The 70,625-nt window shown below is 36.4% G+C and overlaps 9 protein-coding genes across 9 annotated transcripts in view; 3 read left to right on the forward strand and 6 right to left on the reverse strand.

Annotated features, from left to right (window-relative positions):
* Positions 1-2,775, forward strand: part of LOC111802318 (Glycosyl hydrolase superfamily protein) — a 2,930-nt gene extending 155 nt beyond the window's left edge. Inside the window, exons 1-3 of the mRNA XM_023686637.2 lie at positions 1-96; positions 569-1,599; positions 1,688-2,775. The exon at positions 1-96 is cut by the window's left edge and continues 155 nt beyond it. Coding sequence (XP_023542405.2) covers positions 42-96; positions 569-1,599; positions 1,688-1,744 — 1,143 coding nt within the window. The 5' untranslated portion in view covers positions 1-41 and the 3' untranslated portion in view covers positions 1,745-2,775. The remainder of the gene's footprint in view (positions 97-568; positions 1,600-1,687) is intronic.
* Positions 2,776-8,401: 5,626 nt separating this feature from the next.
* On the reverse strand, positions 8,402-11,604 carry LOC111801418 (Calcium-binding EF-hand family protein). The gene is made up of 5 exons (XM_023685413.2): positions 10,966-11,604; positions 10,587-10,633; positions 9,167-9,342; positions 9,053-9,071; positions 8,402-8,791 (listed from the first exon to the last, which is right to left on the reverse strand). The coding sequence occupies exons 1-5, from the start codon at positions 11,360-11,362 to the stop codon at positions 8,681-8,683; spliced, it is 750 nt and encodes a 249-aa protein (XP_023541181.2). The 5' UTR covers positions 11,363-11,604; the 3' UTR covers positions 8,402-8,680.
* Positions 11,605-13,674: 2,070 nt separating this feature from the next.
* LOC111801895 (sec23/sec24 transport family protein) lies at positions 13,675-25,274 on the reverse strand. The gene is made up of 14 exons (XM_023686114.2): positions 24,860-25,274; positions 24,443-24,508; positions 20,687-20,740; positions 20,420-20,592; positions 20,094-20,280; positions 19,823-19,968; positions 19,589-19,743; positions 19,207-19,288; positions 18,999-19,114; positions 17,811-17,903; positions 16,902-17,025; positions 15,196-15,473; positions 14,436-14,650; positions 13,675-14,344 (listed from the first exon to the last, which is right to left on the reverse strand). The coding sequence occupies exons 1-14, from the start codon at positions 25,185-25,187 to the stop codon at positions 14,133-14,135; spliced, it is 2,229 nt and encodes a 742-aa protein (XP_023541882.2). The 5' UTR covers positions 25,188-25,274; the 3' UTR covers positions 13,675-14,132.
* A 9,887-nt stretch (positions 25,275-35,161) lies between these two features.
* Positions 35,162-38,265, forward strand: LOC111802615 (copper ion binding protein). The gene is made up of 4 exons (XM_023687046.2): positions 35,162-35,359; positions 35,437-35,559; positions 36,634-36,672; positions 37,741-38,265. Exons 2-4 carry the CDS (start codon positions 35,455-35,457, stop codon positions 37,945-37,947), a joined length of 351 nt encoding a protein of 116 aa, XP_023542814.2. The 5' UTR covers positions 35,162-35,359; positions 35,437-35,454; the 3' UTR covers positions 37,948-38,265.
* Positions 38,266-39,123: 858 nt separating this feature from the next.
* Positions 39,124-53,094, forward strand: NLP1 (nitrilase-like protein 1). Its single transcript, XM_023686100.2, has 9 exons — positions 39,124-39,478; positions 39,957-40,005; positions 41,383-41,474; positions 41,635-41,786; positions 41,886-41,932; positions 42,031-42,064; positions 52,077-52,243; positions 52,506-52,602; positions 52,688-53,094. The coding sequence occupies exons 1-9, from the start codon at positions 39,390-39,392 to the stop codon at positions 52,861-52,863; spliced, it is 903 nt and encodes a 300-aa protein (XP_023541868.2). The 5' UTR covers positions 39,124-39,389; the 3' UTR covers positions 52,864-53,094.
* LOC147791146 (growth-regulating factor 6-like) lies at positions 47,052-49,415 on the reverse strand. The gene is made up of 2 exons (XM_087126878.1): positions 47,801-49,415; positions 47,052-47,729 (listed from the first exon to the last, which is right to left on the reverse strand). The coding sequence occupies exons 1-2, from the start codon at positions 47,983-47,985 to the stop codon at positions 47,474-47,476; spliced, it is 441 nt and encodes a 146-aa protein (XP_086983004.1). The 5' UTR covers positions 47,986-49,415; the 3' UTR covers positions 47,052-47,473.
* Positions 53,095-54,123: 1,029 nt separating the features above from the next.
* Positions 54,124-55,360, reverse strand: LOC111802080 (protein FAF-like, chloroplastic). Its single transcript, XM_023686325.2, has one exon. The coding sequence runs from the start codon at positions 55,169-55,171 to the stop codon at positions 54,368-54,370; it is 804 nt and encodes a 267-aa protein (XP_023542093.2). The 5' UTR covers positions 55,172-55,360; the 3' UTR covers positions 54,124-54,367.
* A 7,109-nt stretch (positions 55,361-62,469) lies between these two features.
* On the reverse strand, positions 62,470-63,528 carry LOC111786770 (protein S40-7-like). Its single transcript, XM_023666998.2, has one exon. It carries the CDS (start codon positions 63,436-63,438, stop codon positions 62,710-62,712), a length of 729 nt encoding a protein of 242 aa, XP_023522766.2. The 5' UTR covers positions 63,439-63,528; the 3' UTR covers positions 62,470-62,709.
* Positions 63,529-68,617: 5,089 nt separating this feature from the next.
* RHS18 (root hair specific 18) overlaps positions 68,618-70,625 on the reverse strand; it is a 2,371-nt gene continuing 363 nt past the window's right edge. Inside the window, exons 2-4 of the mRNA XM_023686327.2 lie at positions 70,508-70,625; positions 69,748-69,904; positions 68,618-69,089 (exon numbers count right to left, since the gene is read on the reverse strand). The exon at positions 70,508-70,625 is cut by the window's right edge and continues 62 nt beyond it. Of these exons, the coding sequence (XP_023542095.2) occupies positions 68,668-69,089; positions 69,748-69,904; positions 70,508-70,625 (697 nt within the window). The 3' untranslated portion in view covers positions 68,618-68,667. The remainder of the gene's footprint in view (positions 69,090-69,747; positions 69,905-70,507) is intronic.

A 70,625-nucleotide genomic window follows, 5' to 3' on the forward strand; every position in this document is an offset into this window, starting at 1 on the left:
AGCGGTGTTTTGTCGGTTTGGCCTTATCTTTTTAGTCCTTCATGGCTAACTTCCACCGTCTCTTCCGAGTTCTGTTGCTGCTTTTCACTCTTTCTGGTTCGCTTTCTGGATCTTTTTGCTTGGCTGATTAAGAACTTGTGTTAATGCTTTGGAACTTGTTTTTTTTTTTTTTTTTTTCGTTTTCATTGCGTAATTAGGGAAAGAACATTGAATTTTTCGTTATTGGAGTTGTGAATATGTTATTGAATGTGATTCTGTGTTTGTTTCTTTAATTTAGTTAGTTGTAGACGACTGTGATTCTTTCTGGTTTCCTTTTTTTGTTCTTTCGGTTCTTCCTCTGGATTTTTGCCGATTAGTTCTAGGAAGTTCCATTTCGTAGCATATTCTGTCTTTTAGGACTTTCTCTTCTCCAGAGAATATTTGTGAAATTGAGATGATCTAATAGTTTTCAATTTTTCGATTAGGAATTTCAATTGATTTGAACTCGCTGAGATTCATTTCTCTTGTGGTACAATTTGGATTCTGAACACTCTGGCTCTGCTTTAATTCGGCGTGTGTTTCATTTCAGATTCAGTAATCCGAACTCTGAGCGTTGGAATTGGAATAAACTATGGCCAAATCGCTAATAATCTACCGTCTCCATCGCGCGTCGTCACTCTTCTCCAAAGTCTAAACATCAGCAGAGTAAAACTGTACGATGCAGATCCTAATGTCCTGTATGCCTTCTCCAGTAGTAATGTGAATTTCATTATAGGACTTGGTAATGAATATCTCCAGAACATGACCGATCCTCAGAAAGCCCTAGCTTGGGTTCAACAGCATGTTCAAACACACATCAGTCAGACTCAAATCACTTGCATCACTGTTGGCAATGAAGTTTTCGTTTCTAATGATTCTCAATTAAGGTCTAATCTTCTTCCTGCAATGCAATCTGTTCATAATGCTCTTGTTAATCTTGGGCTGGATAAGCAGGTTTCTGTCACCACGGCTCATTCCCTTAACATCTTAGCCAACTCTTTCCCTCCGTCGGCAGGGTCATTCAGGCCAGATCTCACTGAATACTTGCAACCAATACTCAATTTCCACTCAATGGCGAAATCTCCTTTCCTTATAAACGCATATCCTTTTTTTGCATACAAGGATAACCCTGGCCAAGTTCCCCTAGAGTATGTGCTTTTCCAGCCTAACCAAGGGATGACTGATCCCATCACAAATTTGCACTACGACAATATGCTGTATGCTCAAATCGATGCAGTTTATGCCGCCATCAAAGCATTGGGGCATACAGATATTCAAGTCCAGATTTCCGAAACAGGTTGGCCATCTCGGGGTGATCCGAACGAGGTTGGTGCTACACCAGAGAACGCTGGGTTGTATAATGGCAATTTGCTAAGAAGAATACAGAGTGGACAAGGAACCCCGGCAAAACCATCAATTCCTATCGATATCTATGTTTTTGCTCTATTCAATGAGAATTTGAAGCCTGGTCCAGCATCTGAGAGAAACTATGGTCTTTATTATCCTGATGGCACGCCAGTTTACAACATTGGATTGCAGGGGTATCTCCCAGAGCTGTTGTACTCATCATCCAAAAGAAATGTAAGAGCCAGTCATTATGTTTCGAAGTTCCTATTGTTGTTTCTACATTCTTGTTCAAAAATCTAACTCGTAAATAATTGATTTTCAGGTTTTCTCAGTTTTCAGCTTGCTTCTGATATTCCTAGCCAGCTTAATCTACAGTTAAGATCTTCACCATCAATTATGAAACAGTAGAGGTATACCAGAAATAGATAGAAATTCTTATTCATAGCCTGAAGAGTTTTATAGAGAAGCCGCGCATAAAATCCCCTTCAGATGCTGCATTTAACTAACCATCTGTATTATATATATACTTCCTATTTCATCATCAATTTGGTTCATTTGAAGATTTTTTTTGTAGTTTCACACAGCAATAAAGTGTTATTATTTCACTAAAAAGCTTCCTAAATATTGAGCTCCAGAAGAGCAGTTTCCTTTCTTTCTTTTTCTTCTCTTTGCAGCTCCATTTCAGTGTTCGAGGACTACATAGGTCCTAACATGATACCATACAAGGAATAACGACTCTCCACAATGATACGAGGCCTTTTGAGGAAGCCCAAAGTAAACACACGAGAGCTTATACTCAAAGTGGACAATATCATATATCATTGTGGGACTAATCTTGGAGACGGACCATCTGAAATCAGTAAGGTCTCTCTTCTCTTTCCTCCAATGGGATAACATGATAAATAATGGGTGTCTGCATCAGTCATGTCTCTCTCTTATTTTACATGTGAATCGGGGTTAGGTTCCTGAAATCTCTTGTTGAAGCAGCCATGTATGAACATCATTTCATTTAAACTAAACACATATCTGAGCAGCCCAATTTGAAACTGGTAAAAGTAGCCATCTGGGGAAGGTTTTGGACAGTGGACTTTTCTTTCCCCCCCTTCCTCTTTGCTTCGTCTTTATTGGTTATTTGAGCATTAGTTTCTGGGTTGGAGTAATCTCACACGCCTTTTCATCTTTGATATCTCCTTGTTGGCGGGGCCTACTGATTTTACCAGTTTATTTGATGGTGTTGAATCCCATGAGGGTCAGCTTCCTTGGGGTGGCCCTCTGTTTTCGTTGCCGATAAGTTTGATTGTTAGTTTTTGAATGGTTTCGATAAGGCGGTGACTGTCTTTTTCAAAGGAAGGTGTGGGAACGGAGTTGCGTGGCTTCCAAATAAAGGAATTGGGTATAGTTTTGTTGATATTTATTCATGAAATATCACCATTGTCGACTGAAAATATTTGAATCAGATTAAAAATAAATGATAAAATCAAAACCAAATCGAATTACAAACGGGTGTTGTTCGAGTTTATTACAACTGAGGAATGAGTTTGGGATACAATTGCAAACAAAATAGGCCCAAAATACAAACACTCCGATTGACGCCCCAGGACAACGTCATCTATGACTGCGCGCTCTTGAACGCTTCCCTACTTCGATCGGCAGCATACAGAAGGGGCCTAATTTCTATTGTTTGAGCATATTTGAGCATATGGGAAGACATAAAGTTTGAAGCAAACATCCAATCTGATAAGCTTGCATTGCCACAATATTGAACATAAGGTATCCTAGGTCAAGGTGCTACCTTAAGAAACCTATTAAGATAGTATGACATCTAGCTAGTCTGAACGCCATCATCCATAGAACGTTAGTTGACAACCCTTCACAGGGCTATAGAGTCACTCTGAATCTGGGGGAGCAACACCACTCGTATGTCAGCCAACTATTAGGTTATCTTATGATCCTACATCCCCTCTCAAGATAGGTTTACAACGCAAAGGTCCTGTTTAGGAGACCTCTAGCCATTTCCACACACGATAGTACACTTGGTTGCCTCGATGCGCTACACTATCCAGCCTAGGCCTGACTTGACAATACCTGTACTACTTGGTAGGGCGTGTGCTAAGGGTGTACTATAGGAGATAGGAGCGGAAGACTCTAGTGATACAGTCACATTATTACTCACCTTGTTAAGCTTTCTTAGTCGTTTTTTAAGCGAAAGTCTAAGGTTCTTAAGGGCGTATAAGCGATCTAGATCTCATCTTATGTTTTCAGAATTATCACAATCTTATCTTCAAGGTTTCGAACCTCGGACCCTGACTAAAAAATGAAGACCAAAATAGATAAAATAAAAGATAAAAGTAAAAATAAAAATACTTAAAATTTAAATTGAAATGAAGTAGAATACCAAAACCAATTACAGAATGATGTTGTTCAAACTTAAAATTAAGTAGTAGAGTTTGAGATACAATTATAAAACGAAATTTAAAAAACTTGGAATTAAAGACGAACTGACGCACCAAACGGCCCTTGTTGTGACTGAACAACTCTTTAAAACTCATCGGCTCGACCGATAAAGAGGTAAATATAAAAATACTCAATAAGCAACCTACTTGTAGACTCTCATCACATTCTTAACCTAATAAGTATCCACATATTTTACTTTAGGCGGTGAGAAGTTCGGGTCTAGTCTCTACTACTATTTAAGCATTTGCGGTGCCTCAAAATTCCGAGCTCATCTCTTATCTGAATCTTACCCCCTAGGAGTCTATATAAGTTTTACAACCTTTTTTCATTTTTACTTAGGTAGCTTGCTCAGCCTACACAATGAAAGATCAGAGTTATTGCTACTTCATAAATTTTTTGTGGGACAGTATGGTGATTGCTAGCTTGCATGTAAACCATGGAAGGTTAGCTGACGAACCCTTTTTGTGGGGACCCTCGTGTGTCGGCTAGATTATGAGTCAATCTTTGTGGTTCCGCTCCTCCTCTCATGAAGAGTTTGTTGTCTTGGAACTTCCTCAAGGTTGGGCGACTAGTCACCTTGATGCACTACCCTAACCGGCCTAGGCCTAGCTCGATAGTACTAGTATCAAAGTGGAAAAGGGTAGTGAAGATTCTAATGACATTTATAAATAACTAACAGCCTGGAGAGCTACTACTGCTAGTGGAGGTTTTGGTGAGACCATACGTACTGCTAGAGGTTTGATAAGCTACCTTTGTCATACTTGGGTGTCGTAGCAATCTATTGAATTCTTAGGGGCATGTGGCAGTTTAAATCTTATCTCACGTTTCCAAGACACTGAGAGTTAGCTCCTCAGAGCTAATCTAATCTTTCGATGCACTCGGGTCTAAACCTCTAATCGTCACTCATGATCTTAGAGTGCATGATCTATTGAAAAAGCATTGACCTAGATCAACGTATAAACCGCTCTAGTTGTAACGCCCTAATCTTAACTTGGTTCACTCATGCATGTTTGTTAAGGAGATATTAGTATCGAACACCTAAAGCACAAAAGACACATATTCTAAATATGGCGTTGGTCATCTCTAGGTACCAATGAGGTCTACTGGGTTCTTAAGGCGGTTAGATGTCTTAACGTGGACTTTCAACTCCAAGGTACTCTAATCTAACTCCTCAATTCTTTTTTAGTCTCGAAGCACTAGGGTTTAGACCCTATGACTGTAACTCACGATCCTAAGGTGCTCAGTTTACTAGATCGTTCTGAGCTAGGTCATCGTCTAGTCAACCTAATTCTAGCACTCTAGGTTTAGTTCTATTCAAATAAACACGCTCTACAGGGATAATACACAATCAATCACTTAGAGCTAAACATACCAAATCCTTAAAACATACAAGCTCAATAAGGAGATGTCATTCATCAACCACCCGGAGCATAGATTACAATATTTCATCTTCCATTATAGCATTAGGGGTATTTTGGTCATTATCCACATCATGCATAAGGTACTTTACCAACTTTTCTTACTTGAGTTCTATCATGCATATTCTCTTCCTTGCTCGCCGGTAAATATAAAAATCAGCATGCATCTCATAATCTCATTATAGGAGCATTTCGATAATTTTCCTTAACACAAATAGAACACTTATCCAAAAAAACGCCATTTTGAAGTTCTAAACATGTTGAGAGTCGAGTCAGTTGGGTCAACAAGTCGATCGTTGGTTCGAGTTAGTTGTATGGTATTCAGGTTGCATGTAGATCTTGGGTCGGATATCTATCGAGTCAAGTCGATCCATGACATGCATCTCTGCCTAAAGTCGAAAGCGTTTTTATACAATGCCCAACACGTGTCATCCACTAGGCAAGACGTGCTCCGTCGCCTGCCATTTGACACGTGTTACTAGTGTTCTTCTCCCTAAATCTTTTTTTCTAGAAAATAGTGAGTTTTCGATTCCATTTAAATTTTCATACATTTGTATACCTTATTACACAAAACTCGAATCAACTTAGTTACTTCACCAACGTTGTATAGCTCTAATCTGATTTCATTTCCTTGGAATTTATTACTATCCTCCACATGAAATATGAGCATTCAATTTATACAGAAAACTCACACTTACCCTTCTTGATCGAACCTCTGTTCTTTCTCGATTTTTGATAAAATAGGACGATCTGAATGCCTAGAATTATCCTCCATCATGTAAGTAACAAGATATGCTCACATGTTAGTCCGTCCTAGCGAACCATACAAGTATTACTTTTCTAAAGTCTGTTTGTTACTTACATGGATGACACGTGTCTTCCTGAGTTAGCTTTTCTGCATGTTATGAGCTCTAAAATTAATGAAGTTTCTCTCGTAGGTCCTAATTCAAATAAAATTAGGGTTAGTAACAAAATCGGGACGAAAAACTGACAAACGGTCGTCGAACACACACGGATTCACACATGCAGCAACGAGGGATACGTGTGGGTCGGATCAACCATTCGGTTCATTTGGCTCGTTCTTGGGTCGCATGAAGCCAAGCGAGCCTTCGATTCTGGGTTGACGGAGGCATGCACGACTTATTCCCGAATTCCTATTGCTGACACGTGGCCAAATTGATAATAACTTACAATTTCTTGACATTCATTGGAACTCTAACTTTCGGTTCGATTCAACTCCGGATTCTTTCACAAAACCGGTGTGAAATCTTCAGTAGAGCAATACATCAAAAAATTTATAACCTAACTCTAAGAAATCTTCTCGAATCTCGAGGAAAACTGAAACTAAAATTTAAGATTTTTACCTCTTGATCTCCTTCGTTTCTTAACAGAATTGGACGATCTAAGAATCTAGACTTCATATCCCCGTAGCTCTGAGCAACTGTCATGAAGGGTTCATTGTCGAAAAATACCTCCTTGTAGGCAGATCAAAGTACTCACAACGGTTCCTACATAACTATATCTACTTCATTCTTCAAAAGTATAGTTTTTTTTAAAAAAAATTATATAAAATTTCTATAACATACAAATTCATACGAATTTGTTTAGAAATTATTCCGACAAAAAAGTAGTTGTGATTGCAATGTGTATGACAAAGTAACCACCACAGCTCATAGAAACAGTTATTATATAATTTGATAATGGGAATCACTTTCCGACCAGAAGGAATCAACTAACTATTATCCTTTCATTATGTTTTTTTGTTATCATGAAATGCTTTGAACAATAAATCAATAGCCCTACCATTCAGCTGTAGTAGTAGAGATTGAATTTGGAATGTTGGGTCCAATTGGCTTGGTGGGTTGAATATTGGGACCAAATTCATGTCTACTACTCAACTACCTTCAACCACCTTTTACTAATATATTAGTGTGAGGTTCGGAGAATAACGTAAAACATTTCTTATAAAGGTGTAGAAATCTCTTTCTAGTAGATTCGTTTTAAAATTAAGAGGCTGACGACAATACGTAATAGGCTAAAGCGGACAATATCTGTTAGTAGTGGGTTTGAGCTATACAAATGGTATCAGAGCCAGACATCAAGCGGTGTACAGCAAGGATAGTGGCCCCGAAGGAGGGTGGATTGTGAGATCTCACATCGGTTGGAGAGGAAAATGAAGCAGAGTGTAGAAACCTCTCTATAACAAACGCATTTTAAAACCGTGAGGCTAATGAAGATATGTAACGAGCCAAAACAGACAATATATGTCAGCGGTGGACTTGAGCTATTACAAATAGTATCAGAACTAGACACCGGGTGGTGTGCCAGCAAGGACGCTAGCCCTGAAGGGGTGGATTGTGAGATCCCACATCGGTTGGAGAGGAGAATAAAACATTATTTATAAGAGTGTAGAAACCTCTCTCTATAATACGCGTTTAAATATCGTGAGGCTGACGACGATACGTAAAGGATCAAAGTAGACAATATATGTTAACGATGGGTTTGAGCTATTACAAATTGTATCAGAGCTAGCCATTGGGTTGTGTGCCAGTGAAGACTCTGCCTTGAAGGGGGTGGATTGTGAAATCTCACACTGGTTGGAGGAGGAAACAAATCATTCTTTATAAACGTGTAGAAACTTCTCTATCAAACGGGTTTAAAACCATGCGGCTGGCGGCGATATATAATGGGTCAAAGTAGACAATATATGTTAGCGCTTGAACGATTACAAATGGTACCAGAGTCGGACATTAGGTGGTGCGCCAAAGAGAATGCAAGTCGTGGATTGTGAGATCTCACATCGATGAAAGAGGGAAACGAAACATTCTTACAAGGGTGTAGAAACCTCTCTATCAGACGCGTTTTAAAACCGTGAGACTAACGACGATAGTAATGAATCAAAGCGGACGATATATGTTAACGGTGGGTGGGTTTGAGCTGTCACAAATGGTATTAGAGCCAGATATCGAGCAGTGTACGAATGAGGACGCTAGCTCCGAAGGGGGTGGATTGTGAGATCCCACATCAGTTGGAAATGAGAACAAAACATTCCTTACAAGAGTCTGAAAACCTTTCTTTACCAGCCGCATTTTAAAATCGTGAGGCTAACAACGATAACAATACATGCCGTTTACGAAATTGCATAAAAACTGCACTCTCTCAAATAAACCATAGCAATGCATTCCAAAACTTTATTAAAATAAGTGACAAATAATCTAAACAAATCAACAAATAAAAAATTCTAATCAGCAGAATCAAAACAGAAGAAACAAAAAAGACGAAAGGAATATAATATCTGTACATGGAAACTCTCTCATGCCAACATAAACAGCAGCTTCCCTGAATGTACAGCTTCTACCATTTCAAGTAAACAACAAATGAAGAGATGATACTACACAAAATCCAACCCATAAAGACATATATATTCATCACCTTTGAGGGCTTCAACTGTATGACACAAGAAATGGGAGGATAGTTGCCATGAAATCTTCGTATGTAAGCGTTGCCGAACCCGTGTAATGCCTATCCTTCTCCTTGAATTTCTCGGTCAACCCCTGAAATTTTCCAAGCATTGGGTTTAGAAATGATATTACATTTGAAAGCACGTGCTATCACGAACAATATGATACTAAAACTACTGGTAACCATGAACAAAACGCTTGTAGTTTTACTTAAAGAGCGGTACTCCGTAGCATTGGTTCACACGTACAAAGCGATATTTGATTACTTCGACAAGAACGATCTAGAGTATTATATAGTCGAGTAAACATGATGATATTAGGAATTAGGAAGTAATAAAAGGACTGAAATCTCACCTTTACTATCATGCCACACCTGCAATGAAAAAGAAAACAATACCAGAAATGTAAGCATCAAAGGGTTTTGGGCATATAAAAAGCAATACGTATTTAACAATTTGACACACTTACTCGACAAAACTGTCGAAATTATATTCAACTCGACGACCACTTCGATCATCGTATAGTGAAATTAGAAGTTGAAGGACTGAAGAAGGAACTGCATAGCCAAGACCATAGAGTGCATCCCTCATTTCCATTGCATCAATTCTCCCACTTCTATCTCTATCATACCTCTCAAAGGTGCCCTGCAAATTGCTTATTCATTCTCAGTCTTAGGGCACAATATTGATAATCATGAAGAAATAAATCACCAAAAAAGAAAGAAAGAAAAGTAACCTAAGTTTTGAACTAAGATATCATATAAGTTTCGAGAACTCTTTAGAGATAAACCACATACATGGGTGGTGCACCAAAAGAGGGCAAATTCGGAAGTAGATGGACCTACCTGAGCTGAGTGCATATTCTTATTTAGAGCGTTCCGAAATCTAAGAAAAAGAATTGAACTAATAGGTGCTAGGTGAGCTGGAGATTCTTATGAGTGTAAGATAGCTCTAGCCTCATTCTTTAGGGGAATGTATGAGTCAGTGAGGCGGGACACAACCGAAAGTAGTAAGCTATTCAAGGCATGGTAGATGTTCTTAAAAAAGAAAGCGGACTCGCGTCTGAGCCGACTACTACGACTACATGTGCATCTAGTGTAGTTTTAGCTTCAACATATTGAATCAGCATAAATGCTTCTCTGGTATCTAATCCTATCATGGTTTTAATTCAAAAACTCATCACAAGCTATTGATCAGTAATTCTATATCCACAAAACAGCTCACAATGAAACTTGAAACCAATCATTTACTTCAGGTCGAAGTTCTAATTTCATTACCACCATCTTTCTCTGAGCAAAAACAAATCCACATCAGCTAATTAAGGGGTTGATCATGAGTTTATAAGTAAGAAATACTATCTCCATTACTATGAGGCTTTTTGGAGAAACCAAAAATAAAGTCACGAGAGCTTATGCTCAAAGTGGACAATATCATATCATTATGGAGGTTCGTGATTCCTAACATGGTATCAGACTTAACCATGTCAATAGAATCCTCAAATAACGAACAAAAAAGTTTTGAACCTCAAAAGTGTAGTCAAAAGTGACTCAAGTGTCGAACAAATGGTGTACATTGTTCCATGAGCTCCAAAGAAGGAGTCGATTAAGGGGAGGCTGTTCGTGGGCTCCATAGACCTCAAGGGAGGCTCTATGGTGTATTTTGTTCGAGGGAAGGATTGTTGGAAGAGGAGTCCCACATCTGCTAACTAAGGGGTTGATCCTGAGTTTCTAAGTAAGGAATACTATCTCTATTGATATGAGACCTTTTCGAGAAACCAAAAGTAAAGCCATGAGAGCTTATGCTCAAAGTAAACAATATCATACGATTGTAGAAGTTCGTGATTCCTAACATGCACCATGAAGAAGATAGAGAGTAATCGCATTACTTACACGCCATTGGCCAAGACAGTTCCACAAAGCTGTAAACTCATTAGGCCCTGCAACAGCCAATTCAGACACACATTGTTAAATGAAAAGGCACCACCAAACTTAGTCGATGTTTGAATATTTTAAAAACAAGTTGAATATAATTGGCAAATACTTTATGTTCATGGTTGACATTCCTTTAAAGGAAAGAGGACAAGAACACAAAACAGAACATTTCACTTCCAAGAAAGGCAACCAAAAGGAGAAACATATACAAATTAATGCCTAAAGAACGATTATAACTAACTTATTATGATTGCAAAATTTAGAAACCCAATATTGCACCAATGATCCAAAATAAACCAAGAGGATTAAATTAGAGAAAAAACAAGAAGAAACTCACCCATTCTGGAGGAATCGATCGGATTTCGGAACAAGAAAATGAGCAAACGAACGGTTCTAAGACTAAACCTCTGGTAGCCAGAAGAAAGGGCTTCCTGCAATTCATTCTCATCGATGAATCCACTTCGATCCTTATCCACCATTTGAAAGCTCCTAATCACCTCAGGGCTTGTCCCTGGCGGAAAGCCATAAGACCCATATGAAGAAACCCCACCATAATTAGACCCATAAGGCTGCGGCTGGTGCTGTTGGGAGTAATACGGCGAAGCTGTCCCGTGAGAATTGCCATGGCCGTAGGTTTCCGGCTCGGACGGTGCTGATGGCGCCGATGGGGCATGGGAATGGGAATGGGAATTGGAATTGGAATGGGAAGTGAATCTACCAAAGAAAGACGCCATTGATGGCCAAAAAAGAGAGGAAATGGGTAATAAAATTGAATCAGGGAAGGATTCGAATCTGGGATCTCTCTTTCAAGGATGAAATCTGAAACGGTGGCAGGAAAAGCGAGTTCTGATGCTTATCCGATGAGAATCTGGGTGGGATTTAAAGTGAAAACAGGGGAAAAAATTGCAGAGGAATTATGGAATACGCGGTTGCTTAGGTTCTTGGATTGAAGATGATACCGCGGATTTTGGGTATTCGTTTTGCGATCATTTATTTCAAATGTTCGTCTTAGTAACCGACGGAAATAGAATTCTACGGATTCTATACGCAACGCTGATGGCTTCCGCGGATTTTGGACTATTCAATTTTAAATTCTTCATATTTTTTTTTTTTTTTTTTTTTTTTTTTTTTTTTTTTAATGTTATATTACCGTCTCCTTTCAAAAATAAAATTTTTAAATATTTTATTAATACTTTTATATTAAAAAAATACCCTTACAAATATCTTCAAAGATACTCTTATTTTCAAAAGTTTCATTAATACGCTTAAATAATAAAAAATACTCATAAACTTTCAAAAGTAACATTAAAAAGTCTGAAGATAATTTATAAGATGTCGCTTCGTCAACGTTTGTCTATGTATTGATCGAAATAATTGTTTCACTTTTTTTTATGCCTAAACATAGTGTTAATACTACTTTTAAAATTTTATGGGTATTTTTTAAACAAAATATTAATCACAAAAGTATTTTTTAACTTTTTAAAAAAGTTAAAAAAGGTATTAATAAAACTTAATGGTATTTTTTAAACCCTCGAGAGTTGAATGATATTTTTGAAATAAAGTACTATATACTATATTTTTTTTCTTAGAGTTAGTATTTTTTAGATAAAATGTGACCGGTTTAATTTTAATTTACTTGATTAGCTTAAATTTAGTTCTCGCGACTTCACTAAGCAGTAATTAGTACATATTTCTTCATTAATGTCTCGTTCCTTAGTCTCCCTTTAATGTATCAAAGAAATTTAATTTTTTTCAAAAAACTAAATTTTAACATTTAAAATATGGAGATGGAAAAAGCAAGTAGTGTACAACTCAACTTCTCAACTGCTATTATAATAATAATAATAATAATAATAATAATAATAATAATAATAATAATAATAGTCAAAAGCGTTGTTTAATTATTTGTCAAATTAGACAGCTTTACCATATGTCCTGATCTTCTTCTCAAGTGCTTTATTTATTCATTTTCTTCAATTAGTTTAATTACTTATATTGTCTACAAAAATATGGAATTTCATCAATTAACTTTGAATTAATGGCTTAATTTGAATTCCATATATTGTTTAAATTATTTTGAAATTGATTTTGAATGAGACAAAATTGTTGGATTGAAATGGATTTTGTTCCGAATAAATTTTCGAATGTATTTGAGAAAGTTGAAGATTCGTAGATGTTTTACTCTTCATTTGTTTGTATACGATGAAAATAACTCCTATAGTTTTCACTATTATAAGCCTTCAATTTTAGTATCAACTTCACTAAAAGATAATAAAACGAGCTTGGTAGCTATGTTAACTAAGTCAAACATTAAATTTTGAGCCCCGCCATGTAAATAAGAGTCAGGACCACAATTAAAATAAACTTAATGCAACCTTCAATTGAAACTCAAAACAAGGAAAAAGGAAAAGAGATTCATGTGATAAGTAAAACCTGTCTAGCTAAATCGAGATTGAGACAACTAAAAGAGGAATAGGCATAAGAGTGTTCTTGGTATGTCACAAAGTTATTCAATTGAAAGTGCCCATTCATATAGATCCCTCTATTGCAAACATTTATATATATCCCAATTGATGGTATATGAATCAAGCTACGACAGAGTGGTTCAATTGAGGGTCCGTGCTAAGTTATGGCAAAGTTGTTCAATTGAGGGTCACTGCTTTACTTGTCATAACGTGAGGACCACACACAGTATGGTTGCAAAAGACCACAACCTACTCTCTTCGTAGTTAGTATAGGAATTTTGCCTATATTGGTTTAATGTTAGAACACCCCCAAACCCAACTTTCAAGTAAAAAAATTCATTTCAACAAACGTTTTCTCTTTATAGGCCATACATATTAAGAAACGACATAAAGATCAATTATTATAAATCTCTTAGTCAGATACCGAATCATAACATATAAAAGAAAATTTCAGCAAATAATCTGATTAAATTCTCTAGCAATCTTTAGCTCTCCCATGTTAAGACATAAATTGATTGGTTCATGTGAGTAAACGACCCATGAAGTTCAAAACTATATCCTCGAAAACGAACTCATAGACCTGTAATGGAAAAAGGACCCTGCATTTATAGATCTAAACAGCTCAATGTTTCCAAGCAAATCAATTATTCCATAAGAATAAAATTCCCCTATCAACTTATCTATAAAAAAAAAAAAAAAAGATAGAAGAATATTTCAACCATCCGAATACAAAACTGAAAAAATATCTAATGAGAACAGCTCTAACTAGTCTCATATCTATATTTTTTTTGTTCAGACAAGAAAATTATGGCTATAATAAAGATACAGCAATAAGTAGTATGCACCTGAAAATGATCTTTTGTAGTGTCCACCACAATGAGGATCTTCAATTCTATGCCATCAGGAAAACCAAATTTGCTGCAAACATTCATATAGATACCTCTATTGCGGATTCCAAGAGTGGCTGAAATACCTGGACATTTGAAACATGTATTGCTGCTTTTGGTTGCCATGGAAGATGAACTTCAAGCAATGCAATCTATTTCAGATATTCCAAAACGCCCTGCTTGACATCTTCGAGAAAGGAAACGAAACCCATGACGCTAGTCAGGCCGCTTCCATCGACATCCTGTTCCTCAATAAGATAGTTTTCAAAAGCTGTAGCATCATCCCGACCTCCACGAATAAATATGAGTCTTGGGGTGATGCATCTCTCTTGTTTTAGTTCGTTAATTGTAGTTCTTAACGAACCTGAAAATCAGCACGACAAAGTTAAAAAAAAAGACTTCAACTGAATTTTGAAGTAACATCCATTTCATATGAAAGCAAAGAATTATCTTACAATCTTGAGGAGGAGGAAATGGAAGTGTAGGGTCTGCGGTGGAAGAATAGAACACAATTAGAGTTGTGAATGCGTCTAGGAAAAATATCGGACTGCCGCTCGTAATCAGTGCAGCACGACTCAACGAGTGTCGTGGATATGCTTGAATGTCGGGAGTAGAATATGATGCCAATACTGGATACACGGCACAATGTAGGGAACTTGGTTCAAGTGCACTGCGCCAGTAAAAGACGCATGAATTACACGGCAACGTCACATTTTGAGAAACCGAGGGAGAGAAGACTAATATATATATGAAAATGATATTCTTATAGCTTTTTTTGCTAAACACAAAATTATCAAGTTGCATCAAATTTCTAAATCAGTGCATACCCCACCAAAGAAATAGTATAACTGAATCAAGTGTAGGTTAAGAAAATATATACACCTAAGACATCAAATTAACATTATTGTGTATATCAAATTAAGTAGCATGATCAATAATAATTTAAAAAGGAGGCTAAGAAGATTTCATTTTATGGTAAAAATTTCATTCAGCTCAGTCATTTCACAAGAAAAAAAAAAAGAAAATGGATGATCCGTTCAGTTTCACCAATAAGATCCGAAGACTTACTTCCCATTTGGAATTGCACAAAAAAGACTATATATCTCAAAGAGGTCTACGTAAAATTCTCGGAAAACACCAACGATTACTTTCTTATTTATCAAAGATAAATAAAATGCAAATGGCAATCTTCTAAATAAAATGTTCACAAATTACCTGAAAAGGCATTGCAGGTAGATCCGATAGTCGGGGTGGATACCTTCCTCGTGAAGACGAAGGAGAGGGTTCCTAAGTAATGCAAATACCAAGCGAGGTAGAGATTGAAGTTGCGGACACTGAGAGAATGCAACATCGACCAGAGAAGTTCCTGAAGCTCCATTTTTGTAATGAACGAGTTTATAAGCATCATTGTATTGGGCAGTAAGAATTACAAGCCAATCATGAAGTAGAGCCCTGCCCTCTCGAACACCTTGCTCCAAAGAAGCTAATATAACCTTGAGAAATAGAAGTATGGTCAAGACAACATAAATGTCAGTGACACAATGCAAATATAGCTAGTAGCAAATACGCATATGGGTAAGAGATAAGAGTGCTCTGTAATCTGTAAAAATCAGTCAACAGGGAAGTAATTAGGTGAGCATGAATGAGTACTAGAAATAGCCAACTCCGTATCCTTATCTCACTTTGCATTAATATTTTGCGAGCATTCTTAAAAATATTTTATAGGTGCCTTGTTTTGGAGAATTTATAAATAGGAATACAATGTAATTACATGTGAATTCAATAATTCTCTCTTGTTATACTCTATTGCACTCAAAATTTAATTAGTAAATTGAAGCTTTTAGATTAGAAAACTTTATTTACTAAAATTGTGCCCATTCCATTATCCAAAAGAACCCTACTTAGTAGTTCGGGTGTCAAGGAGGCCTTGGAGAGAAGGTAGAGTGCTAAATTGATTCTCCTTTCCTACTACTAAGGAGGCGTGTGCTATTGCTACTACTTTGAACCACTTTACTATTGCTGAGATTTTAGCTAACAATGTGTTAAACTCCTTGTCTTGCTCAATGTTAACTACTACATATTAATTTAATATTTAATTATATTTTCCTTTTTAATTACAATAGTTCTAAGAAGCACAGACTCTCCTATACATGAGTGTTTTTCGAACCAACTTGCACAATCTCACAAGTCTCATGAGACAATCATCTGACTCTACAACAGTTAGTTGCCAAATTAACTTGTAGCTTTTTATTATTTACGGGCTCTTATTGACTACTAGGCTAACCCATGATGATTCATACTCTTCAATTAGAGTAAATGTATACACTACACTCTTCTCTCTTTAAAAATCAAAAAACAAAAATCTCTCTAAAGTCTCCGTTCTCTCTAACAAGGATTTTATAAGATGTTTTGAAAACCGAGCAACCTAGCATCCCACTAATTCGAAGATACCCGAACAAAGAAGATATCAAGATTTATTCTTATTAAACTCACCCAAAATTTTGACCACACAACTTTGGATAGATGTTACTCAGACACCATGATCCTTTGCCAATGGGGCAGCCTGGGGGCAACAAGGGTTCTCTAGGATTATTAGTACAGTTCCAAACAAGTGGTCTTCCACCAAGACAATAAATAAATTATATTCTTTTGCTGTAGTGATACGTTTATCCATTTAAGTCCTGACTAAAATATTCATATTGTTTGTCTGTTTACCATGACTGTAAAGAAATTCAGCATGCTCCCATGATAATCACTTTGTTAGATATATTTATAGCAGATTGTTTTGTTGGTACAGTTGTGTTTGAAAGGATTTATCTTGTGAATGAGCAATGAGAGAACCACCTCAGGCTCATTACTGTCATAAAGCTCGTTAAAATTTTGAGCAGATTGTTGGTACAGATAAATTGGAAAGGACTTACCTTATGGACAAGCAATGAGAGAACCACCTCAGGCTCAACACTATCGTAAAGCTCGTTAAAATTTTGAGCAGTACCGAACTGTATAGTTCGTATCCTCAGTCTTCGTTTAAGGGAATGTTCGGTTCTGCATAAACAATCCATCATACGTCAAGTTAGTCACAATAACTTGTCCTATAAGCAACTGACAAGAGAAAAGTATATTAATGGCAACATAAATTATGAAACACTGATTTCAGACAAAAAGAATCCAGAGGGAATGTTTTTTTCTCATAGGAAGTTTCTTACTTTCTCTTCATGAAAGGAACTAAGTTAGAGATTATGATGACCTTCAATGAAATTGAAACTGGAATAGAAAAGAAACTGGATAGACAATAAACATTTTCTATGATCATTTTAATCTTCCTACTTCATTAAGGAGGAAATTAATTGAAAATAAAGCCTAGAAAGTGACATGGATTTTAAGCATTCGTAAACCAAAGCGAGTGGGTGTGTCAGCAATGAGAGCAAGAAAAGTATCAGAGCCATTCTTTCTGGACGCATTATGCATGTCATCACAGTGATTAAAATCCCTCAACCATGTCGTCACAAACAAGAGAAAACTAATGAAATGTGTGCACGCTTTTAGTATGAGAATGAAAGCTGTAATGTCGTGACCTAACTGTTAATGTTAAAATCGTTAAGAAGAACCAATCCAAGAAAATGTTAACTCGTAATTGAGGACTGGACGGACAGTCAAATTGATATTGATACATTGATAAATATATTATTGACATTCAACACTTGAATGAGGCATCAAAAACACAAGAGAATCAACCTATTGAACACAAACACATGTTAGACGATGTTTATATTTTGGAGCATTTAAAATAAGAAAAACTTCAATGAAAGTTTCTGTATCTTTGGATGTACCTACTAGATGAAACAGAACTAGAAAGCTCCTCAGGAGGCACAACAACTGTATATTGGAAAGCAATCTGCACAATAGGGAGCCCAGGAGCATGCCTGCAAAAGATCATCGTATAATGATTAGTAGTATAAAGCTGGCAAACAATAAGTATTTAACGGGATGGATTTATAAATTTAAAATATTTTACAAGAACAGAAAGTTGGCGAAATTCAATGTGGTCAGAGACTAAACCAACTTATTTGCAAGGAAATGAAAACTTGAACAGAGTCGAAAAATTTTGATTTTATGGACATTTTTTCATAAAACTAGACTGTCCTTAAGGATGATACAAGTATTAAGTAAAGCTGTTTGGCGAAGGAAACAGCCAAAAAATCAAAAGAAAATATAAAGTTGTACACGGCGGCTACAAAATGCAAGGTGAAAAAATATCCTCCAATAACAAATGAACCACTCCCCTTCCCCTCTTCCTATTTATTAACTATCAAGAACAGAGAGCAAAAGGAAAGCACATGGAAGTATATACAGATAAACTGAACCCAACTTCAAACTTCATGAGCAAGACCACCTCTTCACATAAGGATTTGTTCTCTTGAAAAATTCTCCAACCTTTTTGGAGTAAAGGCAACATCCTCTCTGAAGATTTCCTACCCTTGACCTCCTTAGTGAAGGAAAGAAAGGATTTGTAATTGGTTTGATTGATGTTCCAACATAATATTATGGGCATTGGTTATGCTTTCTTTCTGAAATTATGAGCTAAGTTTTATTTTGTTGAATTGAAGTCCTTTTCAATGGTTAGGTCATGAACTTTCCTTTTGTTGGACTTGTCCTTTTGTATGCCCTTATATTCATTTATTCGCTCAATGAAAGATCAGTTTCTTATTAAAAAAATAATAAAAATAAAAAAGTTCCAAAACACACTTACAAAACAATAATCAAACCAAGCAGGTTCAAGCTCACTGCTCTTTTTCTGCTCTTTTTCATTTAAGTTTGTCCATAACTATAAATGTGAATGCATCTACAATTAGCTAGATTATGGTGTCGGAAAGCAACCATCACTGACTGTGAGAGGTATTTCTTAGCATTTAATATCAAGAAGATTACAAAAACGCATCATACTATATTATAAATTGTTTTGAAGCATGTCAACAAGGGAAAATAATTCCACAAATACTATAATAGTAGTTCTGTACCTTGAAAATCCAACATTATTTGCGAATTCAAAGTCATACGCATATGTTGCATAAGAATCGCAACAGATTATGTGTTGAACATTCTCATATTGTGGATCCGGGAAAAAATGACCATACTGCAGAATAGTTAAGAAAATTAGTATGATATAAAATATTTGAAGGGTTAGCCTAAAAGTTATATGTAATTCAAACAACATTTCAAACTCACAGAACGGCCAGGCTTGAATTCAGTAGAAGTTCTTAATCGCAATACACAACCAAATGCATAAGGCCGACTTAACATCCGATACCTGCAATAGAATTCTGTCATTAAACAATCTCCTAAGTGATAGCAATTTCAGAATGCAGGTTTGTATGGGTTTCAAATATTAGTATCTGTATTAACATATATTTATTCTAGTAGATGATAAAAACAATCTCTCATGCACTATGTATTTTACTTGAAAAATCATTAGTTCATAAGTGCATTATTAATCCTATATGCAATTTAAACCGATTTATAACTAAAAGCATATAGGCTATAGAGTCCTGGATGTTTTATTTCTTTTTAATTGAAGTGAGAAGAATATTACAAACTGCTATATACTTACATATCCTGAGGAAGAGTTGAGTCATCTGTACTTGAATAGAAGCATAGTGAGCCACCACTTTCAATGCTAAGAAATTTTAAGGATGCCAAATCTGTGTATTCATTTGTAATAGCAAATATGTCGACACAAACTCCTGCTTGGACGGCAACTGCAGCCTGGAACATGTAAATTAATACTTACAAATCTTGAAAAGCATTAAAATAGATCAGAGCAACGATTAATTATCCATATTACCAACTCCCTATAAAATGGGGTCTGCTCAGGAAGTAAAGCACGGTCTGCATCCTCTCCTTTACTAGCATATTGCTCCCCATATCGCCTCGTGTCAAGTTGACCAGCTCCATAATCAGAAGGGCCAGACAGGAAAGCAAAAATTCTAGCTGAAGTAAAGAAGACAACACCATACATTAGAATTTGTGTCCTTTGATTGAAAGAAAAATAGGCATTGCTCAATGCCACTTCTTTGAGAACAGAGAAATTATTAGGTGAGCCTTCCCCTGCTTACCTAATGCAAATATGCTCCCATATTCTGATCCGAGGTAATTAAGGAGTGCTTCCATAGCCACACCAAAACCTCTTCCACCCATCAATATACCATCTATTCCTTGACCTGCTGCTGTAGTTCTCTCCCATGACGTGGTTGGTCGAAGAGTTTCGAGAGCAGCCTCAATGCGATCCTTACAGGTTTCCACCTGCAATTAGATTATTAAATTACAGGCTCATCCAATCATGATGCATGGAAGGTGATGATAACCAGCTTCTGATTGATAATTGACAATACAATCAATTATATAAAGTACAAAGGTAGACAAAATGACATCTTTGACATACCGGTGCCAAAAACTGCAACAAAGGCATTACATCTTCAAGTTCAATTGGCAGAGTGCCCTCCGTATCAGGGGGAATGAAGACATTCTTCACAATGGGTATGGGACCTTGAACATCGTATAGACCTAGTTTGTGGCTGAAGGTAGCAAGACCAAAAAGTGAACCAGGCCCAAGAGCTACAAGGAATATTAAAATAGCACAGAGATAAAAGGACTTAACAAGAATTACAGATTTACAAGAAAATAGGGTTTTAATCCAACACTTGAATACCTTCTAAAGCTGCCAGTAATGCACTTTTGGTGAGCTCCAAAAATTCTTCTGAAGCTGCAGTTGAAAACCAAATAAAATAATATGGAAAGGGTGAAGAGAATTAACAGGGGGAAAAAGGAGAGAGAGAAAGAAGGATGAAGGTGAGATTAGTTGAGGTGTCTACAAGTTGGCAGAAGGTGAGATTAATTGAGGTGTCTACAAGTTGGCCCAATCACTCGACAATTAGGTATTTCCGAATGCATTTCCTTTTCAATCATTTATCCATCCTATTTAACCAGATTCATTATGTGAAAATAAAAACTTTTAATCTTCACTTCAAAGCAGAAAGTACTAGAAATGAAATAAACAGACTACAAAAATTAATAGGAAAAAAATTACGATAGAGCTATATTCTGTAACAAAGTATAGTTGTATCTCCTCCAAAAATATATTGAATGGTTAATAAGTAAGCAGATATTTTTCTAATAACAGTCAATGATCAACTAATGATTTGCTCTTGGAATGTATGTGTCTAGTGTCGCGGTAAAATCACACGAGCAGGTGGCTTTGAGCATGGGGAGAGATTGACAAGCTCTATTGTCTGCATGGAGGAACATGTCAAAGATTTAGACAACTCTGAAAAAGTGATAGTTCAAATGGCCTCAGACTTTTCTGAAGATGTAAAAGTTGTCTTTGATATGGTTAGAGCCACAATAATGGATTTGACCGCCAGACTAAACCTCATCATGAGAGTAGTAGGAAACCGAACCCCGACATAGAACACGGTCCAGTTTAACAAGATAAAGGTCCAGAGTCTAAGCTCTTATGTGGGGTTAGAGATGCTAGGGCTCTAGAGAACTTTATCTTTGACCTCGAACAACACTTTCAAGCCACAAATATCGTGATAGAAGAAGCAAAGGTCACGTTGACAACAATGCATCTAATTGACAAAGCAAAGTTGTGGTGGAGATCAAGGAATATGGATATTCAAGACAATTGATGTACCATAGACACCTGGGAAAGATTAAAACAAGAACTTCGTTCCCAGTTTTTCACTACTAAGAATATCGAGATATTAAGAGACAGAAATTGAGGGAATTGAAACATACTACGAATACTTGAGACTACATCAAGTAGTTTTTCAAGTTTATGTTAGATATTCATGATATGCCCGAAAAAGACAAAGCCTCTTTTTTGTCAGAGGGCCGAAGTAGTGGACGAAGTCCAAACTATATAAACAACGAACTCAAAACCTTTCACTGCCTACGCAGCAACAGAGCATTTCTTTGACGTTAGTAGCGATCAATCCCAAAATTTGAAACGAGATCAAACTTCCTCAAGTGAAAGGCAATAGTAATAATCAATCCAGCTTGCCCAAAAGTGGGGGATGACAGACTTGGAATTGGAGGGAGAGACCATAAATCCTTCCAACAGAGATGGAAATTCGTGGTGGGGACCGCCCAACTAGAATTATTACAACCGAGGACCCCATCTTCCTTTCTCAGATTAGCCAATTACTATCAGCAATTCTTCGAAGGATTCTCAAAACATGTTGGGTCCTCGAAAAAGTTAATGAGGAAAGACAACAACTGGAGTTCGAGTCCAGAATGTCAACCTATAAGAACCTGAAGAAAGCCATGATGAAAGGTCTGATACTCAAAATTGCTGATGAAACGAGACCCTTCGATATTCCACTTCTTCCATCAGCCCAAGTGTTGTTATGCAACTAATTTTTTAACTAATATATATATATATACCTTTTAGGTCACTAGAACAAATGTTTTTAATAAACAATACATTTAAAAAAGCAATACAATTAATTAAAAACAAGGATTCCTAATAGAATAAATTTCAAAGAAAATTCCTAGAAAAATATCTTTAGCAATCTAAATCAAATAATAGGTGAAAATGAAAATGAAATTTGCTTTGATGGGAATAAATCTTTATTATTTAAATTTAGAAAAAAAAAAATTGATTTCTAATATAGCTCTTATTGTAGAGCACAACAAAAAAATATGCAGAAAAAAACAGCCCGCATAAACACAAACTTTAGAGTTCCATGTTAAACAACTTTGCACCTCAAACACCGACTTCCTAAACTCATACCAAACAAACACCTTTGCACCTCAAACACCGACTTCCTAAACTCGTACCAAATAAACACCCCAAACATAGACTTCCGTAATCGATACTGAACAACTCAATACCCTAAATACATGTTATTTAACTCCACAGACTATACAACTTCAAACTTAATAACTCAACTCGGCACCCCAAACACACCTTAAGATATGAAAATAAACTAAAGAAAAAGTATATCTAAAAACCACAGATATGGAAATGGACATGAGACACAGAAACAACACAAACTATATACGATGACACATCATTTTTAAAAACCTAAGAAACTAACACAACAAAAACACATTTATAAAAGAATACATTTTTTTAAATGTATCAATTTTATACGAGAAGAAAATTCAAGTCAACAAGTTTAAACATTTATGTGCTTCAAAAGATGAGACATTTCATCCTCAAAAGTTTATTCTAACAAATGTTGGATCTATATTCACTTTGTACAATTAACAAATGATACGCATCTATCGTACTAAAAAGTATCTACTACGTGTCTAACTAGTGTTAGAGTGTCCAAATTTTGCACACATGTTAGGCACACATTACTCAAACTAAAGTGTTTATGCTTCTTAAAGAACTGTTATTCAATAAACACAACTATCTATCTTCAAATTAAAATCCATATTGATGTAAATTGGGCGAGGAGTATCATAATTAGAAGACCTAACTACTCTTGCCGAAAAGAACTTGGTTAAATGACATAAAAATTTATGGAAATAACTATTTACTTGAGTTTGTTCTGGCATGATTTTTTCAGGATTTTAAAAAGTTGAGTAGTTTAGCTCCTTCCAATATGGCCCTTAGTTCCAAGACAAAGTCCCAACCGAAGATGGTCATTTGTGAAATTTTATGGGACATGTGCTGAGATAGAGAAAACTTTCGAACATGGGCTACATTTTAGCTTGAATTTTCAGGTATGGTTCAATTAGTTTCTTCCATTCACCGATATGGTCATAACGTAATGGATAAGACACCTATTACCTTCCACAGGGAAGAAAATCCAATCCCCTGTCCCATGTTTGTTGAACTCAATTTGCTTCTTCCTTATAAGAACTCTAACGTCTTCCTTTTGATGAAACACCTATTACCTTCGATAAAGATGATGGCCCCACCTATGTTTGTTTAACTCAATTGGCTTCTTCCTTACTTCCTCTTGTAGGGGCAACATTTTTTTTATTCAAACCAACTAGAGCATCTTTGTGCAAGTCCCATTGGCTTTTTGCCGCTTTTAGTTTCACTTTTCACTCAGATAGTCTAGTTTCCTTTCCTCCCAGAATAGAAAAAGAAAATCCCACCTAGGACTTGAGGGACTCTATTAATTTGGTGCCTTCTAATTGGGCTTTTCTTTGTAGTGTTTTTTGCTATTAAACTGATAAAAAAAAAACATTCAACTCCGGTAATAAAATCAACTAAACTATAGTTTAATTGCTTAAGTACTACTATCATAGAAATTGATAAAAACACGTATTATATCTTCAAATTGTAATGTTTATTGGTAATTTTCCAACTTCTATGATAATAGCACAATTAAGAAACTCGTTTAAAATGCTTGGCTTCTTTCCAGCACCCGCCTCCTATCAAATAAAGATGGATACAACTATTTGGATCAGAGGCATCTAAGTGGGTTAGTAGGAATCTTACATGACAGATCAATGGCTGCAACATATACAGGACGAGCTTGCATCGCTTCCCCTCCTGAGCCTTCATCTTTAAAAGGGGAAAAATAGATCAATGTCAAAGAAGGTAAACCCCAGAATGAAAAGAGGCAAATACAACCATACACAAGACAAAAGAAATAATGCATGCCATATCAATCAATAGGATCATTAGCAGTTTAGTACCAGAGGGAAATATGGTAAGAAAGAAGGCTAAAATTTCTGCTGAATTCCGTGTACATGAAAACAATTACAACAGCATATTCATCTATGACCCCATGAAATGAACAAAAAATGACAAGATTCATAGTTTCAATCCTCTTTCCAAAATCCGACAATTAGAAGGTGAAAAAGGAATTGAAAGGGCGAATTCAAATCGAAAACGAAGAACAAAAGGACTCACCGGGCAGCTCGAGATCTATGAAAGAGGACATCATCTCAGGGCAGGATTCAGGGTTGGAGAATCGAGCAATCGCCTTGGAAGACAGGCCATTGAGGGTGCCGCACAGGGCACACGTCCAGGCCCAATGCTCGAGGTCGCAATAGGAGTTGAAGTAGGCCCAGCAATGCTCGCAGCGAGGGAGAAGGTGAGCGTCGGATCCGTAGGCAGGAGGGCGGCCATTCTCGTCCTTGGAGGCGAAAGGAGTGACGGAAACTCCCCATGGAAGGCCGGAATTCTCCTGAGCATCAGCATCAATTGGGAAACGAGAGACTGTAGCTCTAACAGCCATAGCCTCCGAGTTTTTAGCTCTCTCCGCTGAAAACGAGAGCCCAGTAGGAGAAAACGCTGCCGGTCGTCGGAGATTGTATGTTAGAAGAAATAAAATAAAATTAAAAAAAAAAAAAAAACAATAATTAAAAAGAATAAAAAGCTGATGTGGCGTTCCACATAAGATGGACCAATTGTAACGCGCCTTGTCGATGCATAATTGATGACGTGGCATTCTAGATCGTTGTTCTTAAAAATATTTTGTTTAAAAATAGATCATATAAATATATTATTTTGCGATAATAAAGATAAAATCATCGTGAATATAATTTAATTTCTTCTACTAAAAGATTAAAAGTTTAAATTTATTTTTTTAATAAAAAATTATTAATATAATATAAATAAATGTATATAAAAAAGCAGAGGTCGAGACATGATCTGTATACATTGTGACCCTAAATACTCTTTGTAATTCAGACGTTCAAGATCCATATTCATATTATGGTCGGAAAAGAAAAAAAAAGACTGAAAATATTGTGAATACTGCAACCATCAATGAATTAAAAGAAATATCACCGACCTATCGAGAAATATTAATATTCTTTCTTAGTTATTTATATATATATTATCTTTTATGAATAATGCACGCATCAATAAATACTAATAATAATAAATTTAATTAATAAATAATTATAAGCACAATTTTAAAGTTGTTATTATAAATATGTGTATTCCACGTCATTATGACGTCAAAAATAGAATTTGTGAAATGGCGCTCCACGTCATTTTTCTTTAAAACGTTTCGTTTTGGGAGTTTAAAAATAGATTTCTGTTTTGAACAAACAAAAATGTAAAAATAGATTTATCAATAAATATTTTTAATTACTTTAATTTCTACCAAATTGCAAATTAATTTACTAAACTGACAATAAACAAGCCCCATAAATAGCTAATGACGTGTACTATCACTATCAACTTAGAACGAGAACAATATCTAGGGAAGTTGCTTAATCATGGATGAAAAGATTGTATAGATACACGGAAGTTTCATTCTGTTTTAAGTTATAATTAGTCGTTATGGTATTGATGTGGATGAGAGTTACAACCTTTCAGTTGACTATATGTTAGGTATATTTTCAACGCTATAAATAGTTATTCATGTTCTTGTTGAAGATTGTTGGGATGGAGTGACACATTGGCTAATTTAGGGAATTGATCAGCCACTTATAAAGTAAGGAATACATTTGTATTTGTATGAGGTCCTTTGAGGAAGCCCAAGCTATGAGAGGTCATGTTTAAAGTGGACAATATGATACGATTGTGGAGAGTCGTTATTCCTAACATGGTTTCAGAGTCATGCCCTTAACTTAGTCATGTCAATAGAATCTTCAAATGTCGAACAAAGAAGTTGTGAGTCTCGAAAGTGTAATAAAAAAATGACTCAAGTGTCGAACAGAGAGTGTACTTTGTTCAAGGACTTCATAGAAGGAGTCGAGCCTCGATTAAGTGGAGGGTGTAATTTGTTCGAGGACTCTCTATTGATGGCACTCGTAGACCCAACTTGGCTGTGACATGCAAGACTTGGGCACGTGAGCTTTTAGGCGCTCAAAATGATGGGAAAGAAGAAGATGGCTACGGGGCTACCCAAAATCATACACCCGAACCAGCTATGTCAAAGTTTTCTAGTCTCCAAACAAGCAAGATTGTCGTTCCCTATTCAAACCAGTTTCTGTGTTGAGCGACCACTGCAACTGGTTCACGCAGATTTGTATGGCCTGATCACACCATCATTGATTGGGGGTAACAAAATATTTTCTCTTACTTGTTGACGATTATAGTCGTTGGATGTGGGTGTACATGCTCAGAGAAAATGGAGAGGTATTATGTGCGTTAAAAAAGTTCAAAAGACTCGTTGAAAATGATTCTAATCACAAGCTAAAAACCTTGCACATTGACTGAGGTAGCGGTTTATCTTCTAAACTATTTACCGATAAAGTCGTTGGACACTCGCATCCCTACGAAGCATGGTTCGACGAGGCACCTCACTTTGAGTACCTCAGAGTCTTTGATTGTACAACACATGTTAAGACCGCAAAGCTATATATCAAAAAACTTGATGACAGAAGCCAAAATATGGTGTACCAGCATAGAGGATGAGACAGGCACAAAGGTTGTATAAACCAAAACATGAGAAAATTCATGTAAGTAGAGATGTTGTATTCTAAGAAGAGAAGAAGTGGAATTGGTGCAATGTTGGCGATAAGAAACAAACTGTTACAAAGTTCGTTGCGCTGTAAGAAGAGGGAGACGTAACAGACCAAGAAAGTTCACCAACAACGACATCAAAAAAATCTACACATATCATCACCGATGACACAGAAATGCGTGATGAATTCTCTAGAACAAGAGAGCTCAGGCGAGAACACAGGAGGATCCACAATAGAGGGTGGACCAAAGAAGTTTCGTTCTCTTGCTGAAATTTATGCGGATACACTTAAGAAGAATTAGATCCTGACAAGTTAGTGTTGCTCGCGGCCGAGGAGGTGACAACTTACCATGAGGCAGCAACTGAGACCGTGCGGCAGGAGGCCATGCAAAAAAAGTTTGAAGCCAATAAGAAGAACAAGACATGGTCACTGACTAACTTACCGCCTAAACACAAGCCCATTGGTTTGAAGTGGGCGTTTAAGTTGAAGAAAAATAGTAAAGAAAATGTCATCAAACTTAAAGCAAGACTCGGGGTGAACGGATACGTGTGGCGACAAGGAGATGTTTTTGAGGATGTTTTCGTGCATGTGGCTAGACTAGACACTATAAAGCTGATTCTTGACCTCGCAGCTCAATACGGGTGGGAGGTCCATCACTCGGACGTCAAATTAGCTTTCTTAAATGGCGATCTCCAAGATTAAGTGTATGTTGCCCAATTTGAAGGGTTCGTCATCAAAATCGAAAAGCACAAAGTGTACAAGTTGTCAAACGCCCTCTACGGTTTACGGCAAGTGCTGAGGGCATGAAATATACGTCTAGACAAGAAACTTAAAGACTCTAAACTTCATGAAGTGCTCGCAAGAACAAGTAGTGTATACAAGAAACAATGGAGTTAAAACACTCATAGTTGGTGTGTACGTTAATGACTTGATCGTCAGTGGTACAAGTGTAGAAGACGTCAAAGAGTTCAAGCAACAAATGGTGAAAGAATTTAAGATGAATGATCTCGGGTTACTCACATACTATCTTGGTATTGAAGTGGACCAAAGGAAAGATTGCATAATGATAAAGCAATCAGCCTATGCTAAGAAACTGTTGCAATAATTTGACCAAAGTATCCCATGGAAGCAAAGTTACTGTAACGCCCCTAACTTTTAAACCTAATTAGTGACGTCACCTGTAACAATTCGAGTCTATGAAAAGATGAAATAAAATGAAAAACTTAAATGGTGTCACAAAATCTCCCTGGAAATCGCGGGATTTTCGGCGAAACATTTATTGTCTAAGAGAAACATTCCTATTTCTCTAATTTCCTTATTCTAAGACCCTATAATACCTTATTTCTCTAAGTTTCCTTATTCCGCTAGACATTTATTGTCTTGAGATTCTTTTTATATTTTATGTCCAACCTTTTACCTCCCTTAAAAAGATTTTTCTCCCAAAGTTACCTTTCGTGTCTGAGTGTGTCTGGGAAAACAGAAAAATCAAGAGCGTCTGAAGGGAAATCGAGGGGTTGGTTCACTGGGTATTTTGAGGGCCTCTAAGAACGTTAGGGTTGCTGTTTTCGGAAGAAGAGTTTGAACGGAAGTAAGGTATTGACGTCGAGGATGTTGTGAGATCGGCTAGAACGGAGGAGACTGCATCATCGTCATCGACGCGGATCGATTAGGGTTTTCGTTGTTTATCGGGTAAGGAAGACAAGTTGTTGGATTCAGGTCGGGTATCCTCGTATACCTGCGACCCAATAGCCTGCTATTTCAACCCCCCGCTCTAGCCCACATCCGAGGCGAGAACGCGGGCCGCATGCACATTCGCCCCAACATCACGACTCCAATTTCGGCCTCTCGACTCAGCTTGGCGGGTACGTCGGCTCGGCTCCGTCAATTCCCGTGGCTCGGTCTGGCGGCTTAGTTGGGCGGCTCGGCTTATCAGCTCGCTATCACTATAATATATCGATTCCAAGTTTTTTGGCCTCTCGAAGCCGTTTCTGCCCTTATTTTTACCATCTGAGGTTAATATGGTCCCTAACCATCAAAGACAGATTGTGTTGGGAGTTTATTTTGATAAATATCATGAGATTTAGCTAGGGTAGGTTATGAAAGGTTCCTAAATTTTTATATGGTTATTATAGGAGGAAATTGACCGTTGGAATTAGCTTGTTGCGAGTGACTTCGGCCAAGGCCACCAAGGTAATTGACCTTACTCTTGGAGTTAGCTTACTACGTGTTGTATGATGGTGTGTGCCTTGTGGCCTCTACATGCACCATATTTTATGTGATATGACTATATGATGTATGGACTATGTGACTGTTTACGCTATGAAAAGTCATGGACTATGTTGATGGTTTATGCTATGAAAATTTATAGATGATGTTGACTGTTGACTATTTATGCTATGAAAATCTAGTTGATCTGCTAGTATTATATGTCATGAAAATGTTGACCGATACCATAGATACACGTAGTATTATCGAGTCATGTCATGAAATGCTTATGGAACTGGAATGTATTTTCATGTTATGTAATATGTCATGTGAGGTAAGAAACGTATATGTGATGTTAGCAATGCTTATGTAATGTCATGTTAGGTATGTTAAGGGACCTTATGCATATATGTATGTCACTTGCATTGGGATACTTCCCCTTTATGTTACGAAAGAATGAAATACGATATTTATGTTTGTCATGATATCATGCGGACCCTTTTCTGTTTTGTGGTGTCCGACGACGTGTAATACGTTGTGCTCGCCTGACGGGTCCATCTGTGCGTACATGGGCCGTATGTGAAAGAGTACCATGTATCCAACCCTACCTGGAATAGAAAAGCACCCAAGACCATGTAAAGTTTACGAAAAGTTAGATCCCGCACATATGTTGCATGTGTTTGCATTTCTAACCCCAACAGTGGGATCACTTACTGAGTATTTCATAAAATACTCAAGCCACGTGTGATCTACATTTTTCAGGTAAAGGCAAGGCGCCAATGTAGGGTTGACAATAAAGCTGAGGATACCATGGAAGTGGATGAGGGGCATTTTTAATAGTTTACGTTTATTTGACTGTTTTAAGTTGAAGCATTAAACATTATTTTATTTATATTTGTTTTGAATTCAATTACGGAAGGTTTTATTTTCAGAGATAGGTTTGTTTGGATTTTTGGATCTTTATGAAATATTTTGTTGTGTTTTCTAAGGTGATTTATGATGAGCTTCAGCCTAATGAGTTATGTATGCATAGGTGAAGTCACTAATCAGGTTTAGAAAATTAGGGGCGTTACATCACCCATGCATACATAACTCATTACGCGGAAGCTCATCTTAAATAACATTGGAAAACAGAACAAAAGTCTTTCATAAAAGTCCAAAAATTCAAACAGACATATCTCCGAAAATAAAACCTTCAGTAAGTGAATTCAGAAAACTCTAAATAAAAACAATGTTCAATGCTTTAGCTTTAAAACAATCAAATAAACTTAAACTATACATGGCCTTGGGGACCTAACTTTTCGTAAACTTTACATGGCTTGGGCGCTTTTCTATTCTGGGTAGGGTTGGATGTGTGGTACTCCTTCACACACGGCCCATGTACGCGCACATGGACCCACCAGGCGAGCTCGTATACGTACCCCTTGGGCCTGGCTTGGTCGGGCACAACGTATTACACGTCGTCGGACACCACAGAATAGAAAAGGGTCCGCATGATATCATGGCAAACATAAATATCGTATTTCATTCTTTCGTAACATAAAGGGGAAGAATCCCGATGCAAGTGACATACATATATGCATGAGGTCCCTTAATATACCTAACATGGCGTTACATAAGCATTGCTAACATCACATATACATTTCTCACATTACATGGCATATCACATAACCGACATTACATGACAAATTACATAACATGAAAATACATTCCAGTTCCATACACATTTTATGACATGACTCGATAATACTACGTGTATACATGACATCGATCAACATTTTCATGACATACATTACTAACATATCATTCATAACTTCACATAACATAACCAGACAACAATCAACATATTCCATACGACACATAGTCATAACACATAAAATATGGTGCATGTAGGGGCCACAAGTCACGCACCATCATACATCACACAATAAGCTAACTCCAAAAGGTCACTTACCTCGATGGCCTTGGCCGAAGTCACTCACTACAAGCTAATTCCAACGGTTAATTACGTCCGATAAGAACCACATAAAAATTTAGGAACCTTTTCGTAACATACCCTAGCTAAACCTCATGCTATTTATCAATATAAACCCCCAACACAATCTGTCTTTGACGGTTAGGAACCATAATGACCTCAAATTGTAAAAATAAGGGTGGCAACGGCTTTAGAGTGGCTGAAAACCTAGGAATCGATATATTATAGAGGTACCTAGGCAATAAGCCAAGCCACCGAGCCGACCAACTAAGCCGCAAGCCGACCAACTAAGCCACCAAGCCGAGTTGCGGTAATTGACGGATCCGAGCCGACAAAACACCAAGCCGAGCTGAGAGGAGCCGCGGCTGACGCCTGATTTGGGTGGTGCGAGCCCGTGGGTACACAGATGCCGAAACCCGACCCCATCCAATCCCTCTTCTTCTTTACCCAAAAGAAATAAAAACCCTAGACGCGATTTTCCTTTTCGATTACGACAAGCCTTCGATGCTAACGCTCATCCCTGCTGTTGTTTCGCCTGCCACTCCTCATTGTGCAACGCCTACGACGTTACTCCGCTTCTACCCAAAAATCCTCACTGAAAACTCGAACCCTTGCGTACGTCTCACGATTTCCCTCTTCAAAACCCGTATGTTTTCTCTTATAGACGCAACAATCTAATTTTGAGGGAGGGGAACGACTTATTAGGTATTATAGGGTTTTAGAATAAGGAAACTTTCAGAAATAGGAATGTTTCTATTATGCAATAAATGTCTCGTCGGAAATCCCGCGATTTCCGGGGAGATTTCGTGAGACCATTTAATTTTTTATTTTATTTTATTTTATTTTTTCATAAACTCGAATCGTTATAGTTACAACCTCAAAAAGATGCTGAAGGAACCTTGGTGAATTCCACTGAGTATAGGCGCATCGTCGGAAGTTTGGGGTACTTGGCTCATACTCGTCTGGACCTTTCATATGTTGTTGGAATGGTGAGTAGGTACATGGAAAAACCTACTATGATGCATCATCAAGCGGTTAAGCACATTCTCCGCTACGTGAAGGAAACCACAAGCTGTGGACTGAAGTATCAAAGAGGGCGAGGTCTTGAAGAACTAGTCGGCTTTACAAATAGTGATTTAGTTGGAGACATGATGATAGAAAAAGCACCAAAGGAATGACATTTTATCTCAACGAAAATTTGATCTTTTGGCAATTTCAGAAGCAGCAAACTGTGACACTATTTTTCTGTGAGGTCAAGTTCATGGCAGCAACCCCTGCGGTATCACCAGCCATCCTCGATGCTCACTCTAGAGATACTAGAGACATTCATGAGGTCCACTTTAGAGACCAGGGCACAGACTAACCATATGCGGTTGACTTTGGGGGTTAGTTAGACATCAAAACTCATAAGAAAAAAATTTAAAAGAAAAGTTTTGACTTGTTACTCTGCTTGGTTGGTTGTTCGTGGATGTGATAGTGTGATGCTAAGGCGATGCGGGCACCAATGAGGGCGAGGGGCATGCAATGGCTCGCTACAAGTAAGGAATTATATGAAAGTACTTTAAGAAAACATATGAGATGGTTGCGCAAGGAGCTACCTGTGAGGACGACTAAGCAAGGAGATGCTTGCACCCGAGAGTGTGAGGGAAATTGAGTAAGAGGCGTGGCATGTCGTCTGTGAGCAGTCATGTCGTGATTGTTGTCTGCACTTCTGCAGGTGTTTGAGGTCAATATGACTACTATGATATTTCCAGACCCTTTCTTACCATTTTCATATCTTCGAGAGCCGTTTTTAGCACTGTTGCAGGTGTTCGAGGTCAATATGACTACTATTTAGCCTAAATTATTCGAAGCTAAGTTTAGATTATTTTTATGCAATTAGATGAGCCAAATTTCGTAGTAAAATTCTAAATTATGATTGTGGAACTCCTCGGGTGAAATTAGATTTCAAGGAGCAGAGTGACTCCGACTTAGACCAACCAAGTAAGTGGTTCACTGTTTGACACCTATGGGCTTGATTGAATGACTTGTATGTCGATTGAATGACACGTACCCTGTGGCTCCTGTAAATATCATATTTTATGATGTTATGGTGCATGATGTGTGTTATGTTATGTGATAGTTTATGCAATGATATGAACTATGCTAGAATATGAATGTTAGATGATGCATGAACCTCCATATGTTATGTCACGTATATTATGTTAGTATGTTCACACTATGCTAATGAGACATTGATAAGCCATGTATGTTAACCACGAAAGATATGTCCAATATATGTATGCATGTCTCATAGGAATGTCATGCTATGAAAATAATGGAGATATGATTTGCATCCTATAAGTATATACGATGATTTGAAATTATGGGAGCTCATGCATTCTGTATGTCATGTGCATCGGGATACTTTTCGGTTATGGTTAGTATAGATGCATACACCATGATATTATGTAGCCCATGATATTACGTGCGCTCTTTTCCTTCCGTGGGTTCCAGTGTAAGTGTGCGCTAGCCCGTAGTCAATCTCATGAGGTACATATACGAACTCGTTTGGTAAGTCCATGTGCGTGTGTGTGAGCCGTGTGCAGAGAAGTACTACACATCTAACCTTGTCTCAATTCGGAAAGGAGAGACTAAACCATGATGTTTTATGAAAGGATTCTACCCAAATAGCAGCGCCACTTATTGAGTATTCTTAAATACTCAAGCCACATACTACTCATTTTTCAAGTAAATATAGGACATCATGTACAAATGACGACGTCACTGTCCGCCATGGAAACAAAGTCAGAATAGTTAAAGTTAGAATAGTTACCTATGTATTACAAATCACTAGCCAAATACACCCTAAATTTCTCAAAATTAACACAAAAGGAATATAATAATAATAATAAGTAGGAGTGTACATGGGCTAATAAGTAGGAGTGTACATGCCCCGGGTTGGATTGAGTTAGAGGATTTTTTTGACCCAACAAAAAGTTTGGTTGGATTGATAACCCAATCCCTCAATTTTCGGGTTGGGTTGTCAATTTTTTTTTTTAAATTATCCACCATTTATAATTATTTGGATATAATCCACAAATATATTAGAATTTAGAATATATATAATTTACGAAGAACAACTTGCGTGAGTGTCTCTAAACTGGGCCTCAGTACCACTCTGGCAAACCCTTTAATACGGAAAGATTCTTAATATATTTTATAAATTTTATTTGACTCGGCTCAACAAAAAAGTTTTACCCACGAACTCGAAAACGAACAGATTCCGTTCGGGTTTAGAAAAATGAACCCAACCCTATCCGAAAGGCTAATCCAACCCAACCCAACCCTTATAGTTCGGGTTGGATTGGTCTTGGTTATGGAGTTGTCGGGTTGAATGTAGATCCCTAATAATAAATAAATTAAATGTTTGGGTGGTTAGATATATATTATTTAAGTAAATGTACAAAAATCACATAAAAATAATTAATATTATACCATTTATACACCGATAATTATAGTATTTAAAAAAAAGCTAAATAATTATCCAATTTTAAAGAACTATTGCAGATATAAAATTATTATTTAATGGATCGGTCAAATTGATGAAATGAATTAGAATAAAATTAGGGGTTCCAATTTTGTTTATACCTTTTCCAAGCTTGAACGAGTTCCGATTCATCTCTTGGATCGAACGGCTTTGAGAGGTTTGATCTCCGCTCGTTTCGCCTTCGGGAATTTTACATCAACAAATCCCCATTCCGCTTCCTCCAAATCAATTTCCACCGCTTTCTTCCTCCAATTCTCTCTCTACCTCTCCTTCTTTCGGTGAGTAATCTTCTTCGAACAAGCTTGCATAGTTGTTCTATGTTTTCTCGGTAATTGTTATCTTTGCTTCTTGTTAGGAAACGCGATCTATTGAAATGGCAGCAGCGAGAACGGCCGCTAGGATTTTTTCTCGAAGGTTCTCCGGTAGCGGGAAGATTCTCAGCGAGGAAGAAAAGGCTGCTGAGAATATCTACATCAAGGTCCCCATCTGTAGCTCTGACCTGTGATTTTTGCGTTTTGCGAATGTTTTTTTATCTGCTTTTCTGATTTTGTAAGGATCGTGTTGGTTGTTTCTTAGATTATATGCAATGAAATGAATTGAAAAGTATGGTGGATTTGGTTGTTGCAGACGTACAGCTTGCTTGTTTTACGAATTTTTTAGTTTCTGGATTAATCGAACTCTATCCTGTCAAATGAGCCTACTATTCTTTTCTATTTTTAGATTGCTCATTATTCTTTTTTGTTTGAAATAAGATCGTATCGTTTGGTTTGAGAAACGGCTTACAAATTTGTTTAGGTATTGGAGGAGTTGGTGATTTATAGTCAATTCAAAAGGTTTGAAATCTCGCAGTAATGTGTGCAAAGAAGAAGAGAACGTAGGATAATGTTTTATTTGATCAACTAGTTATGTCTTACATTTTGAATAATTAGGCCTTAAGATATTTTATTAGGTTAGATTTATCTTCTTATTAGGGTTTTCTTATCGTTCCCTGTTTCATAAATTGTTATATTTGATTGATGAAAATGAAAAGGTTTGGGGAATTTACTCGTGGGAACTGTACATAGTTTTTCCTTTCAAGTTGTTTGGAGACTCATTAATGGCGGTGTAGACTCCCTCTAACAAGTGTACTGTCCTTTTCAATTTCTATTTTCCAGTGTCCAATTATTGTTTCTAATTTATTGTTCTCCGGGATAGATGGTATTATTGAAGTAGAGGATCGGTTTTTGGTTATTGCCATATAGGTTCATGACTTTGTAATCAAAGCTTTCTTTGTGTTGAGTTCTTTAGTTATTCTTTTTGTCTGTAAATAACAGAAAGTTCTTCCAGTTAGTTGTACTTTATTGTTCTTAATGATAGTTTTTTTGTCAATATATATAACTGAAGTTTTTAATGTGGGACTTCTGTCCAAGTTGAAACATGAAATTGCAAATTCTTGGAGATTTTTCGATGTTAAGAGTTTGTATATGTGCGAGTAAACATGCCACCTTCACCATCTGCTTGCTCTTTTAGTGTCTTTAGTACTTGTTCTCATTGTTTGATTGTGATTTTGCAGAAAACTGAACAAGAGAAACTGGAGAAGCTTGCACGCAAGGTATGTTGTAGTTCCTTATAAAATTAATTTGAGAACTTGGTGATTGAAATTATTTGGTTCTTGGATAATTTAGCTCTTACAAACGAAATTTTTGTAGTCTTTTTACCATTATAAAACTATGATATGATCTTATAGAAGTAACTTTAGATGTTTTATTCTATTGATGAGGGTTGTCAAGAAAATAGATTATCATTTCTTTTGGGTGAAGAGAGCCACTGATTGTGGTTTGGAAGTATCCTATAAAACAAGCTATTTTGATGGTTCCATGATGTTATATGAACCACTTTTTCAACAAATTAATATTTGGAAGATGAGTTGGAAAGACGTTGAGTGCTAAAGCAATTTGATTACAGTAAATGGAAGCTAAATCCACCGTGGTCATTCATACTCGGTGTTTTCTATAAGTTGGGGACATCCTATAAAATTTGGTGGTAGTTCTGACCGTATTTTTTATTTTCTTCAATGGATGTTTACTCTGAATCGAAGCTATGATCTCAAAGACATGAATTTACAATTAACCCTTTGAGTCTTTGACCATTTGGCCAATAGAGACTAGTTTTTCTTTTAAGATTTCAAATTCCTTAGAGAGATTTTAAGCTGTCTGATGTTGTTGCCTGTTTGCTTGGGGACATCCTATAATATTTGGTGGTAGTTCTCGACTTTGTACTAGCTTTTATGTATCTATCCGATGATACTGACCGTACATCGATATTTTTTATTTTCTTCAATGGATGTTTACTCTAAATCAAAGCTATGATCTCAAAGACATGAATTTACAATTAACCCTTTGAGTCTTTGACCATTTGGCCAATAGAGACTAGTTTTAACTTTAAGAGCGCAGATTCCTTGTAGAGATATTAAGCTGTCTGATGTTGTTGCCTGTTTTCTTTTTAGAATTTCATCTTTCTTTGTAGTTTATTTGAATTCCAATCACATCGTATTCATTTAGTTCCATTATCATATTTACTCTCTCAACTTGTTATGGTGAACTCCTAGCAATATAATTATCCTTTCTTGAGTGAGTCAGATGTTCTAATCTTCCTGGCTACAAATGGCTAATGTATTTAGGGACCGAAACCAGAAGAAAAGCCGGTAGAGTCTGTAGCCGAGTCGATTCCAAGTGGGTCAGCCTCCTCAGGGTCAGGAGCATCAACAGAGAAGATATCTAGTGACAAATACCGCAACTATGCTGTTGTAGCCGGAACCGTGACTATTTTTGGTGCTCTTGGCTGGTATCTCAAATCTAAAAAGAAGCCAGAGGAAGTCCACGACTGAGATAGCTAACAGCATGTAGTTTATCCATATCATCAGGATCTGGAGGGAGGGAGGGAGGGAGGGAGGGAGGAGGAGTTTGAGTGTTCTCTTTTCCTTTGCTGAATAATCCAGAAATCGAGATGCATGTGGCTCTTGGTTTATGAATACATTCTGTTCAGATTTACGTTTCTCTCTGGATAATGGGTTTCTTTTCACCCTTATTTCTTTTTCTGGAAAATTAACAGTGAGTTAGAGGCAAAAATATGGTTCAATTGGGTTTCATTATCACATTCTCTCCAACAATATTGAGAAAATAAATCCTCCATTTTGATCTCTTAATGCAAAGCTAACATGTATCTTTCGATTCCCATTTTGAAATGGACTGTTTGGTTCAAGGTTTCCCATGGATAATATGATCCTTGAGAATATTGTTGAAAATTGAAGATTACTATATTTTGTTATCCAAAGAACTAAAATTTTAATTTAAAATAAAAAACAACACAAATTCCAAAATTTAACACTAAATATGTAATTAATTTAACGGGAGACCTCAAATTCAAACTTTTGACATTTGAGAGATCTATTAAACATTTTTTAAAAAGTGTGTTGAGAGATCTATTAAACATTTTTTAAAGAGTGTGTCGAAAAAATCAATAAATTTATTTAATTTTTAAAATATAACATGCAGTAATTATTTATAATTAAAAATTTATACAATTTTATTAAAATTATTTATTTGACCACAATTATTACTTTTTAATTCTCAATAAATTAAAAAACCTAAAATGAAAGAATATACTGATCAGTAATAAAAAATAAATCAAAATTTAATTGATTAAAATTATTTAATAACTTGACTTAATAAAAATAAACTAACCGCTATCTAAAATTAATTAATACAATAAACTTGTTACAAATAATTACAAATAACTAAATAAAAATATTCCTACGTAATTATTTTGTAAATTATTTTTATTCTTTTATTAATAAATTATTACAATGATATAAAAATTATAAGCACATCTCATCTAATATAGTTTATTTATCATACGATATCTTAATATAATTTTATTAAAATTATTTATTTAAAAATAATTATTAAGATTAATTATAAAATAAACTTAAAAAAAAAAAAAAAAAAAAACATAAAATTAAAAAGAAAATGCTCATGGTATTGAGCTGGAGTCGGTTAGAGTTATGGATCCACATGAAAAAAGTGGATGATGAAAGGGTAATGAAATGCATCGATTTGCGAACGAATAAGTGGAATTCCACGCCATGCCGCTGCCTAAATTTGAAGCATAGTTTCTCAGCAGCCTTCCAATTCTCACTTCGCCTCTTTAAACTAACGATTTGGTGAAGAAAAAGTGAGACACTGTTGCCTTTTCTGCTTTTTCTCCGCTGCCCTCGATTTCATCCAACTACAGAACAATCCCAACTCACTGACCTCCTAAGAACCGCAAATGGCGGCGGCAAGAAGACAGGTTACGGTTTCAGCCCTGCAATTCGCTTGCACAGACGACGTCTCTACTAATGTCGCCACCGCTGAAAGGTTTTACTCTTTTCTTAATGGTTTTTTACTTCGGATTTCTATTGCGTACATGAATTTCTTGATTAAGTTCATTAATCTATCCTGGGTGTTTGATTTTGTGTCATCTTAATTCTTGTTAGTACCATCGTTTCACGTCCCTGTAACTGTGTTGCTCACGTTGTTTCAATTTGTTTCTGGTTATTACTGTATTTACGAACTGAGATATGGGCTGTTTTCTTGCTGTTCTGAGGATTATCTTATCATGACCGAGAAAATATCAGTTTCTATTTGATTGTAGGGGTTTTATGCTGTAGATATTGTGTATCTACAAATTGCTATTCAGATTTCTCCTTTAGACTCTTTCTTGCTGCGATTGGGGTTTGAGAGTAAATTCAATTTATCATATTGTTTTGATTTTTATGCTCCCGTTCGAAAGATTGCTGTTTCGAGTTGATAAGTATGTGTTTGAAGATCAACTTGAATGTTTATTTATCTGCAGGCTGGTTAGATCGGCACATGCAAAGGGTGCAAACATAATCCTAATTCAGGTACGTAGGAGCAAGTGAGAAAGATTAAGAAATAGAACCATCTAATTTGATTTGTTGATAGATATATAGACATATCTGTTTACCCCTCTTTCTACTATTTTGTAGTGCAATTTAGAATACTTAAACGGTCGATTCCTTTTGTCGTCTTAGCTTCCACCTTTCAGAATGAAAACTGAGAAATGCACGAACTAGAAACTAAATCTATGAAATTTTCTCTTTGGAAGGTTAAGTTTTTAACATTGACGCTCACTTTGTTAATTAATATATTTTAGTTCTAGAGTATGGCCCAAAAAAATCTCATAATAGTAAAGCTACGGCGTTAAGAGAAACGGATGAAGAATCAAACTAACAAAGCTGCTTGAATCGTACCCTCTTAGCAAATTAGCTGTGAGTAAACAAATGGTCCAAGAATCTAACATCACTTCCACATCTTAGGAGGCAATGAAAAATAGGGATTTCTCCCCTTTAAGAGATCATAAATATTTGAACTTTTCAAATCTCGAGGACAAAGTAACACTCTCCCAGCAGCTGCAAAAGGATAGAAAAAAGACCAATGTTTAACTGGAAGTGATTTCGTTGGAAATATTTACGAGAAAATAGATTTTAGACCTCAAAAAGTGTGCATTCAGGAAATCAATTAGAAAGGTTCCTTTTGGACAGAGGCAATCTATTAACTTGATACAGCCTAGAATTTTAAAAGGAGTTAATGAACCAAGCAACCAACATGTGATATGAACCACGACCAAGGAATTTCCATACCTCAAGGTCCTATTACAAGGACGAGAGCCAAAAAGTTACAACAAGCTTTAGTAACTTATATTCAAGTTGTGGTGAGCTTGTCAAAGGAAACTTTAGAAGATGTTTGAGTCCTAACCTACATGTTGTGGAAAGTTGAGCTTCAAGATAGAGATGCATAACATGTAGGGAAGGGCTCCAACATCTTTCAGAATTTCCTTTGACGAGCTCACCATAACTTGAATATAAGTGACTAAAGCTTGGTGTAAATTCTTGGCTCTCGTCCTTGTAATTGGACCTTGAGGTATGAAAATTCCTTGGTTGTTGTTCATATCAATATGATTCAAAAACAGTATGTTCAAGGAAAAGATATATATAAGCGACTGAATCAAATGCTAGTGCAGCATATGCATAAGCAGTCAGTGAATGTTACATTGTGACGGTCCTGTTGCTATCTTGTTGCTTCATGTGGAAATTGTTAAATAGTGCTTTATGCATCTATTGTAAAGACACTGTTTGCTAAGGGACAAACAAACCAGACAAGTGATTCTTTTTCTTTGTAGTCAACTGGTAGCAACTAGCGATTTTTTTTTTTTTGTTTTTTTTTTTTTTCACTGAACTTTTCGTTACGGATTTTCACAGGAACTGTTTGAAGGCTACTACTTCTGCCAGGCACAAAGGGAGGATTTTATTCAACGAGCCAAGCCTTATAAAGGCCATCCGACAATTCTTAGGTAAAGTTAAATTGACAATGACATTTCTCTTTATTTGGCATTCAGGATATGTTTACACTTTGTCTATTTCAGACCTCAAATCAGAGTGACACATTCTCGACTTCATCTTTTACAGATACTTTTCTGTCAAACTTATTTCAGTATCTGTTTTTTTGTCTAGGATGCAACAACTTGCAAAAGAGTTAAGTGTGGTGATTCCTGTTAGTTTCTTTGAGGAAGCTAATAATGCCCATTATAACTCCATAGCCATAATTGATGCTGATGGGTCAGATCTTGGACTTTACAGAAAGTCCCATATCCCAGATGGACCAGGTAGAAAATAACATATAATATTTTCTGACACAGAATTTCGTGTATTTCTTTTTTTTTTTTTTTTTTTTTTTTAAATATTTAACAATTAATTTTCTACAGGCTATCAGGAGAAGTTCTACTTTAATCCTGGCGACACTGGGTTTAAAGTGAGTGCTTTTGTTTAGTCTTTTTAATCTGCACATTAATTGGAATTGAATTCGATAATGAGTGGAACTCATCATCATTCTTTTTGATGCTTGAACAGGTTTTCCAGACAAAATTTGCGAAGATTGGAGTTGGTAAGATATAATTGTTTTGCTTCTTGCACTACTATAAAATTTTATAGTTTGGTCCATGATCTTTCAAAAGTTTCATTGTGGTCCTTGATAATTGCTATTGGCAGACACTATAGCTAGTTGTCAGTACTATCCATTAATAGATCTGAATTAAATCAAAAGGAATTGTTGGTGTTGATTTACTAGAGAAGAAAAATACTATTGTATTATGTTTTCAGTATATTACAACCATAGATTTAAAGAGGTGAATTTGTACAGTTAAGGAAATACAGCTAGTGGTAACAAGGGGGAACCCTAACGGTAAGAAAAAGAAACAAGGGAAGGAGAAAATATGTGGCTTTTAGGTCATCAAATATGCCTTTGAATAATGCCTTTATGAGAAATTGACCATTTGCATCTTGGTTGATATGTAATTGAGAAACATACTGATAAGACAATCCTAAGCTTCAGTCCAATGATCCAAGCTTTTGTTTAAGCAAGAACTCTTGAATTAAAGAAATTAACCCCTTCTTATACTAAATTTGGATCCACCAAGAGATAAGCTAGAATTAGATTACCTCTCAAGATCAAAGATCTATAAGCAAGATTTGGAACCTTGTTCTAAATTGTGTCACTTCACCATCAAACTTGATCAAAACTTGATTGAATGACTCGGATGCAATCTACCACAAGAGTTGTTTGAAACTTAGAAATGACAAAAATGATGCTCAAATTTCTAAGGGGTAAGTCTCAACTTGAGAGCTCAATTTCATTCATAAAAAATATGCCTTTTTACATATTAATTTGTGGGTATTTATAGTCTCTCCCCAAAAAGAAACTTCCAACTCTTCAAATGCCCATCAAAAGAAGTTAGTGGCCATGATTGGAAAATTACTCCCCACTACCCTTCAGATGTCCACTAAAAAAGAAGTTAGGACCATTTTGACAAGTAACTTCCCACCCTTTTACCCACTACAAGAAGTTATGAAATTAAAATAATAAATAAAGTTTGCTAATAAATTATCAATCAAGTGTTATTTATAGCAACCCCATTCTCCACTTCAATCGTGCAAATATTCCTTTTCGAAGCTTCAAATGGTCATTCCTCAATCGAATCAGCTTGTAACACATGAAATGGAGGTTGAACCGAGCCTATCCAATTTTGTAGATGACGAATGAATGCTTGTTGAATCTTCTTAACCTTGGATCGTGTAATAGGTTCATTTGGAACATTTGGAACACCACGATCCTTATCACATACTCTTGCTTTCAATTCTCTCTTTGATGTATTGACGATCAATTTCCAAATGCTTTGTATGATTGAGGTGAATTGGGTCTTTGGCAATACTTATGGTGGCTTGGTTATCACAGTAGACTTCCATTTGGTGCCTTTGATGTTACTTTTAGTTCGGATAAAATTCTTTGGATCCATATTCCTTCACATTTCCTTGTGCGAGAGCTCCTATTTCTCAACTTTGGCACTGCTTCTTGATATTACTGGATGTTTTTACTCTGCCATGTTACTAGGTTGCACATACCTACAACAGCCGGTAGTTGATCTTCAATCTACTTTTTGAACTTTTCCCAATTAATACCAGTGGAGACTTCGATCTTTCTTTTTGTTGACTTCTGGAAATACAATCGTTCTCTAGGTGTTCCTTTTAGGCATCTTAGAACATGTAGACTGCTTGCATATATTCTTTGGTTGGGGTTTTATAAATTGGCTTACATAGCTAACTGCAAAACAGATGTGAAGTCTAGTGTGAGTGAAATATATAAGTTTTCCAACTAGTCTTTGATATTGTTCTTTGTTAGCTTTAACATTTTGTTGCCTAGATCGTGATTAGGATCAATAGAAGTACTAGCCGTGGGCGCGCACTTGCCAAGATCGTGTTTTTTACAACTTTTGAAAACTTCTCAAACCATGCCTTCTGAGATTGTTTTAGACCATAATGGGATTTCTTGTGTGCGCATACTTGTAGTTTCTGGTGTCTCCATTCCAATAGGAACACCATGTAAACCTCTTCTTCTAAGTCCATTAAGGAAAACATTTCTTTTTTTGTCTAATTGGGGAAGAACCCAATCAAATTCACAGCTGGGAGAGAAGCACAGATGTTTAGTTTTGCTACAGGAGCAAATGTTTCTTGGTAGTCAATGCCATATGATTGGGTAAACCCTTTTGCAACTAGTCTTGCTTTATATCTATCTGTCTCACCATTTGCCTTGTATTTGATGGTAAAAAACCATCCGCGCCCTACTATTTTCTTACCTTGGGTAGCTCTGTTATTTCCATGTGTGGTTCTTCCAAGTTATTTATTTCTTCCATTACTGCTTTCTTCCAATCATGGTCTTTGAGGGCCTTGTATATTGTATTGGGTATATGTAGCGTAAAAACGTTAGTAGTGAAGGCTTGGAAATTGGGAAAGAGATGTTTATAGGAAGGGTAGTTTTGTATGGGTCAGGTTCGTTTTTAGGAGCTCATCGACCGATCGAATCACAGGAGTTACTACTGACACAAATTATTTGCTTTGAAAACTAATCTGTACAAACAGAACTTTTTCTTTAAATTTTAGTAAAACAAGTGTGTCACATTATTATATTCAATAAACGTAAGATTAGGTAATATTTACAACTCAAAATAACTCGTATAAGTTTTTAACAACAAAAACACATGTACATAAAATCGACTTGGAAAAGGATTCCTTGAAGTCTCTAGCTCAGTTGTCTCGTCACTTTGGTTGCTCTGCATCACATTTATCTGGAAAGAAAAATGAAAATAATTTTGATGAGAATTAATTTACTCAACAAGTAGCTAACTTGTCACTACAAGTTTTATTAATCATCTTTCCCACTACTCTTAATTTTTTTATGCACCAATGATTCCTATTTTCTTTTACTAGGATCGTATGTTCATTAAAAGGTTTTTGCTCCTTCTAGCTTATGTTATTGATTCTCTATATGCTTATTTAGAATTTTCAGACACGTATATAAGACTCTCAGTCAAATACGACCTGTCTACTAATTTCTTTGGTGACCTGTAACATCATATAATCCAGCGGTCAGAAATCCTTATGGTTCCCAACTTAAATTACAGCGTGTTGGTCAGGAATTCTGCGGGAATTAGTAAACTCACAATATTCATATATAGCCCATGGCTCAATAAACCGTAGGCGTAACCTAGAATCAACCTTTTATATATTACCTTTTATATATTATTTATTGAGTCAACCTTTTATATATTATTTATTGCACGCTCATATTTTATGCATGCATTCTTATATATAAATATATATTCAACTCATGAAACATTTTCTTATGAATCATTCATATCATGCTCGTATATTTTTAAAAAGTTAAGAACTTGTTTGTGAAGCTCGATATGCTACTTGCTTGATTTGTATGCTTAAAAGGTAACCTGACACAATTTCTCCCCATTGGACCTATATTTAACAATTTTCAAGATTTGTATAGGCCAATATTGATAAAACAAGTCAAAAAGAGTCAAACGGAACAAATTGGGAGCCGAATAGAAGCCTCCGCGCCCAGTAAGCCTCTCCCATGCACTCATGGTTTGCCCAGTCGCACATGCCAGTCATAGCCCTCAAGCGCGCATGTGTTCTGCACGCGCCAATGTCTTCTTTCTCACAACTTTCTGAAAATTTCCAGCTTTTATATTAATTTCTTTTTTGTCCTTGCCCAAAAATATCATCTTACACCCCCCAAATTTTATCTCAATTCCTTCTACAACTTTGTAGATCTCATTCCTATGAATCTAACCAGCCTTATTTTATAACCTATTACCCATCAAGATAACGAGATCTGAAGTTTTGGAAATGAGTTTTCATTTCCTTTGTACAAACGCCTAATACAGTTTAACTCTTGAGCTTCCGTCATCGAAGGTCTCCACACACGTTCGTCAAAAACCATAATTTTTTAAAAGAAAACAGATTAAATCTCCTCCTCTATTTTCTGTGTTTTGTTTGTTTTTCTTTTTTTTTTTTCGTTTTCAAACCTACTCCAATCTTCTTTATTCTCTCCTAACATTCCCACCATTCCTTCTCGAAAAAATGCCTCAATGCTCCCATGTGTTTCCTTCTCCCATTTCCTCCATTCCATCAGCTACTGTGCTTTGTTCTTTTTTAATTACTTATTTATTTATTTAGGTATTATTATTATTATTATCATTACACCCACACAACATATAAACTCACATCACACACACAAAACATATAAACTCACATCACACACACCTACCTTCCTTTTTGTTGAGGTCATCACAACTTTTCCCTCCTTTAAGAACTTCCACCCTGGAAAGTATCTGATTCTAAAAACAAATGTGGATAGACACGTCTAAACTTCTCTTCAAGCTCTCAAGTAGCTTCTTTGACTTATTGTTTTTTTCACAAAATTTTAACAAAGGAAATCCCTATTACGTAAAGATTTCACTTCCCGTGCTAAAATTTTTAAAGGTTGTTCTTCGTAGCTCAGATCCTCTTTCAACTGTACGTCTTCATAACGAAAAACATGCGCAGAATCTGCAACTTACCTTTGTAGCATTGAAGCATGAAAAACGTTGTGTACTGCCTCTAATGTCGGCGGTAAAGTCAATTTGTACGCTATTGGACTTACTCTTTCGAGAATCTCAAACGGTCCAACGAAACGTGGACTAAGCTTCCCTCTTTTGTCGAATCGTAAAACGCCACGAATAGGAGCGACCTTTAGAAAAACATGGTCCCGTAGCAACTTCAAATCCTTTCTAATATCAGCATAACTCTTTTGACGATTTTGGGTGGTCAAGATCTTCTTTCTAATTTTCTGTATTGCCTCATTAGTCATCTGTAGCAAGTCTGGACCCAATAACTAACGGTTACCTACCTTTTCCCAGTAGATCAGAGTTTGACACCTCCGTCTGTAAAGCGCCTCAAAAGGAGCCATCTGGATAGTTTCCGGATAACTATTGTTATAGGCAAATTCTACCAAATATAGGTAAGTATCCCAACCACCGACAAAATCTAGTATGCAAGCACACAACATATCCTCGATAATCTGATTCAATCTTTCTATTTGCCCATCTATTTTGGGGTAAAACGCTGTACTGAACCTCTGATGGGAAAGAGCTTTCGATTTTAGGGTACGAAGCCGAGAAATATTCCTAAGACTATAACTGCTTTAAAAGCTAGAAAGTTGATTAGCTATGGTGCTTGGGGTTCCTGGCTAGTGTTGTAGAAGTGAAACGAGTTACACAGATATATCGTCTGTACCTATAGTAAATGAATTCTTGGATGTTTTTCCTGATTAATTACCTGGTTTGCCATCAGAGCGGGAAGTCAATTTTGGCATTGAACTGGAACTAGGAACGACACCTATTTCTAAAGCTCCTTACTGGATGGTTCCTGCAGAATTGAAGGAATTAAAGCTACATGAGCTATTGAATCAGGGGTTCATATGACCTAGTGTGTAGTTGTGAGAGCTAAGGATGGCTCCGGCAGAATTGAAGGAATTAAAGCTACATGAGCTTTCTTGAACGGTTTTACCTCGGTGCATATGTCTCTCACAGTACTTGGAAGCCGGGAATGCCTCTTTGGAGCATCGCCATTTTTTGCCGTCTGTTCTTCTGTACCTTCTAGGCTCAGGGTCGATTTTCCTCCCGTAACCCATTTGCAAATAGTTCCATCCAACTGAACACAACAAAAAGAGGAAACATTTGTATGATATAATAGAAATAAAAAGAATGTTAAAAGAAAATGGGTGAAGTTACCGTGGGCATATTTGTGGGGAAAGAGGGTGGAAACGAAAGGAGAGTGGAAAGAGGTTGTGTTGATGGTGAAGAGCAGATGGGGTGGGAGAGGGATGCCGGACGCCATGTACTTGAAGATGAGGGCTTGGTGCTCCAACTCTTGCCACTGAGCTGCAGTGAATGGAAACCTGTTTCTTCCTCCGCTCATTGCCTCCAAGTGAGGAGGAAGAAGAAGAAATAGGTATATTTATTTATTTGAGAGGGAGCAGAATCTTGTGTGCATGTGTTTACGAGAGCCAAGGATTTCTTGGTAGCAGTTGCTGGTAGTTTGAAATGGCGGAATCGAACATGCATACTGAACGATGTAGAGATCAAAAGGAAGATTTTATTTGAAGCTCATGAGTCACCTTATAGGTGTAGAGATCAAAAGGAAGATTTTATTTGAAGCTCATGAGTCACCTTATACTGTGCAGCCAGGTGCCACAAAAATGTATCAAGACTTGAAAATATGTTTTTGGTGGCCTAGGACTTGAAAATATGTTTTTGGTGGCCTAGGATGAGGATGTTGCTGAATATGTGATTAGCTGTTTAACTTATTAACAAGTTAAGACACCTAAACAAAAACCTGTTGGATTACTACAACCCTTAAACGTGCCCCGGTGGAAGTGAGAAGAAACCTGTTGGATTACTACAACCCTTAAACGTGCCCCAGTGGAAGTGAGAAGAGGTGACCATGGATTTTATTACAGTATTACCTAGAACCTGACTAGGATTTACTGTGATATGGGTTGTTGTAGACAGACTAACTAAGACAACTCATTTTATACCAGAGAAGTCAACATATTCGGTTGACAAGTGGGCAAACAGAAAGATTGAATCAGATTATCAAGGATATGTTGCGTGCGTGCATACTAGATTTTGCTGGTGGTTGGGATACTTACCTATATTTGGTAGAATTTACCTATAACAATAGTTATCAGGCAACTAACCAGATGACTCCTTTTGAGGTGCTTTACGGATGAAGGTGTCGAACTTTGATCTACTGGGAAGAGGAAGAGGTAGGTAAATGTCAATTGTTGGGTCTAGACTTGCGACATACGCCTAATGAGGCGATACAAAAAATTAGTAAGAGGATCTTGACCATCCAAAGTCGTCAAAAGAGTTATGCTGATATTAGAAGAAAGAATTTGAAGTTTGCTGGTCACTCCTATTCATGGCGCTTTATGATTCGGCAAAAGAGGGACGCTTAGTCCACGTTTCATTGGACCGTTTGGGATTCTTGAAAGAATAGGTCTAGTAGTGTACAAATTGGCTTTCCCGCTAGCATTGGAGGCAGTACACAATGTTTTTCATGTTTCGATGCTACGAGGATATGTTGTAGATTCTGTGTGTGTTCTTCATCATGAGGACTTTAGTTGAAAGAGGATCTGAGCTACGAAGAACAGTCTCTCAAAATTTTAGCACGGGAAGTGAAATCTTTATGTAATAGGGACATTTCCTTTGTTTAAGTTTTGTGGAAAAACCAACAAATGAAGGAAACTACTTTGGAGTGTGAAGAGGAGTTTAGACGTGTCTATCCACATTTGTTTTTGGAATTAGAAACTTTCGAGGACGAAAATTCTTAAGGAGGGAGGAGTTGTGATGACCTCAACATAAAGAAGGTATGTGTGTGTGATGTGAGTTTATATGTTGTGTGGGTGTTTTTGGAATTAGAAACTTTCGAGGACGAAATTTCTTGAAAGAGGGAGGAGTTGTGATGACCTCAACATAAAGGAAAGTATGTGTGTGTGATTTGAGATTAAATGTTGTGTGGGTGTAATGATAATAATAATAATTATACCTAAATAAATAAACAAGTAATTAAAAAAAATAGGGCACAGTAGATGCGTCAAGCAACTGTTGTAACAGAGGAGATAGGAGAAAGGAAACACGTGGAGGCATTGAGGCATTTGAGGGAAGGAATTGTGGGAATGTGGGGTAGTGTTAGAAGAGTAAGGAAGAATGGAGTAGGTTGGAAAACGAAAAAAAAAAAGAAACAATACAGAGAAAACAGAGGAGGGGATTTAAATCCGTGTTTTTTTTTTTTAAAAAAATCTTATGGTTTTTTATGGTTGTCATGATGAGGTGCAAACTTGAGGATAGACGAACGTGTGTGGAGACCCTCGCTGATGGAAGCTCAAGAGTTAAGTTGTATTAGGCAATGTGTAATGAAAATCCATATTTTCGAAGCTTTAAATCTTGTTATCTTGACGTATGTTGGGTAATAGGTTATAAAATAAGGCTGGTTAGATTCATAGGAATGAGATCTACAAAGTTGTAGAACAAATCAAAATGAAATTTGGGGGGTAAGATATATTTTCGGGCAAGGACATAAAATGAATTAATGTAAAAGCTGGAAAGTTGCAGAAAGTCATGAGGAAGAAGACACTACCGCGTACAAAACACGTGCACGTGTGAGGGCTGCGACTGGGCAGACCGTAGGCGCGTGGGAGAGGCTTACTGGCGTGTGAGGCTTCTGTTCGGCTCTCGGTCTGTTCCGTTCAACTTCTTTTGACCTATTCTATCAAGATTGGTGTTAATATAGGTCTAATTGGGAGAAATTGTGTTAGGTTACCCTTTTAAGCATATATTATAAGATGGAGGAGTTCTGAAGTAGCATATCGAACTTCTTAGACAAGTTTTTTAACTTGTTTTAAAATATACGAGCACGTTGATTTCATGATTAAGAGTTAATATAGTAATATATGTGTTATAATTAATTGTTTGTATATTATGATTGCATGCATACTATAAATGAAGATTAAGAGTTAATATATTAATATATGTGTTATGTTTGTATATTATGATTGCATGTACACTATAAATGAAGTATGATTTTCATCATGAGTTGAATATATATTTATATATATTTATATATATAAGAATGCAGCATATAAGGTGAGCCTGCAATAAATGTTATATAAAAGGTCGTGACTCTAGGTTATGGTTAGGGTTACAGTTTATTGAGCCATGAGCTATATATGAATATTGTTAGTCGATTAATTTCTGCGGGATTCCTGACCGACCCGCTGTGTGTTAAGTTAGGAACAATGAGAATTTCTGACCGTTGGATTATATGATGTTATAGGAAGCCAGAGTAATGAACCCGAGAGTTGATTTCTGACCGTTGCAATGTCTTCAATCAACTCTCAGGTTGTCCATTCGATACATTATTTCTTGAATGGGCAGTCCATCTAATTGACCCATTATTGTGTCAATGGCGAGAGTCTTGTCAGCGAGTTCCTTCACCCGCTCGTCTAGATATCGAATACTGTCGAGGACTTCCTGCAAGTATTGCATCTGTTCTTCTATGTCGACTAGTCGGTCGACGTGTAAGTCACACTATTTGGTCGTAGCCATGTCTATCGAGTCACTTTAGGAGCCAACTAGGCTCTGATACCAACTGTTACAATCGCCTTTTTCTTGGCCGCAGATTTGGCGATTGTGCGGCACTTACTTTCAGCACTGAGTGAGTCAAGCCAACTTCCGATCGCGTCGCCTATGGTCGAGCAACATATGCTTAAGATGTCGTATTAGTCATGTCTATAATATGCTAGCCCATTGGATAGCCGTCATATAACATCTTGGCATTTTTACTCTGCTTCAATGGCTTGGTTTGTGAGGAGGCTCAAACCATTTGTCATTCCATGGTTTAGAGTCAGATTTTGTAAAAGTTTATAAAGTTTCAAATGCTTTTGGTATATGGTTTCCTTGGATCCTTTCTGGAGGAAAGATGATAAGAAACAACTATCTAACCCAAGTAGTAACTTTAAAAAAAGGGTTCTTGAAGATTAAAAATATACACTTCAAATCCTTCCTAAATACTCTACATGCCTTTCTACGTCGTACAGACTTAGATCTATATGAACGAACAAAAGTGTATCGCTATTTTTGTTAGCGTTCGTTTTGTTTACAACATGTTTGTTCTTTTGGTTCATATTCCCTCCCAGTTGAAGTTTTCACTCTTCCATTGTTGATTTTGTTCACTTTTTGAAAGAAATTTCTCATTTTATTTTATAGATTGAAGTATTACATTCAAAACATTAATATATTTTAGTGTTGCATCTGGTGGAACCAATGATGACAACTTGTTTCATCTCAATACATGATTGCCTTTTTTTGTGAATGTATACTTGACTGTACTTCTGAAATCTGAACTTTATGGTCCAATTTAAAGTCAAAATTAAGAAATGCATGTAGTAGTTGAGAAAGTTTTATCAGCAATATGAAGGTAAAGGTGGCAAGTCATTTTTATTTCAGCCATTTGCTGGGATCAGTGGTTTCCAGAGGCAGCCAGAGCCCTGGTTCTTCAAGGTGCGGAGATATTGTTTTATCCTACAGCTATTGGTTCTGAACCTCAAGATGATGGACTCGACTCTCGTGATCATTGGAAAAGAGTAATGCAAGGGCATGCCGGTGCCAATTTAGTAAGTTTCTAGACCGACAATACATAACTGACTATATGTTTGCATAAGAATCGGTTTCGTTTTTAGTTTACTAGAAGCCTCCTGGCCTGCTGTTGAACTACCATTTGAGCTATCCCAAAGTAAAATTTGAATTTGAGTTTTGTATGAACGACATTTTGCTTTAAAATGCACTTTTTGACGCTTTTGTTGGATATTATACTTTAATTATACCACACAGAGACGTGCAGTTTGTAAGATACCTAATTAATGGAAAAACATTCAGGTACCACTAGTGGCTTCAAACCGCATTGGAACAGAGATCATTGAAACAGAGCATGGCAAAAGCAAGATCACATTTTATGGGAATTCTTTTATAGCAGGTATTGTATAATAGCAACATTTGCAAAGTTGAAACATTGATTTGTGAGAAGGTAGTATCTTGATATATACATGCTTTAACGACAGGACCCACCGGAGAAATTGTTGCTGCTGCTAATGATAAAGATGAAGATGTTTTAGTAGCCGAGTTTGATCTGGATAACATCAAGTCCAAGAGACATGCTTGGGGAGTCTTTCGTGATCGCCGACCAGAGTTGTACAAGGTGCTTCTAACTTTAGATGGCACAAACCCCATTTTATAAACTTCGATCTCGACCCTGTTAGTTTTTTATTCTAGAAAGTTGGAAGTTTAAGCAGGATGAGCTTTCAGTCCCCTGTTTATGTTTCAAAGATCAACATAAACAATGGAGCTGAGTTCCCCTGTTTATTTGGTACTAAATCCGTAACTTTTTAGCTGATGCTTCAAAAACATGGGAGAGGCCTAAGTTCTCAATCTGCAATATATTTACAGAACTTTTTCTTTTCTTTATTAATTTAGTTGGTGGTCTTAACTTCTGTGGCCTACTTTGAGTTTATCCTGTAGAAGAAGATTGTCTTCGATTCAACTACTTTCTAAACAACCTTTTTGAGTTCGTTGACAGTTGCTATGAAGTAATTTGTAGGCGTCTGAAAAACTTGAAATGGTTTATTGTGATTGGAGTATTAGATAGTCCTGGTGGTCTTAATTTATGTGGCTTACTTTGAGTTCATCCCATAGAAGACGATTGTCTTCCATTCAACTACTTTCTAAACAACCTTTGAGTTCATTGAAGGTTGCTATGAAATAATTTGTAGGCGTCTGGAGACATTTTGGATGTCGTAGGAAAAACTTGAAATGGTTTATTGTGATCGGAGTATTCGTAGATAAGTCCTGGTGGTCTTAATTTCTGTGGCCTACTTTGAGTTCATCCCGTATTCGATTCAACTACTTTCTAAACAACCTTTGAGGTCGTTGAAGGTTGCTATGAAATGAAGGCGGGAGAAACATTTTGGATGTCATAGGAAAAACTTGAATTGGTTTATTGTGTGACTGGAGTATTCGTAGATAGTCCTGGTGGTCTTAATTTCTGTGGCCTACTTTGACGATCGTCTTCGATTCAACTACATTCTAAACAACCTTCGAGTTCATTGAAGGTTGCTATGAAATAATTTGTAGGCGTCGGGAGACATTTTGGATGTCGTAGGAAAAACTTGAAATGGTTTATTGTGATCGGATTATTCGTAGATAAGTCCTGGTGGTCTTAATTTCTGTGGCCTACTTTGAGTTCATCCCGTAGAAGACGATTGTCTTGGATTCAACTACTTTCTAAACAACCTTTGAGTTCATTGAAGGTTTCTATGAAGTAATTTTAGGCGTCGGGAGAAACATTTTGGATGTCGTAGGAAAACTCGAAATGATTTATTGTGATTGGAGTATCCGTAGATAGTCCGGGTTAGGAAGTGGGAAAATTTGGTATCATTCCATTTCTTTGTTTATGGAGTTCTTCAGCCCATTAAATTCTGTTTGGTAAAATATGAATGAATGAAACAGAAGAAATCATTGTTTCTGAAATTAGACAAAGAACTTCAAATGGGACAGAAAATTTCTAGGGAAGAAGGCAATCAATCACCAAATCAAAAAAAAGTGTTCACAAGGCATAATCATCCTTTTAGAGAAGAAAACTTGGAAATTCTAAGCTTCAAATACTCTATCTCTAAGAAAGTGATGGACTCTTATCTCATTGTGGGCTAGTTTCAACCTTGCATTTCCCAATACTATTTTCTTCGTTATTCCTCATGTTGTTCTTGTTGTTGTTCTTGTTGTTTGTCGTATTGTTTGTCGTGTTCTTGCTGTTGTTCTTGTTGTTTGTCGTCGTCTTCTTCCTTGGCCTCTCTGGTTTGCTTATTAGGAACGAGAATATGCAGTTTCAGGCGTCCATTTTCGCGGGAAGCATGTAGAAATTCATGGGTAGGGACTCTTATTTCCTTCAATATAAACCTTCCACCATATCTATAGGATTTGAATCCAACCCAAGGCTTCCCACTGTTCCCCATACAAGAAATTGGAGGAGGAAAATCATCAACATTAGCAGATTTTGTCCTCTTAATCATCCCAGGTGTCCAAATAGGATTCTGAATCTGTTTCTTTAAGGTCTCTTCCTCTTCTTCCTCCCTCTGCCATTCCTCTTCATCCATCCCCCCTTTCAAATCCTCACCATCATCTAAGCTTTCATACCCAAGCCCTTCTGTGCAGAGTTGCAGGCTTTCTGAATTGGTCGATGAGAAGCTATTACTTCTCCCATGGGAACTGGAAGATTCACCATTTGACGACGGTTCTTTCCATGGGATGATATCAACGGCGGCAGCAGCAGGAGACGGAGAGTTCGATTCTGTCAAAGACAACTGAGGTGACAAAGGAGGAACAAAACTCTCCTTGAAATGAAGCTCTCCAAAAATCTCTGTAAACGACGATTGCTGCTCGGATGGCGTCACGGCTATAATCTGGCTCCATGACGAGAGTGTGTCGAGAAGGGTTGGATTCTCCGGTAATGGGGTTTCGAAGATGTGTTGCAGGCTTCCACAGGCAGCCATGGATGGGATAGTGTATGCAGTATTTGCAGGGATAGAGAGAGAGAAGGAGAGAGAGAAGCTGATAAAGTGTAATATATGGTTGAAAACGTAGAGAATTGAGAAGAGATAGGATGGTTTGTGAGGCTTGAAATGATGAAAAGAAGGTGGCTTTAAACTTGGTGAGTTCCAGACATTTTGGGATCTGTTGAGTGGTTTTAGAACCAAATCTAAATTTTGTGGTAATTAGGGTATCTGTTTTTATAGTGCATTTTTATCTTTTTATCTCAAGGAAACAGTAAAAACACAGCCAGATGTGGTTAATTTTGAGGTCCATTTCCATCTGTCAATTCCAGATAAGAGGGATAATAAAAGAGAAAAAAAGGAACAAAAAAAGAGAGGATATATTCACATAATAATCGAATTTATTCTAAATCATGGCCATGAGATTTTTTCTAGATTTTTTTTTTGGATTAATTGTATTTTTTTTAACAGGTGTATTAATTATTTGAACGTTCGATGTGAATATATATAATAACATTATGTTAAAGTCCACTTAGATGTGCACATATGTGTGATGCTTGCTATACGGACTTTAATGGTTAAGTTGGATAAGTGAATTTGTCCGAAGTAAGAATTTAATGAGAAAGAACTTATTCTTTGTTGGGTGAAGAAATGTATTGTCGTAATCGTTTCAAATTTTTTTTTTTTTTATTGGGTATCTAATCAATCTTTTGAGTTCGCATCCTGTACATTTCAGCAGAACTTTTGGTAGAATTGTTACTGTATGCATGTCATGAGGTTTTTCAAATAAGTTCGAGTGGAAAGGAATAGACGTTACAATAATTTAGTTGGGATTTCAGGAAGTTTAAATAAATCTATTACAGTTCAATTTCGTGTACGTTTTCATCTTAAAACTCATATATGATGCTAAAAATACTCAATTAACCTAGTGATAGACTCCTAAAGGATAAACTATCCCTTGAATTGACCTGACAGCCAAAACAAAGGGTAAACTAACCTGGAATGCCTTGAATTGACCTGACAGCCAAAACAAAGGGTAAACTAACCTGGAATGCCTTGAATTGACCTACACCTATTGAATCGATCTATTGAATAGGAGTTGGGTGCATGAAAATTGGAACAAATCGCACCAAATAATGTTTGAATCGTGCTTGATGCACTAAGTCAAAGTTCGACTTGGATTGAACTAGCATGTACTTCTTTGCGTCCAACTGAAGATTCCTGTGCTTATGTTATTGGAGCTAACAACAAACACATTTTTCGTGGCAACTTAGATGACAAACTCTCTAAAATCATCAACACATAGTGGCGTGGTGGCTGAGGAGAACTTGATCCTAAATCGATAAAACTCATGATCAATCCAAGAGAGGGAAGGGTCATAAGCTTTTTATTGAAAGATATGGCTCGTTGGGTAGAAACCGGTTCATTGATTTTATGAAAACCCTAAATATAAACATTATAAATTTTAAACTACTCGTGGTATTTTTTTCTTAAATTGAGTTACAAATGACAGATTAGAGTTAATGAATTCATATCAAATCGTTGTAAAATGTCATTTTTTTTCTTTGCCATTTTCGTATTAGTGCAAATATGCATATTAAATTATTGGATAAGTTTGATTATGGATCTATTATTTTATTTTATGGAATATTTTCCTTGATTACGTTATGTTTTAATTCTTAAGCATGAGGTTTAAGTGGGATTAATATATTGTTATATGATATTTAGAATTAGTCGTACATTTAAATTATCGATAGTACACGATATTCGTTATTGGCATTCTATTTAAAGGATGATACGACATATTTATTTGATAAACATTGACTAATTTATTGTAAATGAAAATGTAAATTTACACGTCTAAATTGCATATATAATATATTCACTTTTAAAGTATTGTTTGAAGCTCTTTATTATTCTATTCTATCTATAAATTCTTTTGATCACTCTATTTTATCCGTAACTTTTTTTTTTAATCTTTTCACTAATAACATATGACACTCGAAGCATATGCCTTAAAGAATATAACTTTATTTTTTTTTTCTCGAAATTTATGCTGATTAATTTGAGAAGTACAATTTCTAATCTCTATCCTTTTATTTTTTCTCTCGAATGTGAATTTATCTTGTTTGTTTTCGAGATTGAATCTTAAACATTTTAAGTAGTTAATTGATATGTTCTCGGCTTTGGTGGGTTTGGACCTAATCCTTTAGCGGGAAGTTTTTTAAAAAGAAAAATAAATGTTAAAAAATTATACCAAATTCAACTATATTCTAGCAAAGTCTAGCCAGAGCAATGCTCACTCAAAAGGTCATAATTTTCACATTACTAAATGGAATCATATAATCTAGATATAACGCATTTTTCTGTTTATTATTTTTGTTAATTAAATTTTTTAATTTTTTAACATAACCTTTGTAAGCAAATATACTTTAGTCTTAAAGTTAATCAATTTATTTTTTTTAGACATCTAAAAAGCATATATACTTATATATATATATATATATATATATATATATATATATATATATATATATATATATATATATATTAATTAAGGTGGGGACGGGAAATATATTCCCGTTCTCAGCTCCATTTATCTAACGTGAAAAAATGTTCTCCACTCTCTTCTCCATTTCCCTTTTAAACAGAGAATCTCCTCTCTTTAGAGGAGGATCCCACGAGTAAAATTGATATCTTTATTTGAAACTAAAGTTTTGAATATATTTGAAGCTCAAAACAATATTATATAACATATATTAAAGGAAATATCTTAAGTTAAAATTAATTTTATATAACATATATTAAAGGAAATATCTTAGGTTAAATTCAACTAATTTTAAAATTTGTATTAAATAGATTTATAAATTTTATTAAGTATCCCTAAACTTTTAAGGTTGAATTTACGTAAATTTCCATTTTTACCAGGTGATTAACATTTTTTAACTTTTTAACTCTATTGGTCTTAAAAGAAAGTTTAACAAGCGAACACTCTACCTTTTTTTAAAAAAGGAACACACAAATACCATACTCATTAATCACCCGTTTTTTACCTTTCCTGCCCGTTTATTTAAAAAAAGAAGATGAAGATTTAATATTTTCAATTTGTAACATTTAGATGGGATTGAGAAGACTGCTATATTACGAATAGGTAGAAGCCTTGTGACTCGTAAACACTTCATGCTGACGGTATGATATTCTCTGTTTTAAATATAATTCTACTTTCAATTTTATCCAAAAGGCTTCCATACTCGTGAAAATGTTGTACCTCTTCACTCATATATACCCATTTTGATGGATATCTCCATGCTAACAACTTTTCTGTTCTAACATTCAAGAATTCTATTGATACATTGTCATGGATTTACGAGGTAATTGTCACGACCTCCTCTACCACCACATTCACAATCATGACCGCAACCATGCCCACGACCTTTACTTTCCTTGTTGTGACTACCATGTTCCTTCTTACCTAAAAAGAAAGAATCAACTACATCTTTTCTTTTCATCCATGCGAGCCACTTCTCATATTTGAGCAAAAGATGCTTCTCCTCCTCTCTATCGTCATAGCCACAAAGTCTCTTTTTATGGGACTTTAAACGACCAATGACCTCAACTGACATGTTCTTAAGGTCATTGTACTGCTTCAATGGAGGTAATAATCTGCATGAATCTTGGGAGAACAATTCGAAGAAACTTCTTGATGATGAATATCTCCTCCACCTTGTGCCTAACGAACGGATGTCAGTGACGATTGTCGTCAACTTCATGACAAATTCGTCTATTGACTCACCATTCTTCATATGGAGAGCCTCAAACTCGCTCTTCAAGGCGTGTATCTCCCATACTGCCAACAAATATTAGTCTAAAAGGCGATTTATTACCTTATTCCTAAAGAGGGAGACGCGTGAAATGCAAAACAAAAAAAGTACGCATCTACCTCATCAAAACAGATCCTATTAACACTACAATTGACAATATCAAAAGATGATTTATTACCTTATTCCTGAAGAGGGAGATACGTGAAATGCAAAATAAAATAGTACACATCCTGCCTCATCAAAACCGATCCTATTAACACTACATTTGACAATACCGTTAGCAGACCAACGTATCTATAGTCTAAAAGACAATTTATTATCTTATTCCTAAAGAGGGAGATATGTGAATTGCAACTTAAAATAGTACACATCCTGCCTCATCAAAACAACTGAACTTGTTTCTCTTTAAGACTTGGCAAGCAAAGGGTATTAATGGTGAAAATGAGAGAGCTGAGACAGGACATGACAGCCATACCCCTCCTAAATTTTCAGCCAAACTTCATGTCTTTTAGAGGGATAATCAGAAGATTTGATTATATTAGAGGTCCAGAAACAAACACGTCAAGATTCACGTAGCCATAGTTCAGAAAGAACCTGAATTTGATAGTGTCGCTTCTCAGATGCAAAAAACATCAACAAACAAAACGATCCTCTTTCTTCCCGTGCTTCCAGTGGAATCTATTAAGAATATTAACAAACAAAATGATTCTCCTCCTTTGGAGTCCTGTGCTGAAGATTGTAAATCTGTTAAGAAATATCTGCGAGATGCAGGCAACAGTCATTCAAATATTCACCATATACACCTAGAAATTAGTAGCTGAATCAATATATCTTTAAAAAATGTGTTTAAATCTTGTTAAGAGAGGTACAAAAAAGTTATAAAAAAACTAGTAGGTTGTTGAATGGTATTCATGGATGTCAATACAGGAATAACGTATAGTTCGCATGCAGTGATAAAATGATCTAGGAAATACCATAATAGCATATAGTATCATCATTTGCAGCTATCCTGCAAATACCTGTAACTGTCATTCTGAAGTAACTGCTGCTTCATAGAGAAGGAAAGTTGCTGTCTACACAGTATTTGATAGATATTTCAATCTTCCATGAACACGATGGTGGAGCCAGGGTTGAAGAAACAAGCATATTAACTTCTCTTTCATCACAATTTCCAGCAACCAAAATATGACAAAAGCAATAATACACGACAGGTGAAAAAAAGAAGGAAATTAAGAACAGGACAAGACGATGGAGACATAGAAGAACAAAATTGTCCAGAAATCATAGAGATGAGTGGCCTCCTTTTTGAAGAAAGTCGAGCTATCACACGGCCTATAACAAATCTATAAGAATATAATTAAGATACAAACAAATAATCTAAAATGAGGTGTACTCCATTCACATGTTAGGTGCAGCAGGTGACATCAAGGGCAATAGTAGGTGGAAAATCCATCCCCAGAATGATATTGGACTCAGTAGAGATAGAACAGACTCATAGCACCTTTGATGCAAAACATTGAATTCTTTTTCAAAGTTGGGGCAAATGATGTGGGATAATAGTATATTTGATTATTCCCCCTCTTGGAATTGTAATAGTTTGCTGTTGATCATATTATTCAATAGAGTTTCTAAAGAGTTTACTCTCAAATTTGAGGGATTTCTTCGACGTTCTCGGGATGAATTTCCTAGTTAAATCCGCTGCATCGAGTTCTTATCTCATGAAAAACGGTTCAACTAAGTGTTTACTGAAGACACTGAAAGCAAACAAATTACTTCATGCAACATTACCACTATAAAGGATCTATCAAGAAATTTATAAACTGAAAAGAGTGGAAAATTCTGATAGAACTGAATATATATCAATCAAATCCTACTCTATCCATGCAGATTGTTACCTTTAGTCAATGCACCTACCAAACAAAAAGCATTCAGGTTTCATAGGTTCCCTAACAGGCAGCCATACCTAGCCTACTCTAGTTCCCTCAACTTCCTACATACCAAAACAGGATAACAAACATAATAAAAAGTAACTTGATCTTCATTTGAGGAAAAGAACCACAGAATGGTATCAGGGTCGTACACCTGGAACAAAAAGGTTCGTCGTACAATTTCGCGATTACAAAAATCAAAGAGTATCTCCCTCTCCCTTTGTGTCTTTCCACTTCTGTCGTTTGGGAACAAACACTTTGCCCAATTCTTTTGAATCCCGGCCCAGTTTATCCCCACTAACCAATAAATCACGTTATGACCACTGAACAAACTTGGTTGACGAACATGGTTTATGCGCCGCTAATGTAGCGGCTTGTCGAGATGAATACCCAGGAACTTATTTTGGAGCACCATTTGATCTAGTATTCTTTCTAGTAAATAATAAAAAAGTTTGAACTCTTGAAAATAGTTTCATAGCATATACCGTGATTCTCAGCATTCGTTTCGACCATTTTTCCCTTATATGTTATTTGATTTTCACTAGATCTTTATGGATTGCTCATGTTCCTTCACTCTCCTCTCCAATTATATGTTCCTTCACTCTCCTCACCATTTTTCCCTTTCGACCATTTTTCTCTTTATTCTCAGCATTCATACGTCCTTCACCCGCTTTGCTCATGTTCCTTCACTCTCCTCTCCAATTATTCCACTCTTTACTCCCTCTCCCTACATCGGTAGGTACTCCGTCTTACGTTCAATACAGGCCTTTCATATGTGACATTAAGCATCACTGATCACAGAAAAGGAAAGAAAAGAAGAATAGAAATAAACTCAAGAGGATGTGTCTCCCAATGCAGGAGCTGATGAATAGCATTGAACATAAACGAATAATTCTGGTCCCTATGCTACCAACCCCAATGAACAGACATGTAGTGCTAAATTTTATCAAGGTTATAGTTACCACTGCAAGAACCCTTCATAAATAACACATCTAAATCACTCACAACTAGTCGCATTCAGATAGAGAAAACACAAGACTATCACATTCCTGCAGAGATATCGAAAAAAATAAGAAAGCTCAATACTAACCAGAAACAAACACCTCTCAACACCATGTATAAAACATGAAACACATTTCGAGGTTCGTCCAAGGAATTTGGTAAAGTTACAACTAGTGTTCATATTAATAACTTGGTTAAGCATAATTGAGCTCCCAATTATAACCAGGATGGTAAAATCCTCTATTTTAGTGGATAAAGGAAACAATGAAGCAAATTAAACACATTCCATTTGGGACTTCTTTTGCCGAAGTTTATTATTCTTTGCAAGGCTTGTACCCAATAGTTCTATGTAGAATAACCAACTCCGGATGAACTATTGTAATGGAAGGGAAGAGAACAAATATGAACACTTTAAACTGAAAAAGTAGGTGCTAATGTAACAACATTACGGGAATTTAATATGAATAGATTGGAAAATTATAATGATCAAACCTACAAATAAACTTCAAAGTAAAATCTTAAACACCCTTCAGATAATTACAATTCCAATTCCAATTCCAATTCCAAATCCAAATCCAATTCCAATTCCAATTCCAATTCCAATTCCAATTCCTTCTTACGATGAGTGTCGAGCAGATTCAAATATTCCTGGACCCTCAATACTCCAAAAAGAGCGACACAAACAGTCGTCAAAGTGAACCAGACACTCGCAGACTGGCGAATATTGTCAAACGACGAAGAACTAAGCAAATCAATTCTCCAAAAGTAATTAAAGCAGTTCAAATCCCTAATCAAGAAAACCTGTTCGTCTCCAAACAGCATTTCGAACCTGGCGAAGATCCCTGCCCTTTAACGTCCTTCCCGCACCCTCGAGTACCGAGCAAGACAACAATGGCGATTGAGCCAAACTTCTGGCGACAATTTCATGAGGCGGCAACATCTCCCCATCACTTTCATCAACATCATCCACATCTATCTCTTGGTGTCTCTGAACCGCCGCCTTGGACATCATTGGCACATTGACCGGAGCGGACTGGTACTTCAACGAGGAAGAAATCGGCAAGGGCAACCGCTCGAGAGGAGGCTTAGGGATAGTCGGAATCATCCGAGAAGAGGAAGGGGAAGAGGAAGAGGAGGAGGACACAGAGGCCTTATGGTAGAAATACGAGGAGTTCCAAAGGCTGGAGGAGGCCTCGTTCTCAGGGAGGGCAGCGAGAATACCGAAGGTCTCAGACTGGGGGAAGGCCTTGTGATGCTGGAGGTGATGAATATGGTGGCGAGGAGTGGAGGAGGAGGAGGAGGAGGGAGTGGAGTGGGTATGGTGGGTAGAATCGGCGGCGAAATCGCCAGTCCAGAAGACGTCGTCCTCGTTGAGCTCGCTGTTGTTGTCGTCGTCGAGGGCGTTGGCGGAGGTAGGGTTAGAATGGCGGGGGGAGGGAGAAGCGAAGGAGAGAAGGAAGCGCTCGGAGGAGGGGGATTTCCGGTGGCGGAAGCGGGAGGAAGGAGTAAGGTCCATTCGGAATGGCAATGGCGGGTCCGTACGGAAATCTGAATTTCAGAACAGAAGGAATACAGCCGCCTCCAATCCTTCAGGGGAACACTGGTTTTCTTTTTTTTCTTTTTTTTTTTCTTTATATAATAATAATAATAATAATAATAATGATAATAATAATAATAATAATAATAATAATAATAATAATAATAAAAATCTTTTTTATTTTATTTTATTTTTTGGAAATTTGAATTGGAATCAAATCTGTTGGAATACGATTACGATTTAGCTTGCTTTTTACTTAATATATTAAATACTCACTCATCACTCATTAGTTTACATTATTTATTTATTTCTTAAATATTTTCAACTTTGCTTTACCTAAAAAGTATTGAAAATTTATACCATTCCATGTTGTTTGAGCATTCTCGTCGGATCTCACAATTCACCCTAGCGTCTTCGCTGACACTTGTTTCCTTCTCTAATTGATGTGGGATACCCCAATGCACTCTCCTTCAAAGACAAGCGTCCTTGTTAACACATTGCTCGGTGTTTGACTCTGACATCATGTGTGATTCACCCTCATTTGGGGCTTAGCATCCTCGCTGACACTTGTTCCCTTCTCTAATTGATGTGCGATACTACAATCCACTTTCCTTCGAGGCTTAGTGTTCTTACTGACACATTGCTCAGTGTTTGGGTTTGATACCATTTGTAACGCCCTAAGTCCATCCATAGCAGATATTGTTCTTTTTGAGCTTTCTCTCAAGATTTTTAAAACGCGTATGCTAGTGAGAGATTTTCATACCCTTATAAAGAATGCTCCGTTCTTCTCTCCAACCGATGTGGGATCTCACAATGATAAACAATAAACTGCATATCAATGTAGTACTCTTAAACAAAATTCGACCTAGGTTTTTCGGTTTTCTTTTTTCTATAGATGCGAATTTTTATTGAATTAAAACTACAGATTAATTGACCTATCGAAAAATCACTTGCATAGGTTGAACAACCTTAACTCATTTTATTTACGTTAGCCAATTGGACCTCCTTTAGGCTAGTTTGGTCTTAAGATAAAAGACTTACCTTCGACCTTGGTTGATTGGACCAAACTTGCGTGTTTGGCCTTTTATTTGAAAATATATCTAAATTGTGAATCAAGTAAGTTGAGAGGTGAATCTAGCATTGATTGACAAAGAAGAATCTGTTAGACGAACACGACTCTCCATAGTGGTATGATATTGTCCACTTTGAGCATAAGCTCTCATGTCTTTGCTTTGGGCTTCCCCAAAAGGCCTCGTACCAATGGAGAGTGTATTCTTAGATTATAAACCCATGACCATTCCCTAAATTAACCAACGTGGGATACTTTCATCCAACAGAATCTAGCATTTTTTCTTTTAGATTACTCTTTTTCTTACGTCCACACTGTGATTTTAAAACGTATTAATTGGGAATCTATTCTCCTACACTAACGTTTCTTTTTAAATTGTTGATTATAACCAAAAGTGCATCAAAATATCAAGATTTTGTCTGACACTCTTTATAGATGTAGGATGTTGTACATAGGCTCATAAAGTTCATGGTAATTATAAAAATATTTAGTAATTAGTCTTATTTGAAGTGCTGAAGCTATATTTACACTGAATATGTGCATATCTAGATCAATTATGCACAAAAGTATTCTAATACCTAAAGACGCTAGCCAAAAACATGAAACATCATGTTTAAGTGAGCAATTGACTAATTCCATATTGAATCAACTATGGTGCTTTGTGGGTCAGACCTAGAAAGTCAAGCGCCGCTGGAGGCTACTCTCGAATTCTCTAAGTTAAGAACCAACTATGGCATCTCTATCGGTCAATCCTGTAACGCAAAGTTGTTATGTTGTGGAGACTGTATCTTATTTAGTTTCTAAGAACGAATCCTATTCTCTTATTTAATTTTGAAAAGAGGTTATCTTATTTGAAACTACTTGAGTCATCTATAGACGAACTTTAGTCGTCATGTTCTTCATCTAGATCGATTGTGTGAATTGTGCGATTCTAATAAATAGTATCAGAGCAAGGAGAGATTCACCATGATGTGTGAAGGTGGAAGCTTCAAAGATCGAGATCAAGAACTTTGATGGATCGACAAGTCGAATAGTTTCTAAAAGATGTAGATTGAAGATTATCTGTATTGAAAAGATCTTCACGAACCCTTGTCTAGGGTGAAGGAAAATTCCATGACCATGAACCAATGAACCCTTCATCTACAAAATTGGATAAGCTCGGTTCAAACCATCATTTCATGTGTTACAGGCTTATTCGATTGAGGAAGAACCATTTTGAGCTTCAGAAGTGAATATTTGCACGGTTGAAGTAGCGGATTAAGTTGCAAGAATCATTTCATGAGTTGCTAGAAAACTTTATTTATTAGTTTTAATTTGATAATTCTTGTAACAGGCAAAAGGGGTGGAAGTTATTTGTCAATTGACATCGTATTTTGTGGAGATTTAATAAATACCCACAAATTTTTATGTAAAAGAATTGTTGATGAATGAAATTGAGATCTCAAATGGAGACTTTTACCCCTATAAAGTCGAGCATCATCTTTACCATTTCTAAGTTGAAGCAATTCTTGTGGTAGATTGCATCCGAGCTATTCAATCAAGTCTTGATCAAGTTCGATTCTAGAGTCTCGATTTAGAACAAGGTTCCAAATCTTGCTTCTAGATTTTTTTTATCTTAAGAGCTAATTAAATTCTAGCTTATCTCTTGGTTGATCCGAATTTTGTATAAGGAGGTGTTAGTTTCTTTGATTCAAAGGTTCTTGCTTCAACGAAAGCTTGAATCATCGGGCTGAGGATTAGGGTTGTGTTATCACTGTCCTTGCACTTCTCTACATCATCAGCATGCCCAACGACGTTCTACATGCCTTGTGCTTGTAAATTAACACACATCTTTAACGTCCACGCTAAGTCGTTACTTTTAGTGAGTAACGGGAACTAGAATGTTACACAATCCTCTTTTTCGCTCTTCTTTGGCATTACATATCCTCTAGTGACGTTGTATGATGACAACATCTGTTTCAACATCCCAGTTTTGATATCAAATGTTGGTTTTGACCCTTGATCGAAGCGCATTGAAGCGAGTAACCAAAAGAGAATGAAACGCTCACAAAACAAACTTTGTACGAAAATACTTTAGTCACAATACTTTTCGACATCTTCAATAAAACATAAAATTGATGGCTATTTAAATAAACAAAAATACTAATAATTCTTCTCCTATAAATACTCTACCATTCATAACTTCTCAATACATGATTCCCACGCTCCATGATTCCAACCTGATACTTAATGTTCGATTTTAAATAAGTCGAACTTATTAACTCACAGAGAACTTGACAAAGGTGGCTTTTGTGGGCGAGGGAACTCATCGAAGGCAGAGCGAAGGCCATTGAAGGTGAAGAACGAGCTATTGACGGTCGATCAGAGAAACGCTTCTAATCTCACCCAATAACTAATGGTCTCACCTGATCATGTTCATAGCCTAGATGGCTTCTAGTTGACTTAGCTAAAACCTACCTAATAAATTATGGATTCACTTAGCTGGGTTATATTCAACCTAGTAGCATCTAGGCTCCCTAGTTCCAGCCCTAGACTTCCTCAATTCGCTTGTTGTAAGAGTCCAAGTTCACTGTGGTCGTTTCCCGTAAACTCTCTTGTTTTAAGAGCCCAAGTCCACCGTTAGCAGATATTGTCCTCTTTAGACTTTTCCTTTCAAGCTTTCCCTCATGGTTTTAAAATGAGTAAGGGAAATGTTCCCACACCCTTATAAAGGGTGTTTCGTTATCCTCCCCAACCAATGTGGGATATCACAATTCACCTCCCTTCAGGGTCCGGCGTACTCACTGACAGTCGTTCCTTTCTCCAATCGATGTGGGATTCTCACCAAATCCACCCCTTTCGGGGAATAGCGTCCTTACTGGCACACCGCCTCGTGTCTAACCCCCTTCGAGGAACAACGTCCTTACTGGCACACCACCTCGTGTCTAATAGCGTCCTTACTAGAACATTGCCCGGTGTCTGGATCTGATACCATTTGTAACAGCCTAAGTCCACAGGTAGCAGATATTGTCCTTTTTATGCTTTTCCTTTCGGGCTTCCCCTCTTTAAAAAAAGTATGTTAGGGAAAGGTTTCCACACTCTTATAAAAGGTGTTTGTTCTCCTCCCCAACCAATATGGAATATCACACTTGTCGATAATAGAACATTAGTATATTTACGTTCATTGTTGAGTTATACTAATATGGTATACCTATTAAGCTGTCTAGTTGCAATATTATTCCCGACACTTGTTATTACACATCAAAGAAAGTTCATGAAGCTATTAAAAAATTAAAAATTAAGAGGGAATTACTATATGTAATTTTCAATTATCAAAGTTAATGGATAAGTATTTGTAATATACTTTAGCCCGTTATGCACCGTCCTCAGTCTCACAATTTTAAAATGTGTTATATTAAGAATATATTTTTTACACATTTATAAGAAATTGCTTTTCAATAGCTTTGGGTCATTAATATTTAACCCAAATCCATTTAGTGTTCGGTTTTTGATGTAGTTGGAATCCAATTATTTTTGTCGAGATGGGGTTGGTGTTTCGTGTACCCTCAGTACAAGATCGAAAATAATGATTGGATGGATGTTCGGACATTGAGAAGGAAGGCCATGAGGAGATACCGTGTGTGATCCATAGATCTCCAATCGAGAAATCGTATCCAAGCTCCGTAGCTAGTCTGCACTCTTTACACTTTTCAAACTTAGGGAACTGAAACATCTGAGTAGCTATAAGAAAGGAAATCAATCAAGACCCCGTTGAAGGTTTGAAGAAAAACAAAGACGAAGCTTCGTTCACAAAGTGTTCACTTCTTTTTTGCCAAGTTTCATTCGATTTGTTGTGGATTGGATGATGGAATAACCAACCAGAAGCTTTACCGAGTTTACGAGATAAAAGGGAATAGTGAACGTTGGAAGATCTCGCCAAAGAAGGTGATAGCTAAATAAGCTTCAAATCCGACCATGATCGAGCGTAATTTGATTGGATTAGCTTAAGTTTTCCAATTTTATTATTCAACATAAATTACAAAAATAATAGAATTGAAATTAAGAAAATTGAAAGTTTAAAGAGTATACAAACCAAACTCACACAAAAAAAAAAAAAAATGATTACATGAAAAAATAGAAACTTATTAGGGAAAAGGTGATCATAACCATGCTGAATTAACAGCCTCACATGTTCTTCTAATCTCCCCATCAGACCCGGTGAGAACTCGAAATCTTCCCATCTTGATCATGGCATCTCCAAATTTGGAAGCGAAGTCGAACCCGAACGCCACCTTCGTCACCAAATCCTTCGTTGACGGATGCAAAGCAAGTTGTTGATCGATTTCCAGTATGCCTCTTCGTTGCCATATTTGCTTGTGAAATGACTTGTCAACGACGAAAGAACTCATACTGGTTTGGTCGAGAAATACGACGTTGTTGTCGTTAGAATCTTCAGGACATTGGTCTCTTAGGTTGTTGAGAAACCACGGGTCGATGGTCGGGTCGGGTCTCCCTGTGTTCTTGTAGTTATAGAGGCGATCCTTGAAGAATAAGCATTGTGATACACCAACAGTATGGCCGCCTGTTTGTGTTTTGGGGACACAACAATGATCAGAAACTTTAAGGTTGTCTCTTTAAGATTTTTTCTTTCTTTTTTTTTTTTTTTTTTTTTTTTTTTTTTTTTTTTTTTGAGATCGAAAAATTAGATCAATCCTATTCGAGTTAAGTTCGTTATAAATTTATTTAGGAGTTGAGCTCAAATAAATAAATAATAAAAATAAAAATTTTGGTTCATGGATTACCCTAAAACTGGATTAGATTGAACGGAATCAAACCAAAATTATTGTTAATTTTAAAATATACATACCCGTAGAATTAGAAGTGCATATACATATTTTTATTTAATTTTAATTTTTTTATCATTTATTCTCTAATCGTTCTTAAAAATAATTTTTAGTGGTTTGAAATATAAATTTTCAAAATATAAATGGAGTTACAAAATAAATAAATAAATATTTTATAAAATAACGTTTTATTTTTATTAAAAACAAAAATTTGAATAAATGACTTGAAAAACTTGAACCAACTCAACTTTATATTAGGTTGTGTTCACGATGTAATAAGGGTTGTCTAGGTTTATCAGCTAAATAATTATGTTGGGTCTTGTCTCAACTAGAATTGACGAGATCCAACCCAACCCACTAACACGACTACTAATATTATGTATTAGGTATACGCACCAAGAAGATAGACCATATCTGTAGTAGTAAGATTCCTTTTGGAGAAAGCTTCAATGGAGTCTAGAACTGAAATCGAAGGCCCTGGAAGATCCACATTTTTCGCCGGTTTGAACCCGTCTCTCCGTCCAGTTTCGACAGGGTATCGTGCTCCTCCAGCCTGCAAATATCATAGTAACCAATTTACAATGTGTTTGAATATTGTAATAGCTCAAGCCCACCGCTAGCAGATATTATCCGTTTTAGCCCGTAAAACAAATCTGTTAGGAATAGATTTCCCTCTCCAACTGACGTGGGATCTCACATGCTCGTAGAGAGTGAAAAGAGAAAGAAGCTAGCAGATATTATCCGTTTTAGCCCTAAAATGCGTCTGTTAGGAAGAGGTTTCGATACCCTTATAAGGAATGCTTCGTTCCCCTCTCCAATCAACGTGGGATCTCACATGCTCACAGAGAGTGAAAAGAGAAAGAAGCTAGCAGATATTATCCATGTTAGCCTGTAAAACGTGTCTGTTAGGAAGAGGTTTCGACACCCCTATAAGAAGTGGTTCGTTCCCCTCTCCAATCGACGTAGGATCTTACATACTCGTAGAAAGTGAAAAGAGAAAGAAACTAGTAGATATTATCTGTTTTAGCCCGTAAAACACGTCTCTCAAGAAGAGGTTTCGACACCCTTATAAGAAATGTTTCATTCCCGACTCTAACCGACGTAAGATCTCATAAAAATGCTCGTAAAGAATGAAAAGAGAAAGAAGCATGCAAACCAAATGAACAGCATCTCTGGTAGCCATAGCTATAATATCAGCACACGAGACAACGCCAGGACAAACGCTCTCCACAGCAAGCTTAACATCATCAATCAAATCATACCCTCTAACGCTC

Source organism: Cucurbita pepo, chromosome 9, assembly GCF_057944985.1.
Source record: "Cucurbita pepo subsp. pepo isolate OVF chromosome 9, ASM5794498v1, whole genome shotgun sequence".
Classification (NCBI taxonomy): Eukaryota; Viridiplantae; Streptophyta; class Magnoliopsida; order Cucurbitales; family Cucurbitaceae; genus Cucurbita; species Cucurbita pepo.

Bases quoted from the DNA above. Each gene is read 5' to 3' on its own strand.
- LOC111801418 (XM_023685413.2), bottom strand. From the start codon at position 11,362: ATGGCGTCTTTCTTTGGTAGATTCACTTCCCATTCCAATTCCAATTCC. The intron at 10,634-10,965 runs GTGAGTTTCTTC...TGGCTGTTGCAG, and splicing joins GATCGATTCCTCCAGAATGG to GGCCTAATGAGTTTACAGCT. The intron at 9,343-10,586 runs GTAAGTAATGCG...AGCAATTTGCAG, and splicing joins ACTGTCTTGGCCAATGGCGT to GGCACCTTTGAGAGGTATGA.
- LOC111801895 (XM_023686114.2), bottom strand. From the start codon at position 25,187: ATGGCTGTTAGAGCTACAGTCTCTCGTTTCCCAATTGATGCTGATGCT. The intron at 19,969-20,093 runs GTAAGCAGGGGA...TCTTTACTTCAG, and splicing joins TGGGAGCATATTTGCATTAG to CTAGAATTTTTGCTTTCCTG. The intron at 19,115-19,206 runs GTGAGTTTGAAA...ACTATTCTGCAG, and splicing joins AATTCAAGCCTGGCCGTTCT to TATGGTCATTTTTTCCCGGA.
- LOC111802615 (XM_023687046.2), top strand. From the start codon at position 35,455: ATGGCAGCAGCGAGAACGGCCGCTAGGATTTTTTCTCGAAGGTTCTCC. The intron at 35,560-36,633 runs GTCCCCATCTGT...GTGATTTTGCAG, and splicing joins CTGAGAATATCTACATCAAG to AAAACTGAACAAGAGAAACT. The intron at 36,673-37,740 runs GTATGTTGTAGT...TAATGTATTTAG, and splicing joins TGGAGAAGCTTGCACGCAAG to GGACCGAAACCAGAAGAAAA.
- NLP1 (XM_023686100.2), top strand. From the start codon at position 39,390: ATGGCGGCGGCAAGAAGACAGGTTACGGTTTCAGCCCTGCAATTCGCT. The intron at 42,065-52,076 runs GTAAGATATAAT...TTTTTATTTCAG, and splicing joins ATTTGCGAAGATTGGAGTTG to CCATTTGCTGGGATCAGTGG. The intron at 52,603-52,687 runs GTATTGTATAAT...CTTTAACGACAG, and splicing joins TGGGAATTCTTTTATAGCAG to GACCCACCGGAGAAATTGTT.
- LOC147791146 (XM_087126878.1), bottom strand. From the start codon at position 47,985: ATGAGCGGAGGAAGAAACAGGTTTCCATTCACTGCAGCTCAGTGGCAA. The intron at 47,730-47,800 runs CGGTAACTTCAC...TTTCCTCTTTTT, and splicing joins TTTCCCCACAAATATGCCCA to GTTGTGTTCAGTTGGATGGA.
- LOC111802080 (XM_023686325.2), bottom strand. From the start codon at position 55,171: ATGGCTGCCTGTGGAAGCCTGCAACACATCTTCGAAACCCCATTACCG.
- LOC111786770 (XM_023666998.2), bottom strand. From the start codon at position 63,438: ATGGACCTTACTCCTTCCTCCCGCTTCCGCCACCGGAAATCCCCCTCC.